General features: G+C 42.8%; 3 protein-coding genes across 5 annotated transcripts in view; 2 read left to right on the top strand and 1 right to left on the bottom strand.

Annotated features, from left to right (window-relative positions):
• Window positions 1-7,530: 7,530 nt before the first annotated feature.
• LOC121538488 (FERM domain-containing protein 4B) lies at window positions 7,531-40,785 on the top strand. Of its 3 annotated transcripts, none has more exons than XM_041846547.1 (23): window positions 7,531-7,773; window positions 16,123-16,188; window positions 16,336-16,430; window positions 26,818-26,913; window positions 27,137-27,221; window positions 27,563-27,619; window positions 27,713-27,735; window positions 28,730-28,813; window positions 29,174-29,239; window positions 29,709-29,766; window positions 29,924-30,010; window positions 31,929-32,005; window positions 32,124-32,262; window positions 32,447-32,588; window positions 32,774-32,907; window positions 33,183-33,299; window positions 34,009-34,237; window positions 34,348-34,404; window positions 34,507-34,777; window positions 34,995-35,764; window positions 36,070-36,208; window positions 38,830-38,954; window positions 40,010-40,785. In XM_041846547.1, the coding sequence occupies exons 2-22, from the start codon at window positions 16,123-16,125 to the stop codon at window positions 38,930-38,932; spliced, it is 2,895 nt and encodes a 964-aa protein (XP_041702481.1). In that variant the 5' UTR covers window positions 7,531-7,773; the 3' UTR covers window positions 38,933-38,954; window positions 40,010-40,785. The 3 variants fall into 3 exon arrangements, with proteins under 3 accessions (XP_041702481.1, XP_041702480.1, XP_041702482.1); XM_041846546.1 differs by having other exon boundaries at window positions 32,444-32,588; XM_041846548.1 differs by lacking the exon at window positions 38,830-38,954 and having other exon boundaries at window positions 32,444-32,588.
• A 455-nt stretch (window positions 40,786-41,240) lies between these two features.
• LOC121537527 (leiomodin-3-like) lies at window positions 41,241-44,485 on the top strand. Its single transcript, XM_041845138.1, has 3 exons — window positions 41,241-41,803; window positions 42,194-43,846; window positions 44,191-44,485. Exons 1-3 carry the CDS (start codon window positions 41,351-41,353, stop codon window positions 44,242-44,244), a joined length of 2,160 nt encoding a protein of 719 aa, XP_041701072.1. The 5' UTR covers window positions 41,241-41,350; the 3' UTR covers window positions 44,245-44,485.
• Window positions 44,486-54,399: 9,914 nt separating this feature from the next.
• LOC121538489 (PRA1 family protein 3) overlaps window positions 54,400-58,501 on the bottom strand; it is a 4,800-nt gene continuing 698 nt past the window's right edge. The window contains exons 2-3 of the mRNA XM_041846549.2: window positions 57,847-58,064; window positions 54,400-55,520 (exon numbers count right to left, since the gene is read on the bottom strand). Of these exons, the coding sequence (XP_041702483.2) occupies window positions 55,342-55,520; window positions 57,847-58,064 (397 nt within the window). The 3' untranslated portion in view covers window positions 54,400-55,341. The remainder of the gene's footprint in view (window positions 55,521-57,846; window positions 58,065-58,501) is intronic.

The raw sequence follows: 58,501 nt of genomic DNA, 5'->3' as shown, positions 1-58,501 counted from the left end.
GACACATGAGGCGGTACACAATTGTCTGGGTTAGGGGAGGGTTTGGCTGGCCGGGATTTCCTTGTCCCATCACACTCTAGCGACTCCTTGCGGCGGGCCAGGCGCCTGCAAGCTGACTTCGGTCGCCAGCTGGACGGTGTTTCCTTCGACACATTGGTGCGGCTGGCTTCTGGGTTAAGTGAGCAGTGTGTAAAGAAGCAGTGCGGCTTGGCAGGGTCGTATTTCGGAGGACGCATGGCTCTCGACCTTCGCCTCTTCTGAGTCCGTAGGGGAGTTGCAGCGATGGGACAAGACTGTAACTTCCAATTGGGGAGAGAAATGGCGTAAAAGTAAAACAAATATTAATATTTTCAGAATATTCAAAAATCTCAGGATATAACATTTATGTAGAAAAAAAAGTAATAATGGCAAAAGGAAAAATAAAAACTCGTGATTTACAGCCATCCTTCAAAAAACATGAAATATTTAGGATGCTTAATAAGTGACAACAAACAACAAATATATAAAGATAACTTTATCCCGTTATTCAACAACATGAAAGCAGATCTAATTAAATGGAACAATCTTCCCATAAATCTTACAGGTAGAATAAACCTCTTTAGAATGGCATGGCTCCCAAAGTTTTTATATTTATTTTAGGCAGGGGCGCGACTTTGGTTTTAGAAGTGGGGGGGATATAACTTTTATTTTTTATCCAGTCGGATAAACACTCCAAACAGCCTACCCGACCGCTCGGAGGCGTCCCCATGGTCCTAAAGCACACTGTTGCCTCGTTTTGTATCACATTCCAATGATAAAACTGGGGAGGGACAAAAATGCAATTTTAGAATGTGGGGGGTGGGGGGTGGTTATGCCCCTGATTTGAGGTTTTACCAAATAACCCACCAAATACATTCTTTAAAAAAGTATACTCGGTTATAACAGAATTTATATGGGAAAAGAAAACTCAGAGAATAAAAATGAAAGTTTTACATCTTCCTAAGTCTGAGGGTGGTTTTAACCTTCCAGACTTGGAATTGTATCAACTCACCACCCAAGGCTTTTACTTGAGACATATTGTTAAATGCACTAAAGAGGAACAATGGGTACATTTTGAAGATATACATGCTCATCCCTAGAATCTTGTCATGTATCTATTTTAAAAGGATAAAGCTAAGAACATGAATAACTTCATAGTTAAGAACACTATAACAATATGGAAGAAAAGTAAAGGGATTCTACAAGAACTAATATCCGTCCCTAAAAATACACCCCTATGGAACAATCCTTGGATAGCTTTTCAGGATTCACAGATAAATTGGCCCACATGGAAAACTAAAGGCATAGAAACCGTAAATGTCTTGGTAATAGGAAATACAATTATTTCCATGACAGAATTTATTATGAATTTTGTACTGACCAATGTAGAGATTTTCAAATACATGCAACTTCAAAGTTTTATATCACAACATTTTGACCTGAAATCTTTTGGACATTAGAGCAATGTTGAGGGAATCCTATTTGAGTCAGAAAAGGATACTCATATGATAGGTAAGATGTACAAAACCTTGCAGAAAGCCTATCCAACTGACAATCTCTTAGAAAAATATATAAACTATTGTAACTAAGATTTAAAAAGAACTGATATTGGCAGAAGATGGAGGGAATGTTGGAACATAACTAACAAAATTACAGTTAACGAAAATGTACGCTTAATCCAGCATACTAATGTATAGAATGTATTATACAGGAGACACAATTTACAAATTCTACAGCACAACAGCAGAGTCATGTCTTAAGTGTAAAACTAACAATGACTCAATAATTAATGCCTTCTGGGAGAGCTATAAAGTCCAAAAGTGATGGGCGGAGTTAGAAAGTTGGCTGTCAGAAGTTTTACAATTAAAATGTACTTTTAATCTGCATATTTCAAGACATGGTATATGAGGGTGCGGTGAGATAGCCAATGGGTTGGACCATACTTTCGTCAATCATTTTGAAAATCTTTTACTTAAAACATAAATCAAATGGTCCTCCATCATTAAGACAGTGGATTAATCAAATGCATTATTATTTAAATATTGAAAAACTGTGGGCTACGGAGATAAACAGAATAGCGCAATTTGAGGCCATATGGCATAGAGTGTTACAATCACTGGAAATGTCCAGGGGATGAAGGATGAGGGAGAGTGTTGTTGTGAGACAAATGGAATGTGTGTGGTTGTGGTGGGAACATGTAGGTCTGAGCAGTCTTGAAGGAGTTCCCACAAATGCTGAGCACTTGTTGGCTGCTTTTCCTTCACTCTGCGGTCCAACTCATCCCAAACCATCTCAATTGGGTTGAGGTTGGGTGATTGTGGAGGCCAGGTCATCTGATGCAGCACTCCATCACTCTCCTTCTTGGTCAAATAGCCCTTACACAGCCTGGAGATGTGTTTTGGGTCATTGTCCTGTTGAAAAACAAATGATAGTCCCACTAAGCGCAAACCAAATGGGATGGCGTATTGCTGCAGAATGCTGTGGTAGCCATGCTGGTTAAGTTTGCCTTGAATTCTAAATAAATCACAGACAGTGTCACCAGCAAAGCACACTCACACCATCACACCTCATCCTCCATGCTTCACGGTGGGAACCACACATGCGGAGATCATCCGTTCACCTGTTCTGCGTCTCACAAAGACACGGCGGTTGGAATAAAAAATCTCACATTTGGACTCATCAGACTGAAGGGCAGATTTCCACCGGTCGAATGTCCATTGCTCGTGTTTCTTGGCCCAAGCAAGTTTCTTATTATTATTAGTGTCCTTTAGTAGTGGTTTCTTTGCAGCAATTCGACCTTGAAGGCCTGATTCACGCAGTCTCCTCTGAACAGTTGATGTTGAGATGTGTCTGTTACTTGAACTCTGTGAAGCATTTATTTGGGCTGCAATCTGAGGTGCAGTTAATTGCAGATTTCTAATGAATGTATCCTCTGCAGCAGAGGTAACTCTGGGTCTTCCTTTCCTGTGGCGGTCCTCATGAGAGCCAGTTTCATCATAGCGCTTGATGGTTTTTGCGACTGCACTTGAAGAAACTTTCAAATTTCTTGAAATGTTCAGGATTGACTGACCTTCATGTCTTAAAGTAATGATAAAGTTTCTCTTTGCTTATTTGAGCTGTTCTTGCCATAATATGGACTTGGTATTTTACCAAATAGGGCTATCTTCTGTATACCACCTCTACCTTGTCACAACACAACTGATGGGCTCAAACGCATTAAGAAGGAAAGAAATTCCACAAATTAACTTTTAACAAGGCACACCTGTTAATTGAAATGCATTCCAGGAGACTACCTCATGAAGCTGGTTGAGAGAATGCCAAGAGTGTGCAAAGCTGTCATCAAGGCAAAGGATGGCTACTTTGAAGAATCTCAAATATAACATATACAGTGAGGGAAAAAAGTATTTGATCCCCTGCTGATTTTGTACGTTTGCCCACTGACAAAGAAATGATCAGTCTATAATTTTAATGGTAGGTTTATTTGAACAGTGAGAGACAGAATAACAACAAAAAAAATCCAGAAAAACGCATGTCAAGGTTTTATGCATTTATTGGCATTTCATGAGGGTGGAAAATAAGTATTTGACCCCCTCTCAATACAGAAAGATTTCTGGCTCCCTAGGTGTCTTTTATACAGGTAACGAGCTGAGATTAGGAGCACACTCTTAAAGGGAGTGCTCCTAATCTCAGCTTGTTACCTGTATAAAAGACACCTGTCCACAGAAGCAATCAATCAATCAGATTCCAAACTCTCCACCATGGCCAAGACCAAAGAGCTCCCCAAGGATGTCAGGGACAAGATTGTAGACCTACACAAGGCTGGAATGGGCTACAAGACTATTGTCGTGTATTGAGATTATGACGTTGTTAATGTTTTAAGTGGAACCAGAGAGAGAACGTTAATTTTAGTATCAAGAGGGAATGTTTTAGTGTAACGCCACATACAACAGACAGGAAGTGTGTTGTAGACAGGGGAGACTGGTGATTGGCCAGAAGAGGGAGCCCATCTTTTTGCATTGTTTATAAGTAGGGGTTAAACGAATAAGAAGTTAGAGCGGCCATTCTGAGGCGTCGCTCTCCGGGTGGGCATGACATCTGTCACTTATGCTGAAGCTTGTGATCTGAATAAACCTTATGATCAAAGTTCAGTATGAGCGGACTCCTTTGTTTATCAGCAATAATTGCCACCATTCACCCGATACGACACTATCGCCAAGCAGCTTGGTGAGAAGGTGACAACAGTTGGTGCGATTATTCGCAAATGGAAGAAACACAAAATAACTGTCAATCTCCCTCGGCCTGGGGCTCCATGCAAGATCTCAACTCGTGGAGTTGCAATGATCATGAGAGCGGTGAGGAATCAGCCCAGAACTACACGGGAGAATCTTGTCAATGATCTCAAGGCAGCTGGGACCATATTCACCAAGAAAACAATTAGTAACACACTACACCGTGAAGGACTGAAATCCTGCAGCGCCCACAAGGTCCCCCTGCTCAAGAAAGCACATATACAGGCCCATCTGAAGTTTGCCAATGAACATCTGAATGATTCAGAGGAGAACTGGGTGAAAGTATTGTGGTCAGATGAGACCAAAATCGAGCTCTTTGGCATCAACTCAACTCGCCGTGTTTGGAGGAGGAGGAATGCTGCCTATGACCCCAAGAACTCCATCCCCACCGTCAAACATGGAGGTGGAAACATTATGCTTTGGGGGTGTTTTTCTGCTAAGGGGACAGGACAACTTCACCGCATCAAAGGGACGATGGACGGGGCCATGTACAGTCAAATCTTGGGTGAGAACCTCCTTCCCTCAGCCAGGGCATTGAAAATGGGTCGTGGATGGGTATTCCAGCATGACAATGACCCAAAACACACGGCCAAGGCAACAAAGGAGTGGCTCAAGAAGAAGCACATTAGGGTCCTGGAGTGGCCTAGCCAGTCTCCAGACCTTAATCCCATAGAAAATCTGTGGAGGGAGCTGAAGGTTTGAGTTGCCAAATGTCAGGCTCGAAACCTTAATGACTTGGAGAAGATCTGCAAAGAGGAGTGGGACAAAATCCCTCCTGAGATGTGTGCAAACCTGGTGGCCAACTACAAGACACATCTGACCTCTGTGATTGCCAAAAAGGGCTTTAACCACCAAGTACTAAGTCATGTTTTGCAGAGGGGTCAAATACTTCTTTCCCTCATTAAAATGCAAATCAATTTATAACATTTTTGACATGCGTTTTTCTGGATTTTTTTTGTTGTTATTCTGTCTCTCACGTTCAAATAAACCTACCATTAAAATTATAGACTGATCATTTCTTTGTCAGTGGGCAAATGTACAAAATCAGCAGGGGATCAAATACTTTTTTCCCTCACTGTAGGCGTACAGAGGCCCATTATCAGCAACCATCAGTCCTGTGTTCCAATGGCACGTTGTGTTTGCTAATCCAAGTTTATCATTTTAAAAGGCTAATTGATCATTAGAAAACCCTTTTGCAATTATGTTAGTACAGCTGAAAACTGTTGTGCTGATTAATGAAGCAATAAAACTGGCCTTGTTGAGACTAGTTGAGTATCTGGAGCATCAGCAATTGTGGGTTCGATTACACGCTCAAAATGTCCAAAAACAAAGAACTTTCTTCTGAAACTCATCAGTCTATTATTGTTCTGAGAAATGAAGACTATTCCATGCGAGAAATTGCCAAGAAACTGAAGATCTCGTATAACGCTGTGTACTACTCCCTTCACAGAACAGCGCAAACTGGCTCTAACCAGAATAGAAAGAGGAGTGGTAGGCCCCTGTGCACAACTGAGCAAGAGGACAAATACATTAGAGTGTCTAGTTTGAGAAACAGATGCCTCACAGGTCCTCAACTGGCAGCTTCATTAAATAGTACCCGCAAAACACCAGTCTCAACGTCAACAGTGAAGAGACGACTCCGGGATGCTGACCTTCTAGGCAGAGTTGCAAAGAAAAAGCCATATCTCAGACTGGCCAATAAAAATAAAATATTAAGATGGGCAAAAGAACACAGACACTGGACAGAGGAAGATTGGAAAAAAGTGTTATGGACAGACAAATCGAAGTTTGCGGTGTTCGGATCACAAAGCAGAACATTTGTGAGATGCAGACCAAATGAAAAGATGCTGGAGGAGTGCTTGATGCCATCTGTCAAGCATGGTGGAGGCAATGTGATGATCTGGGGGTGCTTTGGTGGTGGTAAAGTGGGAGATTTGTACAGGGTAAGCGGGATCTTGAAGAAGGAAGGCTATCACTCCATTTTGCAACACCATGCCATACCCTGTGGACGGCGCTTGATTGGAGCCAATTTCCTCCTACAACAGGACAATGACCCAAAGCACAGCTCCAAACTATGCAATAACTATTTAGGGAAGAAGCAGTCAGCTGGTATTCTGTCTATAATGGAGTGGCCAGCACAGTCACAAGATTTCAACCCTATTGAGCTGTTGTGGGAGCAGCTTGACCGTATGGTACGTAAGAAGTGCCCATCAAGCCAATCCAACTTGTGGGAGGTGCTTCAGGAAGCATGGGTGAAATCTCTTCAGATTACTTCAACAAATTGACAACTAGAATGCCAAAGGTCTGCAAGGCTGTAATTGCTGTAAATGGAGGATTCTTTGACAAAAGCAAAGTTTGATGGACACAATTATTATTTCAATTAAAAATCATTATTTCTAACCTTGTCAATGACTACATTTCCTATGCATTTTGCTATATTTCCTATTCAAACTCATTTCATGTATGTTGTCATGGAAAACAAGGACATTTCTAAGTGACCCCAAACTTTTGAACGGTAGTGTATGTATATATTCTTAAATACCATTCCTTACTTAGATTTGTGTGTATTGGGTATATGTTGTGAAATTGTTAGATATTACTTGTTAGATATTACTGCACTGTCGGAGCTAGAAGCACAAGCATTTCGCTACACCCACAATAACATCTGCTAAACACATGTATGTGACAAATGCAATTTGATTTGATTTGATCTGGTTGTTCTTTGCAGCATGTTATAAACCAAAAACGGGCTCAGGTTGCTTTCATGAGATTTACATTTGAGATTTTCTGCAATATAGAGCAGTTTATGTCACTTTAGTTCAATCCTATTAATTGCTGATGAATAGCTTTTTCTGAAGGCGGTTGGTGGGTGGGGTTAAGGTCACAGCCAACACATACAGTATATTGGACATGCATTAATTTATACATTGGCCACAATTGTATGAAAAATGTATGCACTCACTAAACTGTAAGTCGCTCTGGATAAGAGCGTCTTCTAAATGACTAAAATGTAAATGTAAAATGTAAAATTGGCTACAATTATTATTATTATTTTCAAAACCCTGATAGGCCTGTAGATAGGTTTGCAATAATACCTGGATAGAAAAAATTTTTTATTCCGCATGGGTCTGCATCATGTCTAATTCTAAAATATGAACCTTTATTACCAGCAATGAGTTAGTACAGTTCAGTACAGCGGCTGTAGCTGAGAGGAGAGCGAGCGTTAAAATCTCCAATCACGTAAATGCCTGCGGGGTGAAGGCGTGGTGAGCGTGGAAGAAAGCAAGCGTGCGCGAGTAGCCCTACGAGAGAAGGCTACTAATAGTTGACAGCGATACAGTTCACTGACTCTCTCCTCCTTTTGCTGAAAACGGAAGAGGGATGCATTGAATGCGATTCCAATATGCCGGGGGAGACCTATGTTAGATTCAAGAAACCAACCTAAAAGGAAACGCCCAAAACGAAGGTAAGATTGTCCTGTTACAATGTGACAATAAACGATAATGGGGGAGTGTTCTCTGAACTGTGCAGGGAACAAAGTATACGGGGTCATTCACGGATTTGAATGGGATCCCACTCGAGTGATCAATTAATGAACCGGCTTTATCATATCGTTATAGGATTGGCTGACCTATTTTAATTGTATTATCAATATTGGCATCAGTGTTTTTTCTTTCAACAAAATAATCATGCCGATTGATAGACTTTTATTTAGCTCTTTCTGTAATCGGGTACTCAGGTTTGTCATTTGACTGAAAATAACCACCTATATACAGTAACCTAGTCATTGTTCCTACCTTATTGTGAAAAACCTGTTCCTGTTAGCATACAACGTTTTAATGGATCATTAGCCTGCTGTATCAAATAGGTAAATACTTTTTTTTATGTGAATGGAAGAAAATAATGTGTTTATTGATGATGAGACAAGACACATAATACATTTGATACAGCCTGACACACCTTGCTATCCAGTCTAGTCTGCACTAAACAGCAGTACATAGAAGGGATCGGTTAGAGACGGAAAGGGACCTGGGTTTGGTCAGTGAGGAAGGATACAGTGCAGAAAGAAGGCTTCCTTACAGTAATTGGGTTGGGTACAGTAAGGCAATTATTATCTAGCTTTATTGATGTACATAAAGGATGTGTTTAGGATTAAGCCTGTTGTAAGTAAATACAGTAAGCGATTACAATTCATATATAAGCATCAGAAACTCAGTCCAGTTGATTAATTAGCAACATCAATTTACTCTGCAAGTATACTGTCTCTCTGTTTTACCGATCTGTTTTTGTCCCTGCTGTGTATGTCTACTTAGGCTACATGTAGATAGTCATAAAGAGTGACTGCTCTAAAGCAGCTAGCAGGCTCACTCCATCATTTTCCTGAGAAAAATGTCACCTGTGTAGTAGCAGCCAAAGCAAACAGCAGAACACAGTAGAAGGTCCTTGTACAGGTGGCAGTGCCAGTAGCTAGTGGTTGAAGCAGTAGTTATAAGACATTGTAATGTTTAATGGCAGTTGTTTTGGCCAGCTCTAGCCTGATGTTACCGATTGCATTGACTACAGAGTTAATTAGTTAAAAACTAGTTGAAAAAGTAGACTCATTTCGCAAACTTTTTTTACACTGCCAGATCTTGCAGTGAACGGAACAAAGAAAGAAGAGCAACACTATCCCTGAATTTTCCTCTGACTTTGTCACAAGTTGTCACAATGTGTCATGTTCTCCATGAGATTCAGGAAAAGACAGGCTCTTGACATAGTTTTAGGCAGCCGGCATGGTAAGCAGGAATTGCTAGTTTGATGGCTGTTTTTTAGATATGGAAGTGGACAAACTTCACTATCCTGAGACTTATCCCATTGTGATGGCCCCTGCCGTTGTTGGTCAGTGACTAACGAAATGTAGCACCACTAGAGATAGGGGCCATTGTTTAAAACCCACGACATAAAGCAATGACTGACCCCTTGAAACAAGCAACAGGGGTCACAACAAACAAGTGTTGTTTAAGTGGGTAACTAAATATACAGTCCACTGAAATAATATATTATAGCTTTAACTCAGAACATACACCACTTAGTCATATACTTCAGCTAGTTTTCTGCCTCTACATCTTTTCCTCTTGTGAGTGTACCTCAGTACATGACAGCTGGTTTGTGTGGCTGTTTGATGCTGGTGATGAGCAACACACCACAACACTCAGTTGGCAGCTTTCCTTTCAGGAACCTTGAAGTCTCTTGAGGATTTACATGAAACACACTGACTGAAGAGAGGATTATTTTTGGAAAGGCTGGTTATACTGCATTTAGACATATCCTGGAAGACATAAATATTGTTACATTACATAAATACTGTTACAAGTCCATAGGTAGGGAAGTATACACTTTCTATGAAACTGTGCATAAGTGTTACATCAATCTTCATCCTCAAGCATTCATTGGTAATCACATACCTGTTCAACTCAATAACTCTACATACTCCAGATTATTGGCTCTTGCTAGTACCTATAATAACTGATGACAGTAAATGCTCATTTTCGATAAAATGAATAGCGCTAGATGTCAAGATAATATTGTTTTGACAGCCAATGTTATCTTTTGATGATAGCATCTATAAAAGCTTTGTGATTCATAGTTCTGTTACCCACATCAAAGCATTGCAACATCATTAATATCCCAATCTCTACTCTGCTCCTCAGAGACTGAGTGCCCCGCTCCCTCCCCAGGGCTCTGCAGAAAGTCACTGCAGCTCCTGATAATAAAACTCTGCAGTCCCCTTCAGTAGGCAGGCAAACCCCTCACTACAGCACCTGCTACTGACACCCTATAGAGAAACGTCTTTTCATTCAAGTAGCATAGCAGCTGTAGTGAAGGGACAGCAACAGTAACGGGTACTACTACATTTTACATTTTAGTCATTTAGCAGACGCTCTTATCCAGAGCGACTTACAGTTAGTGAATGCATACATGTTTTTTTATTTATTTTTATTCTGGGGGGCCAGTACTACTAATACTACTGTACTACTAATACTACACTACTACTATTACTACTACTACTACTCTGACAACTCCAACTACTACTACTACTACTACTACTACTACTACTACTACTACTACTACTACTACTACTACTACTACTACTACTACCACTACTACCACCACTACTACTACTAATACCACTACTACTACTACTACTACTACTACTATTACTACTACTACTACTACTACTTCTACTGCTACTACTGCTACTACTGCTGCTACTACTGCTGCTACTACTTTACTTCTACTCCTACTAGCCTACTACCTCCACTGCTACCATAACCACTACTTAGTACTAATACTACCACTACTTCTGAAAGTAGTGCTACTACAGCTGTCATGATTAGACAGTGTAGATAGCATGGTTAGTGTGCAGTGCTGAGTGCTCATTGATGGCAATAATATCAAAGGACATAAATTAAACTTCTCAAATGGAGGCTGTCATCGCTGGATTATTTTATTGCAGCAGATATTGCAAAAAAAATCATTAAAAAAATCAGTTTTATGCAGCACAATATCCTGTGAAAGGTCAGATGAAGGCCATGGTCATTATATTTTACCAATGACAAAATTAGGCCAAAGGAGAAAACAGATATGGTAGAATTCCGAACACCACTCCCATCAGCTCACTGCCTCAGGACCCCAGAAGGCGCTAAGCCTGGGGGAACAGGTGTCCCAGCCTCCCCTCAAATACTGCTACTCTGTGTAGCCTTACCTAGAGGTTAGCTATGGTGCTGGAGGTCATGACCATTCATCAGCAGAAGCCAAAGGTGCATTCACATGTCAGTAACAAGTTACTTAGGGTAATTCACTTCCCAAGCAACCAGCAAGTGGTCTCGTGTCAAACACCAGAGAGGTTTTGTGGTGCCCTGGCTGAAAAGTGTTGTGGCTGAATGGAAAACTACTTTGTACGATTACATTGAGGTCCTTTTTCAGTCACCCTGGCTTGATGGCATGGGAGCTGGGTATCCTGTTTAGTAGGCTGTTTACAGACACTTGAAATCACAGGAAGACATTGTTTTGACTGCTTAAGAGTGTTTGGTTTTCTTTTGGAGCGGGAACCCTGACGTTAACTAGTTCAGTTCCTAATGAGTTTTTACTGAACAAAGGTTGTCAAATCTACCCTTGGCACATCAAGGCTAATTACCACAAAAACATAGACTAAGTCTTATACATTGCCTTGCAGTATGACACCAGGAAATGTGAACCTGATCATAGAAATGTCTATAAAGGAATCAAGAGAACATTTAGCCCTGTGTCATAGTACATGTCTAAACCATGTTCAGAGGACATGTATGTAAGTCTAAAGAGCAGACATGGGCTGGCGTGCGAGACTAGGTTTCATCAATAATGCATGAAGACTGGAAACCGAGATAAGACAGGGTGCAGCCAGGACATGATGACGTTTAACCAACATCACATGTTTCTAACAAAACCAGCCGTTTCATGTAATTTACTGCCGTCACACCTGGTATGTACTTCTAAAACAGGTCTAAATTAAAATGTACAAGCAACCGGAAAAACATTAATGTATTGTTTTTGACTGGAAGATGCACCTCTTCCGGTCAAAAACAATGCATAAAAATAATGTTTGGTTGCTTGTCCATTTTTATTTAGACCTTTTTTGGAAGTACATGCCGGGCATGATGGCAGTAAATTACGATAGTTGCAGGCAGTGCAGGCATATTTGGTGTGTAAAGAACATATTTTGATATTATAACGCTTGCAGAGCTGTCTAATGGGAAGATGAATGGAAGCTTTCTTGGCAGAGAGGAGATCTCATCATATTCATCGTCTCCTTTGCCCAGATACTGGTTCATGCAGCAATATGCCTGAACACCTAGCCTGTCATTAAACCTCATCATCATTGTCACATAGTCTATAATCATAACAAACTGCCATGTGAAAGTGCCATTGTTGATAACGTAATGTGAAACAAGACATTTATGATGACATATATGCAAGTCAAGCATTATAAGAGAGTAATGTTTAGATCCACTCAATACAGTTGATATTAGAGCAGAGGGCCAGCGCCAATCCGTAACAGGCCATCCATGACAAGCTGTCCATATTACCCAGACCCCTAGGCCTTACTCCTTATAGTCCCATGACCGTTGCCTGTGGCCCACTTCTCAGACAGCAGTCAGTCTCCAGAGACACACAGAAAGCCTTTACATTTCTTTCATCGTGTCGCGCTACATCTCTGCCATGTGGGATTAATTGCATGTCTCGGCCCTGAAGGCAAGTGGTGTTTTATTGAAAGCTGTTGAATTGAATGTGTTTGGTTGACTAAGCAGTGTCAGTGGTCTTTGATAAACATAACACTGGAAAACTGGAATCAATATTCCAGTCAATCAATATCATTACATCTCATGCATTAGTAAAAATAGACTTAATATAGTTATACGTGCAAATATTATTGCTACAGTATGTACAGGCCGAATCTCAATGGGGCTTGATATGAGGATGGGTTGGCTATAAACATCCTTAAAAAAAACACAAGTGAAATAGAATTTAGAAGTGACATAGAATTGAGCATTTAGCCCCTAGATCTGTGCATCTGGAAAAGCTTGTGGAAAGCTCTGTCCAAAGGGATAAAATAGGCCATGTTGAGAGGATTTGACATTTCCCACTGTGCCCAAATGTTAAATGTGGGCAAACCAATCACAACATTGCTCATTCAATTACATTGGCTGATACTCTAAGTACACATTGGAAATGAATCCGCACATGTGCATGCACACAAGGGCCTTATGTAAGAAACATTTCTTGACATTTTCTGCCCCACATAGAATACTCACTGTAGTGACAAATCATCTAGTGGTGAAAATGTAATAGCTACAACTGTGCTGCTACTGGCAGCTGGTTCTGCAGATGATGGCATTGTCATCACAAATACACTAGACATCCTGCTGCTATAATACTGGCATAACAATGTCAATGCACTGTGGCAAATACTATAGGTCTCTGTTCACTGCGAGTGACATACAGTCATGCAAAATTGATTGGATCCATTGAATGTGCGTATTTCACCTTAGATCATAAAAATTTTAATTTATCACATTGTCAGTATTGCAGGGCCTTTAAGTCAGACCCCTTAATTGAATGAGTGCTAATTAACATATTTAACAGATACATTTTTGTGGGATTGAGTGTGTGTATTCCACTTCCATCTCAGTGAGATAACCAATCAATTTAGCCATTACTGTATGGCAGCCTGGGATGTCTCTGGCCTGTGTGTGTGTGTGTGTGTGTGTGTGTGTGTGTGTGTGTGTGTGTGTGTGTGTGTGTGTGTGTGTGTGTGTGTGTGTGTGTGTGTGTGTGTGTGTGTGTGTGTGTGTGTGTGTGTGTGTGTGTGTGTGTGTGTGTGTGTGTGTGTGTGTGTGTGTGTGTGTGTGTGTGTGTGTGTGTGTGTGTGTGTGTGCGTACTCCTCTGTGTGGGAAACAACATCCTTAATGAGCCTAAACATGGCAGGTAAAGCAGACATTGCACTCTGTCTGTCCTAGCCACCAAGATGGAGCCAAAATGACTTTCCTATCCAAACTGCCTCAACTCCCAGCCTTTCATCCAAAGCCAAGTAGAGACATTCAATCTCCATCTCTACCATCTCAATTTAAATTTGTTGGTTGTTGGTTTAGCTTTTTATGCACTTTGAGATTATCTTATTTAATGAAAAGCGCTATACAAAATGTATTATTATTATTAGACTTGTCTGAGACAGCCCATAAGGGAGAATGCTTAAAGTCAGTATTGCTGTTACTGTCTGTTATCCAACACCTGGGTTTCCTCCTGCCCTATGTTTTCCCTAGAGCATAAATTATTTGGCCACAATAGAAGTCACCTGCACCACGTCTCCTGGCTGACCCATGTTCCCACAGGCTTAGCAGAAGTAGTGCTCTGAAAGAAAAGTCTGTAGTCTAGCATCTGACCCAGACGTGCCTTAGCTCAATGGGTTAGCAGCACATAGCAATGATGTTGTTACGCAAACCAACCCAGCTAGACTTGGGTTTGGTAACAGGCGTTGCAGGGCAGGGACAGCCAAGCCAAAGCCCGGGTGGGTGTTAGCTAGTGTGCATACTGTGCAGTATGGACAAGTTGGTGGTCAGAGGCGCTCGCTTTGTGTTGGATGTCAGTGTGTGGATATTGAGGAAGAAGGGCTACATGCTGGGGATGATGAGCTTTGGACAGGGATGTGTTCAGACATGTGTCCTCCCAGGGGAGCTCTACCAGGTACAGCAACATTCTATAGATCAGTAGGAGGACTTCATCTGGTCAATCCCATTCTGCAATTTACAATACAGGGCTGTTAGAGGCCAGGGCTGGTGGAGGTGTGTGTCTTTGTCTGCTTTAGTGTTACCTGTAACTACTATATGTGATATTGAGACTGTTTTGTGAGCCTTAGCAGGTTGTATGCTTGTCGCAGAAACCTATATCTTAGTACTCCATGCCATAATTTGGTAGGTGGACACAGATTAGTCTGGTGTGGTGTTGATCGTTTTGGGAGTATGTGTATGTATTTTAGGTTTTTAAATGCTACAAAAGGCCAGATTCTGTTGGGGGAAGAGTGGGGGAAGGTGAGCAACCCTTGTTTCTAGTAAACTATACACAAAATGTATCATTTGACCAAATATTTAGGAAGAGGTCATAATTTCAAAGCGATGATTTAGTGATTTTGTTTAATTGGTGTTTGGGAAATAAAGATAGACATGCATATATATAATTTTGTTTGTATTTTACCCCCTTTTTCAATCCTGTCCCATCAGTGCAACTCCCCAAGGGGCCCAGGAGGCAAAGGTCGAGTCATGCATCCTCAGAAACATGACCTGCCAAACCACGCCTCCCAACACCCGCCCACTCAACCTGGAAGCCAGCCGCACCAATGTGTTGGAGAAAACACTGTTCACCTGATGACTGAGGTCAGCCTGTAGGTGCCCGGCCCGCCACAAGAAGTCACTAGCGCACAATGAGCCAAGTAAAGCCACCCGGTCAAACCCTCCCCTAACCCGGACAACGCTGGGCCAATTGTGTGCCGCCCTATGGGACTCCCGATCACGGCCAGTTGTGATACAGCCCAGGATCGAACCCGGGTCTGTAGTGACGCCTCTAGCACTGTGATGCAGTGCCTTAGACCACTGCACCACAATATTTCATTCTGTACTGAAGTCTGCTTAACTTACCCTAACCTGCGGCTCAACTTACCCAATACCCGGGGTAAATTGTGCCAAGAGACCACTTTCTTTAGACAAGCTATGTTTTCAAAACTGTAATGTACATGAATTCTGATTATTTTCAGGGATACGCAACATACTGAAATATATGTAGATATCTTTGTTAGAAAGAATACAATATATTTCCCTTGATGGAGTGATGCTGAATGTAAAAAATGGCTCAACTTACCCCACTCTCCCCTACAGAATGACTTCAAAAACCTTCAGAACAACAAATCCTCCTTGGGTTACCATAGTGCTAAATCCATGTGACAATGGAGTCCTTGTAATTAAAAACAACATCAATTATTATTTCCTTAACAGGATTATGCTCTATGTCCTGTGCATTGCTCAATATGTGACTTTGTTAAAAAGAAAGCCCTTGCTTTCTAACACAAATCCCCTCTCTGAAGGCTGATGTTTGATTTTTGTCAATTTGCATTGACAGAGACAAGATTTCTACACAACTGAAATGTCCTACTAATGTCAATATTTGCATTTTCTAAGCAGGGTTGGTGTTGATTGACAGTATGAACAATTACAATACTCAGCATTTACTTCCTGTCCTCCATTGTAGATGACAGAGGGGAGACTCTGCCAGGTGCATCTCCTTGACGACAGGAAACTTGAGCTGCTGGTTCAGGTACAGTACAATATCTTAAAGAATTTGATGAGATTATTGTAACAGTACTTTAGTTTCCTATGAATTTCAAATCATTTGGACCAAAAATAATAATGCCCTCAAATAAATAGGCCTAATGCCCTCTTCAAACAATCTCCTATTCCACAGCCCAAGCTGTTGTCCCGTGAACTCTTAGATCTGGTGTCCTCCCATTTTAACCTCAAAGAGAAGGAATACTTCGGACTAACATTTGTTGATGACAGGTAAGACACTGCTTATTTTGTAAGTATATTGGTGTTAAAGCGTACAGTGTCTGTGTGCATGTGCGTGTCTGTGTGTTTGTGCAAGTGTGTGTGTGAGTGTGTGCGTGCGTGCGTGCACTCAGTGGCGGTTGGTGCTGTTTAAGATTAGGGAGGAAAATAAAACATTTTATGAGCATGGTCATATTTCTATTACAGCATATTGGATGACTGTCATTCATGTTCCATTCACCCAGCTCAATGTAACATCGATAGGTTTAGGCTGCTTCATGATACTCAAATTTTCCCTATACACATCATGAGGTTGCTACAACCTAGCCTACGAATGAACGTTTATAATGTAGGTGCACAGGTCGAGAGACATATTGGAGTAATCAAGGTGACAGACAGTGACACATTAAATACCACCTTGCACACTCATGTCTGCATCTAGCTGATCTAGGGTGTAATCATTAGTCCAACAGTTATAAACTAGAGTTTCTATTGGACAAATTCAGGTAGGTTTATCCCCGTTTCGTTCCGTGTGCTTCCGTTTAAGAAACGTTTTTCAACAGAATCGGTGGAATGAATAAACCCCTGATCACCCGCAGATCACACAGTTCACTTTCATAGCATCCACATACAGTTGAAGTCGGAAGTTTACATACACCTTAGCCAAATACATTTAAATTCAGTTTTTCACAATTCCTGGCATTTAATCCTAGTAAAAATTCCCTGTCTTAGGTCAGTTAGGATCACCACTTTATTTTAAGGATGTGAAATGTCCTTAAGCCATTTTGCCACAACTTTGGAAGTATGCTTGGGGTCATTGTCCATTTGGAAGACCCATTTGCGACCAAGCTTTAACTTCCTGGCTGATGTCTTGAGATGTTGCTTCAATATATCCACATCATTTTCCTTCCTCACGATGCCATCTATTTTGTGAAGTGCACCAGTCCCTCCTGCAGCAAAGCACCCCCACAGCATGATGCTGCCACCCCCGTGCTTCACGGTTGGGATGGTGTTCTTCGGCTTGCAAGCATCCCCTTTTTCCTCCAAACATAACGATGGTCATTATGGCCAAATAGTTCTATTTTTGTTTCATCAGACCAGAGAACATTTCTCCCCATGTGCAGTTGCAAACCATAGTCTGGCTTTTTTATGGCGGTTTTGGAGCAGTGGCTTCTTGCTTACTGAGTGGACTTTCAGGTTATGTCGATATACAGTGCCTTGCGAAAGTATTCCTATTTTGTTGCCTTACAACCTGGAATTAAAATGAATTTTGGGGGTTTTTGTATCATTTGATTTACACAACATGCCTACCACTTTGTAAATACAAAATATATTTTGCAAACAAGAAATAAGACAAAAAAACAAGAATTAAGACAAAAAAAATGAAAACTTGAGCGTGCATAACTATTCACCCCCACAAAGTCAATACTTTGTAGAGCCACCTTTTGCAGCAATTACAGCTGCAAGTCTCTTGGGGTATGTCTCTATAAGCTTGGCACATATAGCCACTAGGATTTTTGCCCATTCTTCAAGGCAAAACTGCTCCAGCTCCTTCAAGTTGGATGGGTTCCGCTGGTGTACAGCAATCTTTAAGTCATACCACAGCTTCTCAATTGGATTGAGGTCTGGGCTTTGACTAGGCCATTCCAAGACATTTAAATGTTTCCCCTTAAACCACTCAAGTATTGCATTAGCAGTATGATTAGGGTCCTTGTCCTGCTGGAAGGTGAACCTCCGTCCCAGTCTCAAATCTCTGGAAGACTGAAACAGGTTTCCCTCAAGAATTTCCCTGTATTTAGCGCCATCCATCATTCCATCAATTCTGACAAGTTTCCCAGTCGCTGCCGATGAAAAACATCCCCACAACATGATGCTGACACCACCATGCTTCACTGTGGGGATGGTGTTCTCGGGGTGATGAGAGGTGTTGGGTTTGCGCCAGACATAGCGTTTTCCTTGATGGCTAAAAATATCAATTTTAGTCTCATCTGACCAGAGTACCTTCTCCCACATGCCTTTTGGCGAACACCAAACGTGTTTTCTTATTTTTTTCTTTAAGCGATGGCTTTTTTCTAGCCACTCTTCCGTAAAGCCCAGCTCTGTGGAGTGTATGGCTTAAAGTGGTCCTATGGACAGATACTCCAATCTCCGCTGTGGAGCTTTGCAGCTCCTTCAGGGTTATCTTTGGTCTCTTTGTTGCCTCTCTGATTAATGCCCTCCTTGCCTGGTCCGTGAGTTTTGGTGGGCGGCCCTTTCTTGGCAGGTTTGTTGTGGTGCCATATTTTTTCAATTTTTTAATAATGGATTTAATGGTGCTCCGTGGGATGTTCAAAGTTTCTGATATTTTTTCATAACCCAACCCTGATCTGTACTTCTCCACAACTTTGTCCCTGACATGTTTAGAGAGCTCCTTGGTCTTCATGGTGCCGCTTGCTTGGTGGTGCCCCTTGCTTAGTGGTGTTGCAGACTGGGGCCTTTCAGAACAGGTGTATATATACTGAGGTCATGTGACAGATCATGTGACACTTAGATTGCACCCAGGTGGACTTTATTTAACAAATTATGTGACTTCTGAAGGTAATAGGTTGCACCAGATGTTAATTAGGGGCTTCATAGCAACCACTTTTCCGTTATTTTTTTAATTTCACTTCACCAATTTGGACTATTTTGTGTATGTCCATTACATAAAATGCAAATAAAAATCCATTTAAATTATAGGTTGTAATGCAACAAAATAGGAAAAACGCCATGGGGGATGAATGCTTTTGTAAGGCACTATAGGACTCCACTTTACTGTGGATATAGATCGTTTTGTACCCGTTTCCTCCAGCATCTTCACAAGGTCATTTGCTGTTGTTCTGGGATTGATTTGCACTTTTCGCACCAAAGTACGTTCATCTCTAGGAGACAGAACGCGTCTCCTTTCTGAGCGGTATGACAGCTGCGTGGTCCCATGGTGTTTATACTTGCGTACTATTGTTTGTACAGATTAACGTGGTACCTTCAGATGTTTGGAAATTGCTCCCAAGGATGAACCAGACTTGTGGAGGTCTACCATTTTTTTTCTGAGGTCTTGGCTGATTTCTTTTAATTTTCCCATGATGTCAAGCAAAGAGGCACTGAGTTTGAAGGTAGGCCTTGAAATACATCCACAGGAACACCTACAATTGACTCAAATGATGTCAATTAGCCTATCAGAAGCTTGTAAAGCCATGACATCATTTTCTGGAATTTTCCAAGCTGTTTAAAGGCACAGTCGACTTAGTGTATGTAAACTTCTGACCCACTGGAATTGTGATACAGTGAATTAAGTGAAATAATCTGTCTGTAAACAATTGTTGGAAAAATTACTTGTGTCATGCACAAAGTAGATGTCCTAACCGACTTGCCAAAACTATAGTTTGTTAACAAGAAATTTGTGGTGTTTTAATGACTCCAACCTAAGTGTATGTAAACTTCCGACTTCAACTGTACAAACAGCATCATCACTTTGCTCGTTGTATAATTACTTCTTGCATCTACGAGTTTTCCTCCTCTCACCTTTTCCCTTCGTTTGTGCACAACACAACAGCTGTCTGTGACCAGGCGAAAAAGCCTTTCGAAGCCAAACCTTCATACCTTAATCGCTAACCACTACACACAGCCTACATCATTGTCACCATATTAGCTAACGTCAAGTCAACATAGCTACTAGAGCTAACGCGTTAGTAAACCCAATACAATCACGCAGTACAGTGTACAGCAAGCAGTTTAGCAGTTACACTGGCAGGCCCCAGTGGCAATAAATTAATAAAACCGAAAGCTTACCTTGACTTGGAAGAGTTTCAGTGTTGGATAGCCTTATCCAGCTAACTAACATAAATAGCATTCCACTCTGTTTGAGCCGGGTGTTTGAGTAGGCAAAATTAGCTATCTGCATTAGCTAGCTAAGTAAGTGAAAGTAAAAGTTTAAAAAATACAATGAAGGGGGCGCTGTTGGAAGCCAAGGATGTAGCACGCGTCTCCCTATCGCTCCTGAGTTAGTGACCAAATTTATATATTTAACTTTGCAAAATTGCATACATTTCTGTTTGCCCAGGCGTCTGAAGAGACCCATAAACAACTCAGTTCAAGTTTAATAAATTCAAATTCGTAATGACATCAACCCGGCCAAAAACAGAGTCTGCAAGAGCAGGCCGCAACAAGCCTGCAACTTCTCCCGACTCACCCCCGCCACCGAACGCTGCCAATGCCGGCCCCACGGAAACACTGACTGTGGAGATGCTGCAATCCGTGATAGGCACCCTCAAAACCGACATTTTCGGAAAAATTGACTGTCTCTCTACCAATCTCAGGTCAGAGATATCAACGATCAAAGACGAGCTTAAAAAATCTATCGAGAGTATACAGAATAAGCTCGACGCACATGGGGTGACTTTATCGGATTTGGAGCGAGGTGCTACAGACCACAGCACTCGCATTAGCGAGCTAGAGGCTAACGTCGGCTCATTGACAACTAGGGTGGCATTCCTCGATAATAGATGCGAAGATATGGAAAGTAGAATGCGGAGGAACAACATTCGTCTACTGGGAATACCGGAGGGAGTGGAGGGCCCAAGGCCCACGGAGTACATGGCCCAGCTACTTCAGGAGCTGCTCGGGCTAGAGGAGAAGCCATTGCTAGACCGGGCTCACCGCACTCTGCGTAGCCGACCCAGGGATGGAGAACCCCCACGACCATTTGTCATCAGGGTGCATTTCTTTCACGTCCGCAACGACATACTGAGAAGATCGGAGAAGCATCCCCTCTTCTACATAAAGGTAAAAGAGTCTCGATATTTGCGGACTACACAACAGCTGTGGCTAAGAGGCGGGCTAGCTTTGGAGCTGTGAAACGCCAACTACACACCTGCCCGGGCGTGAAGTTCGGCCTCATCTACCCTGCGGTTTTGAGACTGACTTTACCGGACGGCTCCATGCACAGATTCGAGGACCCGGCTATAGCGGCAGATTTCATCAACAAGAACGTGAAAGCGGCTGTTGTACCGCATGGTGTGTAACAAATGGTTGGCTGGCTGGTCTTCCTAGCAGGCTAGTTAGCAGGCCGAATGGGTGACTAACGAAGCCATCTTTGCTGGGTTCATCGACATATGAATGTCATTCTCTTTTTTATCTCTTTATTTCCAGCCCAGGTTTGCCGCCTCTAATGCCAATATCTGGGGGTCTGCATGGCTGTTTCAGTATGTTCATTTACCATCTGCGTCGAGGTTAAACCTCTCTTAATCGAGGATAATTTTCCTTAAACTCTGTTGGGGACCATTCTATCCATGTTTGGCTTACTCTAGTTAAATGGTCACTAATCTTAGGTAGCACAGAGTAAGAGTTATCATGCTTAGCTCTAAACTTTCTTTGTATTTAGGGTTTTGCTTGCATCTCATTTGGGGAGATGCTTCGGCAAGGGCGGGTGTGAGGGAAGGGTTTGTTCACTCTCTATTTGTATATAGTTTGTATATGTTTTTTGTGCCTCTTCGCTTGTTTTTGTTTTTTTACATTTGCGCTTTTAGGTTCAACTAAGATCTTCAGTTTACATTGTACCTTGTCCTTTACACATCCTCTCTCTCTCTTAAGATATGACTCAGCCTAGTGTAGCCCATACTGCTGGAGGGAATGGCTTTAATTTTCTTACTTGGAACTGCAGGGGCATAAATAACCCAGTTAAACGTAGTAAGGTGCTACACCATCTTCATCATTTGAAAGCTCACATCATCTTTCTCCAAGAAACTCATCTGAAGGTATCACAACACTCAAGTCTTAGGTGCAGATGGGTGGGTCAGGTGTTCCATTCCTCATTTCAGAGTAAGGCGAGAGGGGTGGCTATTTTACTTCACAGATCGGTACCTTTTACATGTTCTAAGGTGATCGCAGATCCCCATGGTAGATATATAATTGTCAGTGGTAGGCTGCTCAATACAAAGGTTCTTCTTGTTAATATCTATGCTCCTAATTGGGACAATGGTGATTTTTTCAAATCGGTTTTCTCTACACTCCCAGATATGTCCACCCATATGTTGATTTTAGGAGGTGACTTTAACTGTTGGTTAGACCCACAATTGGATCGATCCTCCACTAAACCTACCACCTTATCAACCTCAGCTAGAGTTGTTCGAACCTTTATGTCTGAATCTCAGATCCTTGGAGAATGGTTAATCCAGCTGGGAAAGCATACTCTTTTTTCTCATCGGTTCACCACACTTTTACGCGCATAGACTACTTCCTTGTTGATGACCGGCTCCTCCACTCCATATCTTCATGTTCATATAACCCAATTGTTGTATCTGACCACGCCCCTGTTACTATGGAAGTAGCTTTTCAAAATGTAGACAATCAGCGACCGCCTTGGCGACTAAAAACTCAACTGCTCAGTAATGAACACTTTGTCAATTTTGTTTTGAGTCAAATCGACTTCTTCATGATTACAAATAGAACCCCAAACATCTCTGCGTCTACTCTCTGGGGAAACTTTGAAAGCTTATATCAGAGGTGAAATTATCTCCTACACCGCACATGAGAACAAATTGAAAAGGAATAGGTTATCTATGTTAACACGCTGTATTGCCCAATTAGATGACATTTATGCCGTTTCACCATCCCCGGATATTTATAAGGAACGTTTAACTCTGCAAGCAGAATTTGACACACTATTAACAGACCAGGTTACTGAAATGCTTGTCAAGTCTAGGAGCACTTACTATGAACAAGGAGATAAAGCCAGTAAATTATTAGCTCACAAGTTACGTCAACTATCATCATCATCTCAGATTACAAAAATTCGTACATCATCTGGGATATCATTAGATCCTGGGGGATCAATGAGGAGTTCAAGAGATTTTACCAGTCTCTATATACCTCTGAAAGTAAAGCGGATACACTGGAATTGGATGATTTCTTCCACTCACTTTCTGTGCCTTCGGTCGGCCGGGATTTGGTTAAAAAATTAGAGCAGCCGATCACTGTTGAAGAACTGTCTAACGCTGTCAAATCCCTTCAATCTGGGAGAAGCCCAGGGCCTGATGGCTACCCGACAGAGTTTTATAAAAAGTTGATCACCAAAATAGCCCCTATTCTAATTGAAATGTACAATGATGCATTTGTAAATGGTGCTCTCCCACATACTCTCACTCAAGCAACCATTTGTGTTATTCTTAAAAAAAACAAAGACCCTCTTGACTGTGCATCATACCGTCCAATTAGCTTGCTAAATGTGGACTATAAAATTCTAGCCAAAATTCTGGCAACGGCTAGAAACAGTCCTCCCATCAATTATCTCTCCGGATCAAACAGGATTTATAAAAAATAGACACTCATTCTTCAATCTCCGAAGATTATTTAATATTATATACAATCCTTCTATCGACAATACCTCTGAAGCCATTATATCCCTGGACGCGGAGAAAGCGTTTGATCGGGTGGAATGGAAATACCTTTTTACACTCTAAATAAATTTGGCTTTGGCTCCAAATTCATGACCTGGATAAAACTTCTGTACTCATCCCCCCAAGCCTCTGTCAGGACTAATAACACTCAATCAGATCGCTTCCCTTTGCAAAGATCGACACGTCAGGGTTGCCCTTTAAGTCCCTTACTGTTTGCCCTCGCCATAGAGCCACTTGCAATAGCACTTCGCTCCAACCCCCTCATCAAAGGCATAGTCAGATACGGGCACGAACACAAACTGTCTTTATATGCAGATGATTTATTAATATACACATCCAATCTTTCTGTCTCTGTCCCTGCTGCCCTTGCCACTTTCGCATCCTTCGGTCACTTATCAGGGTATAAACTAAATCTCAGTAAAAGTGAATTGATGCCACTTAACATGGCTGCAAAAAAATCCCCTTTACATAACTTGCCATTTAAAATAGCTCACAGTAGTTTTATTTATCTCGGGGTACATGTCACAATTAGGTTTGAAAACCTTTTTCAAGCCAACTTTGCTCCTCTCTTAACCCGTACTAAGGACGATTTGGAACGGTGGTCTTTGCTACACCTCTCCTTAGTTGCTAGAATTAACTCTATTAAAATGAATACTCTCCCTAAATTCTTATACCTCTATCAGTGCCTTCCAATATTTCTACCCAATACATTTTTCAAAAAGATCGACGGCCTAATTCTACCCTTTATATGGGACAAAAAACCTCCTAGGATGCGAAAACAGCTCTTACAGAGGCCCAAACCAGACGGCGGTCTAGCTCTACCAGATTTCAGATTCTATTATTGGGCCGCTAACCTTAGGATCATTCAGTACTGGTTGCAGAGCAGAGTGATATTCCCACCCCCAACTTGGCTGGAGATGGAGGCTGCCTCGTCTACACCGGCATCATTGTCTTCCCTCGCTCACTCCTCTATTACAGGCCCTTACTCCTCCTTCACCAATAATATATGTGTCAAAACAACATTGAAGATCTGGAATCAATTTAGACGCCACTTTGGGTTTCAAACAACCTCTTCCTTGGCTCCGGTAGCCTCAAACCCAGCTTTTCCCCCATCTATGATTGATGGTGCTTTCTCAACATGGTCTAATCTCGGTATTAAAAGATTCAGAGACCTGTATACTAACAATACATTTAGTACGTTTCAACAATTATCAGCTAAATTTGGTCTCTCCAGACATCATTTTTTTTAGGTTCTTACAAGTCCGGAGTTATGTCCGCAGCATAGATCCAGGATTCCCCAACCTTTCTGGTGGAACACAGTTCGACACATTTCTCACCCCACTTCCTAATCAGAAAGGCACATTGTCAATAATCTATAGACAAATTTGCTCACTACAAGCCATCTCATTAAACAATATCAAATCCTCTTGGGAGGAGGAACTGGGTGAGGAAATATCTGATGAACTATGGGAAGGGGCACTCAAAAGGGTACATAGCTCTTCTATTTGCGCTCGACACGGCCTCATCCAATGCAAACTCATTCATAGGGCCCACTGGACCAAAGCAAGACTATCAAAAATTTACAAGGATGTGAACCCTAATTGTGTTCGATGTAACCAGTCCCCTGCTAATCATGTGCACATGTTTTGGTGCTGCCCATCTCTTGTTGGTTTCTGGAAAGACATCTTCAACACACTCTCAGAATTAAGCGGCACACAGATCGAGCCAGACCCTCTCATTGCATTATTTGGAGTTTCCTTACCCACAATACAATTGACCAAAATGAATAAGGATGTAATTGCCTTTGTCACGTTGTTAGCGAGACGATTAATTTTACTTAGATGGAAATCCTCTGCAGCCCCTTCTCATGCTCTTTGGATTAAATCTATTTTGAATTGCATAAAGTTGGAGAAAATAAAACAGACACTCAATGGGTCTGTAGACAAATTCTATGCAAAGTGGGCTCCCTTCTTTTCTTATGTTAAAAGAATACATTTCCCTGCAGTTCCAGAGTGATGTATATTTATATATTGGTGATGTAAGATGCCTGGTATGTGCATATACGACATCTCGGATGTTAAGGACGGTAATAACTGTGCTAGCTGACCTATAACAACTGGATCAAAACAGATATTTTTCCTTTTTTTTGTGTTTTTTTTATTTTTTATTTTATTTATTTTTTTATTTTTTTTATTTTTTTGTGTTTTATCTTATTTATGTATTTAATGTCTATTTTTTCTTTCATGTCTGTCTCTCTATGTTTTGCTGTATCGTTGTCTTCAAATTGTTGTTCCATATTCATACCAAATAACTTTCAAGTGCAATTATTTACTAAATGCTGGTACTGAAAATTCAATAAACAAAGTATAAAAAAAAATAAATAAAAAAATAAAAAAATACAATGAAAAAAATCTCTCTCTCTCTCTCTCTGCTGCTTCGCCTTGATTTTTAAAGAAGTAAATTAGTTCAAAACTGTTAAACTATTGTCTTTCTCTCTCTTTGAGTCAACTACTTACCACATTTTATACACTGTAGTGCTACCTAGCTGTAGCTTATGCTTTCAGGACTAAATTGATTCTCTGATCCTTTGATTGGGTGGACAACATGTCAGTTCATGCTGCAAGAGCTCTGAGAGGTTGGAGGACGACCTCCGGAAGTCGTCATAATTATTGTGTAAGTCTATGGAAGGGGGTGAGAACCATGAGCCTCCTAAGTTTTGTATTGAAGTCAATGTACACATAAACTAGCTGTCCTCCGGCTACACCATGGTGCTACCCCAGAGAGTGCTGTTGAGGCTACTGTAGACATTCATTGAAAAACAGTGTGTTTTAATCACACGTTAATATATTTTTATTTTTAGGAAATTCACTGAGTAGGATGGTCCTCCCCTTCCTCCTCTGAGGAGCCTCCACTGATATATGTATGGTTGTATGCGTCTTCCCAGTGCTGTTTGTTTATTTAACACTTTTCTTCATTGTCTCTTGCAGTGGCCAGTGTAAGTACTTGCAGTTGGACCGGAGAGTTCTAGAACATGACTTCTCTAAGAAGGCTACTGGGCCTATCGTCCTCAACTTCCTGGTCAGGTAGTTATTGCACCAGGTCCATATCTGTACCACATATCTACCAGTAGGGCACTCCTGTTATTGGTTTAAGATGATCATGATGGCAGTAGTTTTATTACATTAGGGAATATCTAGTAGTGGGTGCTGAGATTAGGGAATGTCTTACTGATTATGCATGTAATACGTACTTTATAATTAAATTCAACAAATAGTCTATGAAATTTCTTTGTACGTATCCCTGCAGGTTTTACATTGAGAGTATAACACTACTGAAAGACAACACGACGGTGGAATTATTCTTCCTAAATGCAAAAGCTGCCGTCTACAATGTAAGCTACTTATCTTATTCTGCTGTGTGTTGAGATAAATGGTGAATCACACTGATAACCTTTGGTTTCTCAAGGGTCAGGTTGCTGTGATTCACCATCTCATTGTCCCTCTTTATAAACCACCAAACCTCAGTCTGACTGTGGCCGTGAGACACTGTTTTGTTGGAATGAGATGAGACAGTGAGAAAGAGTAGATTGCTGATCTGTTTAGTCCAATATAATTCTATTTTGATGTATATGTGTTAGTCATAGGAACAGAGCTCAGATACAGACATCTGCAACGTGTCTCAGCAGCCCATTTGTACATTAACACATTTATGATGATGCTTTATTTCTAACAGGGGGATATAGAGGTGGAAAGTGAGAATGTATTCAAATTAGCAGCAAACGCCTTGCAGGTTAGTTTCTTATTTGCTTGGGGTTTGTACTGTATATTAATTGGCCACTCTAAAGCATACATCTTCTGACATGTTGTTTTTATATCAATTCAGGAAGCAAAGGGGGATTACTCAAGGTAAGGATATACATTCGAATGAGTATCTAACACAACAGGTATCTAAGCCACAAGACAACATCACACATTTAGCAAAGGCCTTCAATATTGGAACTGTTTTTCCAGTCAAATCAATGACAGCAAAGGCAGTTATAAGAGGGAAGGCAGAGATGTTGTGTATTGTGAGGCTTGCCACGGTGTGTTGAAACCTCACACAGGCCTTCGAATGAGTATCATACCACTGACAGCTCAGGCAAAGGCTACTGCAGTCTGCAGGGCTGCATTCTAACATCATAGCTCTACCTCCTTTTAATAAAGCTTCTATTGCAACAGCTGCACACTCTTTACTGTCAGGGAGCATTCAGTTGGAACAATAGACAGAGAATTATGGAACACTGTGGATCTTTGTCTGCATTTCCACCTGTCTCATTCCAAATTAACAGAAATTACAGGGGTTAGATGGCCAGAGAATGCCGCTTCAGTTAGTTCATTATCCATGCACCTGGAGCATGTCTGCCAATGAGGTTTCTGCACCTGTGGGTCAGGTCAGACAGTCTGACTGAATAGGGGTGATATCCTCCAGATTTTCCTGGGTTTTATATATATTTCCACACTATGAGGTTGGAATAATACTGTGAAATTGTGAAAATGATGATAATGCCCTTTTAGTGTAAGAGCTGTTTGAAAAGACCACCTGAAATGTCAGCCTGTTTTGGTGGGATGGAGTTTTGGCCTGCCTGGTGAAATCACCAGATGGTAAATGAGTTAATATACCAATAAGAAAGAGAGTTCCAAACCTCTCTGCCAACAACAGTTTTCAGTTTTCCCCTCCCCACAGACCACTCCCAAACAGTCCTAGCAAAAGTCTTATTTCTTTTAGATTGCTTTTATTGAAAACAATCACAGTAAGGTACTTAATTGTTACTCAGAAACGATTTGATATTGAGATAAAAACAGCGGCATTGGACCTTTATTGTATTTCACCATCCACATTCTGTTTTATCATTATTATCAGTGATGGAACCACCAGAACGGATCTGAGGAAGCTCCCAACTCTTCCCAACAAGGTGCTAAAGGAGCACCCATCACTTACATACTGGTAAACTAACCTTGAATATGATGTGCATCCTCGGCAACTGTTTAGTTTAAAAAACTGCTCAATAAAAATAGGTGCAAAAGCAATTTGCAGACAATTATTTATATAATTTAGCAGACGCTCTTATCCAGAGCGACTTACAGTTAGTGAGTGCATACAATATTATTTTGGTTATTTTTTTCTACTGGCCCACCGTGGGAATCGAACCCACAACCCTGGCATTGCAAGTGCCATGCTCTACCATCTGAGCTACACAGGACCCTTTATGATGTATGATGCATTCCCGAGAGGGAGGAGGGATGCAGCCCATAATTTAGGAGTTGAAGGTGTCATCATAATGCATTTTTACAATGCTTTTTATAGTGAGGATCGAGTGATAGAGCACTACAAACAGCTGAAAGGAGTCTCCCGAGGACAGGCCATAGTGCAGTGAGTATTGGAAAAACAATGATCCCTCATTCCCTCTCACACACGCCTGTTTACCACAAGTCATCAGATAAAAAACATCAGGCCCTGGTTATCTCTCAGTCCTCCCTCTTCTTCTCTTTCTATCTCTTACTCCCTTTCGCACTCTGTTTTCTCTCTCACACACTCACTCGTTACTCTCTTCTTCTCTCTCTTTTTTCTTCTCTCTCCCTTACTCTCTCTCTCTAACTCTCTCTCTCTCTTTCTCACACTCTCTCTCCTTTCTCACAGCCAAGGTCTGATAGAAATCAATAACCCACTTCAGTTACTGACTGGCCAGTGAATCAATGTGATTCACTGTAGGCACCTTTAACATATCATGCTCTCATTGTCCTGTGTACAGTAACATCTATAATATCCCTGGCAAACCACCTTTTGAAAATTAAAGAGGGAGTCGGGATGTTACTGTAACAGAAAACTATTTTTATTTCAGGTATTTGACTCTAGTGGAATCCTTACCCACATATGGTGTTCATTATTATGACGTAAAGGTAATAATACAGTATATTGCATTATGCATTATTAACAACAGCTATGGATTGCACTTATAAATCCTAATAAATCCAATTAAATCCAATTATAAATCAGATTTCTATAAGGGAATGGATGTATGCAGTTCAGTCATGAAACTAAGCTTTTGCCTTACAGGACAAGCAAGGCATTCCATGGTGGCTTGGGATCAGCTACAAAGGAATTGGCCAATATGATTTGCAGGACAAATTGAAACCAAGGAAGGTACCGTAATTTGTTTGTTTCCATTTGTGTTCTTCTCTACTTACAGTATGGAGGAGTACAGGATTAGTTTTGCATGGAGCTATTTTATTGGCACCATACAGCGGTCATTTTGCAGTATAGCCTTTACAGGCATATAGGAGATTCATTCTGCAGATAAGATGTCTGCCTGCTACTATAGTATTATATCTGACAGTGCTAAGAGCTTCAGCAGGCTGTTTGAGGAAATATTAAATGACAGGGCAGGGATAAAGATTCCTCCAGCACGTAGCACTATCATGATTCACTAACCTCTCACACACATTCATCACCTATTCCACTGATCGGGATTGGGCCCTCAATACAGCTGAAGCAGACAAGGCCAGACTTTCCAAGTGACAGAGTCAGTTTATAACGACTCTGTGATCAATCCCTTTCGTTAAACATGACCTTGGAGGCCTGTATTTCTTATATTTCTGTCTATCACTCATAACAGAGGTATGCCTGCTCAACCTTTACCAGATCATTTAATACATGTAGACATATTCATCATTCTGAGAATCCTACATGTAAAGTGTGTAACCCGCTCTTCTGGTTCAGTGGATGTTTTATAGCTTGCTGTTCCCCTGGACAAACACCAAGCTGTGTGATCTGCCTCTACAGGATCACGTAGTTAAGTTTATGATCTATGTGCGTATGATGCTGAACATTGAGATAAGAAGGAAAGCTGGTTAAGCAGACATTTAGTGTTGAGAGGAGGGAGGAGGGTGTGTATATGATGTCAAAGACAGAAAGGAAGGGTACTGGGTGTTACCCTTCAGAGTGCTGAGAGTGCCTGAGGAGACAAGTTGGAAGCAGAGAGAAGGAGTTGTTTGTGTTGTTTGAGCTTGACAAAAAGGATTAGAGACATCATTACTATAGAAACAGGAATTGTTCACTTACTGGACCTCTACTGGTAAGAGATGAAGCAACAGTTTTACATATTGGACGTTGACAATAACATTTTGTTAAATGAAAAACAACTAGATATATGATGAAATCATGCTTTATTTATGATGTGATTTTTGATGGTAGCACAATTTGGGTTATTGTTTTTTTCTGTCCCTGATATTTGGCAATAGGTACAATAGTGTTGGTAAATGTTACAGGTAGGCTAAAGCACTAGCTATAATAGGAGAGGTGTGGATTATAAAATCCAACCATTAGTTTGGGTCTGTAACAAGGCTGTAGCTGCCTGCCTCATGTGGAGAACCCAGACATGGTGATGAGTCATGCACCACTGTGGATTCTTCATATCTTGCTGTAAACAGTCAGCACCTGGAGGGGTTACCAAGCAATGTGATGAGCCATGGAAGCTGTTACACATTGTTATTTGTCTTTGTGGTATGCCCCTTGGTAGCAAAATGCAATTTACTCTGGACTAGCACCTGCATAATGCTATAATGCTATCATAGGCCTGACAGCCCTTGTCTGTTTCATGGCAGTTCAAGTCAAGTTTAACTTACTTGATTAAAGGTTGCAGTTTGCTAGTTAGTACATCATGGGATGGAATAAGTGGGCATGTGTCATGACATAGCCAGGTCAGTGTGAGGTCATTGTAATATATCGGTTGTGATTCATCATTACAGATGCTTATGATTTAATCATATACCTTATTTGGGTAATAATAATAATAATAATATGCCATTTAGCAGACGCTTTTATCCAAAGCGACTTACAGTCATGCGTGCATAAATTTTTGTGTATGGGTGGTCCCGGGGATCGAACCCACTACCATGGCGTTACAAGCGCTGTGCTCTACCAGCTGAGCTACAGAGGACCACATAAAGGTTACATAAAGGTACATATAAAGGTGTCATATGCAGGCTTTGAGAGTCATAGTTCAAGTAAATGTTTCACCAATCAGTTGTTTCTCTGTGTCTCTCTGTGTTTACCTCCATAGCTGTACCAGTGGAAGCAACTGGAGAACTTGTATTTTCGGGAGAAGAAATTTGCTGTTGAGGTGAATGACCCTCACAGGTGAGGGCAAGTCAAACTATAAATATTTATCACAACTACATGTATTTACATTTTCTAGACAACTAAATAAGCTCTTCTTCCTGAGTCTAATGATTGTGTATGTATTAACTCTAAATAGGCGGGCAGTGACCAAGCGTACATTCGGCCAGACTGGCTTGGTCATCCACACATGGTACGCCAGCCACTCACTGATCAAAACCATCTGGGTCATGGCCATCAGTCAGCACCAGTTTTACTTGGACAGGAAGCAAAGCAAGGTACCATGTCATATTATCTCTTTTTAGTCCTGACCTAATCAGTGTACCTGTGTTCTGTACCTTCATGTGTCCCTATACCAACTAAATTAATAAATGTATTCATGTAGAATTAAATGATTATATTTACATGTAGACAGTATAGGTCTGTAGTATGTATTCACCCCATAAATCCCTAATCCAGCAGGGTAAAATAACTGCAGCGAAAAGTTTGGGTGATATTGCCATGGATCTAACAGAACATGGAGGAGGAACCAAGATAACCAGACTAGGAGATAACCTAAAGCACAACCTCATTATGGCTAGCACTGGCAGCCTGGCGTCAACAGGTAGGTCAACATTCTGGTAGCTCAAAGTCTCTATTTAGCTAAATGTTTCTCTTTTGAAATGCCTGAATAAAGGGCTTGGAAAAATATACCCCTATTTGAATGCACTTTGTGTTAGAAAAAGTACAACGAAAACAAGCGCATAGGCCTACGGTACATTTACAGTGTAAACAATGTCACCACTACAGGGTCGGCAGATTCAGCGGTGGACGAAGAACAGAAAAAGGAGAAGATCTCTGAGCTAAAGAAGAAGGAACAAGAGATCCAAGATGTCTTGACCCAGAAAACAAAGGAGCTGAAGAAAATCTGCTTACGAGAGGCAGTGAGAGGCCCATTTTTCTCTTAGACAATTACTTACATTGATTTCTGAAGGTGCTAGGCTGATACTCTTAAGCAATTCATTTCAGTCAGGGTCAGTCAGTGAAACACCAGTCAATCTACTGTACAAATTGCTTTAGTTTGGGCAATTGAGACTATTGGAGTGAAACACTGTGTAACTGTACAAGCCTGTGTGCCACAGAGAGTGTCTGTTTTCTGTTTTCTCCCATTGTTTTCTGTAAAGCTAACTGACCTGGATGCTTTGTTGTATGTTTCCAGGAGCTCACGGGCAAACTGCCAAAAGAGTATCCCTTGTCTGCATGCGAGAGACCTCCTCATGTCAGACGACGCGTTGGCACGGCCTTCAAACTGGATGACCTCTTCCCATACAACGAGGTCGGTATTGAAACTGTACTGTTCAGTATATGACATATATTTTGCTAATTATCTAGGCACCCAGAACCAAATCTCAGATTCATGTGTAGCACATGGGGATGTGTGAAATGTACTCGTCAGCCTGAAGTGTCGCCACTTGCGTTGCCAAATTAATAACTTTTCGGTGGCGCCGAACTGGTAAGATGCTTCGGGAGGGCGGTCATGTGTGCTAGCAAGGCAGAGGTCCTGTGTTCCAGTCTTTGTGTGAGCCCAATCAGGAAGCGGTACCTGCTAAGCAAGCAGCGTGACGTCCGTTATACATGCTGGCCTTGTATAACGGACGTCTGTCACAAGACTAATATTTTGCAGAATATGACATAACATTAATTCCATGAATTCCTCAGGGACTTGAATTTAGGATTTTAGGATATTACTCTAAGCAGAGAAACATACAGTATGTACCGTGCACTGAAAAATAGTTTTTGTGTCATGAATGGAATGTGATGAAGTTAGGATCAGGTCCTGTCCTGTTTCGTATGGATCACGTGTTGATGAGTTGCCGGATGCATTTCCCAATACAGGCACATACTGCAAAATATTATGTTATGGCTACATTATGCTGTAATTTACAATTGGATATTGCATGTAAAGTGCTCAGTGGAAATTGAAATGGATCTGCCATTCTCTGCTGTAATAATGTCTATAATAATGTCTGTATTCTGATCTTTAGGACCCTTATCTGAGGAACCTGGAGAGCAAGTTTGCTCTGCAGCAGATGATCGTAGAGGCAGCTAAAAAGCTGGCCTCGGAGGCAGAGCTCTGTAAAACGGTGAAGAGGAAGAGAAGGAGGAACTGTCAGGACGCCATGAGGAAACTGCAGCAGGTTGAAGACGAGATGAACCAGTACAGAATCAAGAAGGGCAAGAAGCCTACCCAAAGAGCCTCTGTGATTATCGCAGGTACTGTAGATAAAGATAGACAAACACATGCACACACATTCCACTGTATGACTTTATAGATTTGTACTATAATCTGTAGTCTATAATATACTTTCCCCCTTCTTCCCCAGATGAATTTATCCATTTAGAGACCAGCTCCCTGTCAGACAGTAAGATTATGCATGACGGTGAGTGGGACACTGAGTTCAGTCATACAGTAGCTACATTACCTTTGTTGAACAGCTGCTTTACCAATCCCATCTGACCATGAGTTTTGTCTCTTGGTCCAGATGACTCTGATGGTGCTCAGAGGCCCCGGTCACGGTCTGTCCAGTGCTCCCCTCAGCTCAGCCCTGCACACTCCCTAGATCACCACAACAACAAGAGTCTCAACAGGTTAGCGTTTGACGGCCAGGATGCTTCACACCACTACCACCCCAGAGAGGTGTCATCCGCACACAGCAGCCCCTACAAAACCTTACCCAGACCTTCACGGGACCCACGCAGCATGCCCTCCACCCCTGTTATGACCCGCAACGCCTACAGCAGCAGCCAGCTCAGGTGAGACCCCCCACCCCCCCAGACCATGCCTAGCCAAACCCTTACCCTCTCACCCCGACACTGAACATTTAACCTGTACTGTTCTACTTTACCTCCATCCCACCGTTTAACAGAATCATAAGTATTTAGTATGCTGTACATCCATATTTCTTAACCATACTATTTGCTTGATAACCCTATAATTACATAGAGGTTTTTTTGTGTGTGACTTTTGCAGGTCGGATGGGAACTCTCAGTCCTTCAGGCACCGCAGTGGGAGTCTGGAGTCACAGCAACGGCTATTAAAGGATACTGACTCAGAGAAGCCAGTGTTCACCCAGTCCCCTGCCCGCAGGAACAACAGCACAGTAGCCCTAGAGGACTGCTCCTCCTACACCAGCCAGTCCAGCTTGGACTACCCAGGCAACCCCCACTACTGCACCCTGGACTCTCGGACCCGCAACCATCAGCTGCACAGGAGGGTGGAGGTCTACGGTAACACAGGCAGTATGCCTAATCTGGTCCAGAACCATATCGGCTGTAGTGATGCGTACGAGCCCCAGGCACACTACGCGCCAACTGCTTACTATGTGGCAGGCTACCCCTGTCCGGACATGGAGCCCTACTCCAACGGTGCTTACGTGTATGAGAACGAGATGGAGGGCCACTACAATGTCAACCCCTCCTACCAAGTCCACAATTACGGACACGAGCGATACAGGACCTACAGTAGTGATCGGGCGGACAGCCTTGCTCAGAACCCCTACGCTACCATGAGATTGCCCCGGACCAGACATGGGCCCCGCAATGAGCCCTTACAGAAGAACATGCAAAAGGCCCTGGTGGCTGAGCACCTGAGAGGCTGGTACCACCGTAGCGGGGGCCACATAGAGGCAGGTAGAGGTCTGTCTGGGTATGACTACGATAACGGCTCTCAGCTCAGCCTTGGATACCAGACCATGCCAGCCCACATCAGCCACTCCAGCCGAACCACCTCTTACTCCTCAGGTAGGGGTTGATCCTGCTTCTCCTCATACTGCAACAGGTCACCTTAGAAACCATACTCTGTCTGTTCACCCTCAAGTAACACAGAGGGACATGTTTTTTTCTGATCAATACAATTCAAACATTCCTAACATACTGTATGAAAATATTATTCTGTATTAATTGTTAGGGTTAGGGTTGTGGTTGAGGCTAGGGTTGAATCAGGATGGGGAAATGGAGCTAGGGTTAGGGTGTTATTCACCGAGACTCCCCTTTATGTGTCTGTCTCTTTAGTGCAACTAAAAAGTGTTCACTTTCTCTCTTTCTAGTTTCCTCATCAACCAGCACAGGAAACTGGCGCAGCCAGCTAACTGTGGGTGTAACAGACTATGATAACATGGCAGAGTCACCACAGCACCCTCACCTAGTAGCCCATAGCACCTACAACCGGAGCCCCACCCATACCAGGTGAGGACCTACCACAGCACCACACCTACATGTAGTCTTCTATATATCCTATAGGATTTTAGAGGAAATAGTAGCACTAATTGTGTGACCTAAACTAAGGGAAATAAAATGTTTCAATCAAGACCAGTCTTATGATTGGTTATTTAGCCAGCAGCATACCACCCTGCAGCCACCGCTGGCTTCCCTCTGTAGCTAAGCAGGGTTGTTCCCTGGATGGGAGACCAGATGCTGCTGGAAGTGGTGTCGGAGGGCCAGTAGGAGGCACTCTTTCCTCTGGTCCCCCAAAAATATAATTGCCCTGTGTAGGGTGCCATCTTTCGGATGGGATGTTAAACAGGTGTCCTGACTCTCTGTGGTCACTAAAGATCCCATGGCACTTATTGTAAGAGTAGGGGTGTTAACCCCGGTGTCTTGAATAAATTCCTAATCTGGCCCTCATACCATCATGGCCACCTAATCATCCCCAGCTTCCAATTGACTCATTTATCTCCCCTGTACAGTGGGGAAAAAAAGTATTTAGTCAGCCACCAATTGTGCAAGTTCTCCCACTTAAAAAGATGAGAGAGGCCTGTAATTTTCATCATAGGTACACGTCAACTATGACAGACAAATTGAGGGGAAAAAATCCAGAAAATCACATTGTAGGATTTTTTATGAATTTATTTGCAAATTATGGTGGAAAATAAGTATTTGGTCACCTACAAACAAGCAAGATTTCTGGCTCTCACAGACCTGTAACTTCTTCTTTTTAAGAGGCTCCTCTGTCCTCCACTCGTTACCTGTATTAATGGCACCTGTTTGAACTTGTTATCAGTATAAAAGACACCTGTCCACAACCTCAAACAGTCACACTCCAAACTCCACTATGGCCAAGACCAAAGAGCTGTCAAAGGACACCAGAATCAAAATTGTAGACCTGAACCAGGCTGGGAAGACTGAATCTGCAATAGGTAAGCAGCTTGGTTTGAAAAAATCAACTGTGGGAGCAATTATTAGGAAATGGAAGACATACAAGACCACTGATAATCTCCCTCGATCTGGGGCTCCACGCAAGATCTAACCCCGTGGGGTCAAAATGATCACAAGAACGGTGAGCAAAAATCCCAGAACCACACGGGGGGACCTAGTGAATGACCTGCAGAGAGCTGGGACCAAAGTAACAAAGCCTACCATCAGTAACACACTACGCCGCCAGGGACTCAAATCCTGCAGTGCCAGACGTGTCCCCCTGCTTAAGCCAGTACATGTCCAGGCCTGTCTGAAGTTTGCTAGAGTGTATTTGGATGATCCAGAAGAGGATTGGGAGAATGTCATATGGTCAGATGAAACCAAAATATAACTTTTTGGTAAAAACTCAACTCGTCGTGTTTGGAGGACAAAGAATGCTGAGTTGCATCCAAAGAACACCATACCTACTGTGAAGCATGGGGGTGGAAACATCATGCTTTGGGGCTGTTTTTCTGCAAAGGGACCAGGACGACTGATCCGTGTAAAGGAAAGAATGAATGGGGCCATGTATCGTGAGATTTTGAGTGAAAACCTCCTTCCATCAGCAAGGGCATTGAAGATGAAACGTGGCTGGGTCTTTCAGCATGACAATGATCCCAAACACACCGCCCGGGCAACGAAGGAGTGGCTTCGTAAGAAGCATTTCAAGGTCCTGGAGTGGCCTAGCCAGTCTCCAGATCTCAACCCCATAGAAAATCTTTGGAGGGGAGTTGAAAGTCTGTGTTGCCCAGCGACAGCCCCAAAACATCACTGCTCTAGAGGAGATCTGCATGGAGGAATGGGCCAAAATACCAGCAACAGTGTGTGAAAACCTTGTGAAGACTTACAGAAAACGTTTGACCTGTGTCATTGCCAACAAAGGGTATATAACAAAGTATTGAGAAACTTTTGTTATTGACCAAATACTTATTTTCCACCATAATTTGCAAATAAATTCATTAAAAATCCTACAATGTGATTTTCTGGATTTTTTTTTCTCATTTTGTCTGTCATAGTTGACGTGTACCTATGATGAAAATTACAGGCCTCTCTCATCTTTTTAAGTGGGAGAACTTGCACAATTGGTGGCTGACTAAATACTTTTTTCCCCCACTGTAACTATTCCCCAGATCGTAGCTGTAAATGAGTATGTGTTCTCAGTCAACTTACTGGGTAAAAAAAGTATCATATTTTTTTCCTCCCCATGCACAATGGCAGGTACTCTCTCTTGTGGATGTCATCTCTGTTCACTCTCTGTGTGTGCCTGTAACGACCTTGAGCCTCAGGACCATCCTAGCATTCAATGTCACCACTTGCCACTATCCTTCCACCTGCTCTTCCTCCTCATGCATCCTCTCCTCTTCTCCACCTTCCTCCTGTTCCTCCTGCTCTTCTCATGATTGGACAGGTCATTTTGCTGTCAGATAGACTTTTACAGAGATTAAAATGTTATCCTTATCTATAAACAGTCTTTGATAGTAAGTGACATCAGTGTGTTCGGCCTGTTGGTGTGAAACTAAACCCCAATAACGAAGCAGTCTCTGAGTGTGGGTGTGTTCTATGTGAACTGGTGATCTTTTCACTTTCTTTCTCTCCTTTCACGAACTGTCCATCCTCAATCCTTATGTACATAGATTTCCCCCAGAATGCAATTTGTTGAAGAGGTCTGATACGATGCCGGTAGAGTCAGTAGAGATGTTTGGTGCTGTGGCCAATAGCACTGAGGAAGACCATTAGGCAGCCATTCAAACACAGAAGGGTGAGATGCAAATAGGCTGTAGTCGTGGTAATTAGTTTCCATCAGTGCCACTGTTTTCAGTTTCCATCTGCGTCTCATCATTTGTCATATTGAGCAATATAGTGTAGCTCCTTTAGTGGCGTGTCAATCAAGGTGAAATCAATATGTAGACCATCCATTAAATGTACAGCCAGAGCAGTGGTAACACATACTGCCAAGGCCCAACCCAGATACTTCTAGCTCATGGATGACCGTGCCTTACCCGCTCAATCAAAGATGTTGCCAAATTATCTTGGTCTTTTAGCAGGCTCACAAATTCAGTATGGCCGCGTCCCACTGGGCAAAAACTGATTGAATCAACGTTGTTTCCATGTCATTTCAACAAAATAATTCAATGTGATGACGTTGAATTAACGTGGGAAACTGATTGGATTTTCAAAATGTCATCAACGTAAGGGAATTTTGTATTTTTTTCGCCCAACTTTTAACCTAAATCCAATGACATGGTGAAATGTTTTGTTGATTTCACGTTGAATTCACATTGAATTCACATTAGTTGATAACTCAACCACATTTAAATCAAAACTAGATGTTGAACTGACGTCTGTGCCCAGTGAAATGTGAAGCAAAAGTTACATTACATCCTGTAGCTAGAAACCACACTTTCAGTGTCTAGCTTCATATGCACAGTTTACACACCACATCCTCCACATAACTCCTATAACCAGTAGTAGAATTCACCTACTTTTGCTTGCCTCTCATTACTGACAATTGTGATCCATATTAAGTGGAAAGTTCTCATTTCACATTTTACAGTCCTTATATTATTGCATGGCATGCTTGACAAGACAGTAGGAAGTTTGCTTATGTTAAATATCCTTCTTTCTAATAACATATTTTTCCATGGTGTGTATCCCTGGTTTGTTGTGTTCCATTTTCAAGCCTGTACTGTAGATTATAATCTCAGCTGTTGCAGCATGCAGGGGGTTTCATGCAGTACTATGCTATCCTAAAGTATGGGAGACTTTTATATTGACCTTGACTCAAATGTTTTTGTTTTCATCTCTTCATTACAGAAGAATATACATGGATGGAAATTACATGAGCATCCACTGAAGGTAAGAGGACTGGAATGAAAACTGGCACAATGACCCCAACACTGGAAGCACAGACCTCTGGAAGGATACCAACTAACCAGTCTGTACACATACTATGAAGCTCGAGAATGACTCTCCCATGTGCCTTGGACTGGATGGAGATCGATATTATTCAGGAAGACATGGATGTGGTGATGGCACATCTGGAAAACCAGCTTCATCGTTGTGAATATTGTGAAGAATCTACAAACAGAATTTGAAACCCTGGGTTACCTTTGACCCAAATATATTTAACCTATTGTATTATGACATTATACATATTGAAAATCAACTTGAATATCTTTGTAAAACATTTAGGTATACATTTTGGAGTTATTATTCACAAAATGTGATAACAAAAGAATAAACCAACTGTTGTTTAGTCCCAGGTTGTCAATCCATGTACTGACACTCTCTCCTCTCCCAAGTATGAATCTGACTGTACATGTTTATATTGTTTATAGATTATAATTACTTGTGAATGTGTTAATGTGGTGTAAATTGCTTGCATGTGGAGAACGTAAACTTTTGATAAGTAGCTTTTCTTTTATGATGTAAAAATATGTGTCTTTGAACTGGATAACCCTCAAATAATGTTCCTTTATTTGTTTCTCTACATATTTCTACATTGTCCATGTATTGTTTGTCTTCTACTCTGAGTGAAATATCTCCCGTTTGGATTTGGGACATCAATAAAAACCAGTGTGACTTCTTTAGCCCTGGGTGTGATAAACAAGACCTTCTCTATTACACGCTACAGGGGTTCATAGTGATAACAGGATATTCCCATTGAATGTAGCGACCCCCTACACAGCAGATATTCTCATTTATATCAGCTGTCTGTTGTTGTGCATCACTTCAGTGAGATATTATTACATTTTCCAGGGAACTCTGGGGGATTGGGCGGAGCCCTCTGCGCAGTGGACCCTAGAATTCCTTCCCAGGCCTGTAAAAAAACAGTCCACCTGTTACTGTCTATCTCCCCCAATCAACTGCCATGCTGAAAGATCATGAAGCTTGTCGAGCTGACTCAAGCTGCTGAAAAAGGAATATGTTAGTATATCTCCCCTGACCCTCTTGCACCATAAATATTTTCCATGCGATCCTAGGTGTTTAATTTTAGACTTTGTCTGAGGTGTGAGCAGGCCATTTACCAGCTAGAGACAGAGCCAATAGCACTGTCCACTCGGCTGTAGAACTGTGCAGTAATTGTGGATATACTTTTTATCCTTTAGGTTGATTGACAAACAGTTTCTTTTGTCAGACGACTTCTAGACAGATATGTCCAACCAAAGGGACCGGGACATGGAGGATATAAATGAGGAAGACATTGATGAAGATGATATCCTGGCTAGCCTGTCTCCTGAGGAGCTTCAAGAACTCCAGAAAGAGATGGATGTTTTAGCTCCAGACGAGAGAGTACCGCTTGGTCAGAGACAGAAGGACCAAAAGAAAGAGAAGCCATCTTCAGAATCGGATGATGAAGAAGACATTGATGAAGATGACATCCTGGCGAACTTGTCTCCTGAGGAGCTGAAAGAGCTCCAGAAAGAGATGGACGTTATAGCCCCAGATGAGAGGGTACCTGTGGGTCAAAGGCAGAAGAGCCAGACAGAGAAGGTGCCCACAGGCTCTTTTGACCACAGGGGCCTGGTGGATTATCTATACTGGGAGAAGGAGTCCAAACGCATGCTGGAGGAGGAGAGGGTCCCTGTCACTCTACTCTCCAATAAGGTAAGAGATTACATATCCAATGGTCAATATACCATAGCTATAGCCTTCAAATAGGGTGGCAGGTAGCCTAGCGGTTAGAGCATTGGGCCAGAAATCGATAGGTTGCTGGTTTGAATACCTGAGCCGACAAGGTGAAATATCTGTTGATGTGCCCTTGAGCAAGGCACTTAACCCTAATTGCTCCAGGGGCGCCGTACTACTATGGCTAACCCTGGAAAACAATACATTTCACTGCACCTATGCGGTGTATGTGACAATAAAACATCTTAATGTATCATACTGTATACCACTTTAATTATTATAACATTATAAACAAACATAATTAACTGACTGACTGTATGTTTTACAAGGCTAAGTTTATTAAATTAATGTACTACTTGTCTTCATCAGAAAACTATGGAAGAGGATGCTGAAAAGAAAGAAAACGCTGAACACATGGAAATTGTGTATGAGGTGCAAGAAGAAGTCATCGAGGTGGAAGCTACAGATGATGTTGAAGGAGAGGAAGTGATAGAGGAGATTATAGAGGAAATTATAGTGGAGGAAGAGGATGTGAAGAAGGAGGAAGAGGAGGAGGAGAAAAAGGACATGAACTATGAAAGGGTCATAGAAAAACATGAACATCCAGTGAATAAACATTTAAAAGAGTCATCGGATGACAATAGCACAAACACTGTAAACACTACCAGTCCCCTGCAGCCCCCTCCAGAGTTCACAGACAAGAAAGAGGAGAAAGAGACTGAGAGCAGAGAGCAAAAAAAGAGCTCACAAATATCTGAGAAAGTAGAAACTAACACCACAGAGGCTCCTGAAGTAACAGAGATGACTCCAGAGGAGAAGAGGGCCTGTTTTGTCCCAGAGAAAGAGGTGAGGGTAATAAACAAACTAAATATTCCAACGCTGGCCCTTGGCAGGGGCCTTGGTGGCCTTGGTGGGGCCAAGAAGACATCAAGACCCTCAGGGAATGAGACAAACCTGGACACCACCCTGGATAAGATCCGCAACAACAACCCCACTATCACAGACGTAAACCTGAACAACATAGAAAACATTCCCAAAGAAATGCTTATAGAATACGTTAATGCCTTGAAGAAGAACAAAAACGTCAAAACCTTCAGTATAGCCAACACCGGTGCAGACGAAAACATTGCCTTCACCCTGGCCAACATGCTGAGAGAGAACCGTAGCATCACCACCTTGAACATAGAGTCTAACTTCATAACAGGGAAGGGCATCATCGCCATTATCCGCTGCCTACAGTTCAACGAGACGCTCACAGAGCTCCGCTTCCACAACCAGAGACACATGCTGGGCCACCACGCGGAGATGGAGGTGTCACGCCTGCTTAAGGCCAACAACACCCTCCTGAAGATGGGCTACCACTTTGAGCAGGCAGGGCCCAGGATGGTGGTGACTAACCTGCTGACCAGGAACCTGGACCGCCAGAGACAGCAGAGGAAAGAGGAGCACAGCAAGCAGCAGCAGAAGGAGCAGAAGAAGGTGTTTGAGATATACGAACAGGCTCTGAACCTGCCCCCGGGGCTGCTGGCGATGCTGGGCTACGTCCCTCCCGAAATCGTGGCCCTCATGCCGCAGCTGCCCAAGGGTCCACAGGGTCACATGGAACCCAAACCAGAGCCCTCCTCCAGAGTCCAGCAGTCGAACACTTCTCCACAGAATCAACACAAGCAGCTTAACCACACTCCACAGCGCAACCCCATTTCACAACAATCCTCCAGCATGGATTTGTCTGGTAACCCTCTAAGAGACATCCAGCTGAAGAGGACCCCCAAGAAGCGTGACCCTTTTCTGGATCTGGACGACAGGAGAGCAGAGAGGCCGAACGTCCAGCTCAGGAAGACAACAGGAAAACAGAGGGGTACAGGCGTTGATGAGATGGTAGAACTGAAGGCCACTCTGAAAGATGTGATGAAGACACTGAAGCCTGTTCCTCGGAGGCGGCAGCCGCCCAAGGTGGATGTGACGCCCCGCGATGAACTGCTTAATGAGATCAAAAAGAGCAATGTGGCCTATCTCAAAGCCGTGAGTACAACTGATGATTCTCAGATTAGCACAGGGTCACAAACAGTCATAATGTTAGCTAACTTGATCTCACCAGCCGTCACATTATTTAGTTAGATGTCAGAAGTTGTCAACTGATTATTGCTTAATTTTTGATATGCATTGTGGAACTCTCTTGAACTGGAGAGAAACTTACAGTCCAATCAAGCTTGTTAGCTTTAACCCATATTAGACACACGCTAGCAAATATGTACACTAGATTTATAGTGTGAAATTCAAATTATGTGATATCTCTGTGTATCCTACACTGCCAATCAAAGCTTTCTCACAGCTGTTTCTGTTTGTGTAATGCATTACTCCTACAGGTGCCGCTCCCCAAAGAATTGGAATCAAGAGAAACCAGTCTCTTCAATCTCTGAGGAATTTACAACACCAGGCTGTGTTTGTTCAGTATGATGTGTTTAATCTCTTCCACTTGTAACAATAGTCTGCTTCCACTTGTAACAATAGTCTGCCTCAGTTCTCATGGTCAGGCAGAATAAGTTTTGTTCCTTGAGGTTTGAAATAACTTTTATGGTATTTGGATATGAGTCTACAGCTGGAAAATGCACCATAGAATGTGCATAGTAGGTATAAGTAGTCTCAATGAAGAATGTCTAAGAAAAAATAATTATGTTTGTTTGTGTAAAATTCAATCACTTTGTACAGCCCCAAGTCCATAATTGTCAGGTGTCAGTGTGCAGCGGTAGGACGGAGTCAGGCGCAGGACACAGAACTGAGTAACAGACAAACTTTACTCTGAAAGAAACAAACACTAATTCCACGTAGGGAAATACACCAGCTCACAGCAGTCATAAACACCAAACAAAGAACAATCACGCACAAAACCATGAGGGAACCAGAGGGTTAAATAGGGAAATAATGATAACGTGATGGGAACCAGGTGTGTACAATAAAGACAAAACAGAAACGTAGATCGGTGGACGCCTTGAGTCCATGATGGCTCGCACTGTATACGCCGGGGCCCCCTCGATGTCCAGCGGGGGCGGAGGAACCTCCCGTACCTCAGACTGCTGGAGCGGACCAGCCACCACCGGCCTGAGGAGAGACACGGAACGAGGGGTTAATACTGTAATCAGGGGGGAGCTGTAACCTATAACAAACCTCGTTCAGTCTCCTCAGGACTTTAAATGGGCCCACAAACCGCGGACCCAGCTTCCGGCAGGGCAGGCGAAGGGGCAGGTTTTGGGTCGAGAGCCAGACCCGGTCCCCCAGTGCATACACCGGGGCCTCACTGTGGTGGCGGTCGGCTGTCGCCTGATGGCCCGTTGCAGGCGCACATGGGCAGCGTCCCAGGTCTCCTCCGAGCGCCAAAACCATTCATCCACCGCAGGTGCCTCGATCTGGCTCTGATGCCACGGTGCCAGGACCGGCTGATACCCTAGTACACACTGAAATGGAGACATGTTAGTGGAGGAGTGGCGGAGGGAGTTTTGGGCCATCTCTGCCCAGGGGATGAACGCCGCCCACTCCCCCGGCCGGTCCTGGCAATAGGACCGCAGAAACCTACCCACATCCTGATTCACTCTCTCCACCTGCCCATTACTCTCAGGGTGAAAACCTGAGGTCAGGCTGACCGAGACCCCCAGACGTTCCATGAACGCCCTCCAGACCCTCGATGTGAACTGGGGACCCCGATCAGACACTATATCCTCAGGCACCCCGTAGTGCCAAAAGACGTGGGTAAACAGAGCCTCCGCAGTCTGTAGGGCCGTAGGGAGACCGGGCAAAGGAAGGAGACGGCAGGACTTAGAAAACCGATCCACAACGACCAGGATCATGGTGTTACCTTGTGACGGAGGAAGATCCGTCACGAAGTCCACCGATAGGTGTGACCACGGCCGTTGTGGAACGGGTAGGGGTTGTAATTTCCCTCTGGGCAGGTGTCTAGGTGCCTTGCACTGGGTGCACACCGAGCAGGAGGAAACATAAACCCTCACGTCCTTAGCTAAAGTGGGCCACCAGTACTTCCCACTAAGACAGCGCACTGTCCGACCGATGCCAGGATGACCAGAGGAGGGTGTCGTGTGGTCCCAACAGAGCAATCGATCGCAGACATCAAACGGAACGTAAAGATGACCAACTGGACACTGGGTGGGAGTGGGCTCCGTACGTAACGCCCGCTTGATGTCCGCGTCAACCTCCCATACCACCGGTGCCACCAGGCAAGAAGCCGGAAGTATGGGAGTGGGATCCGTGGACCGCTCCTCTGTATCATACATCCGGGACAGAGCGTCTGCCTTAGCGTTCTGGGAACCTGGTCTGTAGGATAGGGTGAAAACAAAACGGGTGAAAAACATGGCCCACCTTGCCTGGCGAGGGTTCAGTCTCCTCGCCACCCGGATGTACTCCAGATTGCGGTGGTCAGTCCAAATGAGGAAAGGGTGTTTAGCCCCCTCAAGCCAATGTCTCCATGCCTTCAGAGCCTTGACAACAGCTAACAGCTCCCAGTCCCCCACATCATAGTTTCGCTCTGCCGGGCTGAGCTTCTTCAAAAAGAAAGCACAGGGGTGGAGCTTTGGTGGCGTACCCGAGCGCTGAGACAGCACAGCTCCTATCCCAGCCTTGGATGCGTCCACCTCTACTATGAATGCCAAGGAGGGATCAGGATGAGCCAGCATGGGAGCCGAGGTAAACAGAGCCTTCAGGTGACCAAAAGCCCTGTCCGCCCCAGCTGACCACTGCAGTCGCACCGGTCCCCCCTTCAGCAAGGAGGTAATGGGAGCCGATACCTGACCAAAGCCCCGGATAAATCTCCAGTAGTAGTTGGCAAACCCTAAGAACCACTGCACCTCCTTTACCGTGGTTGGAGTCGGCCAATTACGCACGGCTGAAATGCGGTCATTTTCCATCTCCACCCCTGACGCGGACAGGCGGTACCCTAGGAAGGACACGGACTGTTGGAAGAACAGACATTTCTCAGCCTTGACGTACAGGTCATGCTCCAACAGTCGACCAAGCACCTTGCGCACCAGGGACACATGCTCGGCGTGTGTAGCGGAGTATATTAGAATGTCAACTATATACACCACTACACCCTGCCCGTGCAGGTCTCTGAAGATCTCGTCTACAAAGGATTGGAAGACTGATGGAGCATTCATCAACCCGTACGGCATGACGAGGTACTCATAGTGCCCAGAGGTGGTACTAAATGCCGTCTTCCACTCATCCCCCTCCCGGATACGCACCAGGTTGTACGCGCTTCTGAGATCCAATTTGGTGAAGAAGCGCGCCGCGTACAATGACTCGGTCACACTGGCTATGAGTGGCAGCGGGTAACTGTACTTTACCGTGATCTGATTTATACCTCGATAGTCAATGCACGGGCGTAAACCTCCATCCTACTTCTTCACAAAAAAGAAACTTGAGGAGGCAGGTGATGTGGAAGGCCGAATGTATCCCTGTCCCAGAGATATTGGAGACATATGTATCCATAGCCGCCGTTTCTTCCTGTGACAGAGGATACACGTGCCTCCTGGGAAGTGCTGCGTCTACCTGGAGATTTATCACACAATTCACCCGTCGATGGGGTGGTAATTGAGTCGCCTTCTTTTTACAGAAGGCGAGAGCCAAATCGGCATAGTCGCGGGGATGTGCATGGTGGGGACCTGGTTTGGACTCTCCACCGAAGTTGCACCTATGGAAACACCTACACACCTCCCTGAGCACTGACGTGACCATCCCTTCAGAGCCCTCTGTTGCCACAAAATAATGGGGTCATGATAGGCCAACCAGGGAAGCCCCAACACCACAGGAAACGCAGGAGAATCGATCAGGAAAAGACTAATACTCTCCTCATGACCCTCCTGCGTTATCATATATAGTGGAGCTGTGACCTCCCTAATCAGGCCCGACCCTAAAGGACGACTATCTAAGGCATGAACAGGAAAGGGCACATCAACAGGGACAATAGGGATCCCTAATCTAAGTGCAAAGGAACGGTCAATAAAGTTCCCAGCTGCGCCTGAATCTACTAGCGCCTTATGCTGGGAATGCGGGGAAAACTCAGGAAACTCTATACAGACACACATGTGCGCAACAGGGAGCTCTGGGTGAGTCGGGTGCACCTCACCTGGGATGATCCACCAGTGCCCTGCCTGCTGCCTCGACTCCCTGGGGAACCTCCCCAGCATCGACCAGCAGTGTGCCCTCTGCGGCCACAGGTGGTGCAGGAAATGCCCCCCCTCCGGTCACCCTTAGAGCAGCACCTCCGAGCTCCATAGGTGTAGACTCGGAGGTGCTGGGGGATGGAACGGACGGACCCCAATCCGAGCATCCGCGGGTGGCCAACAGGTTATCCAGCCGGATGGATAAATCCACCAGCTGGTCGAGGGTAAGGGTGGTGTCTTGCAGGCCAGCTCCCGACGAACATCCTCCCATAGACTACACCGGTAATGGTCGATCAGGGCCCTCTCGTTCCATCCCGCGCTGGCAGCCAGTGTCCTGAAGTCCAGTGTGAAGTCCTGTGCGCTCCTCTTCCCCTGTCTGAGATGGACCAAGCGTTCCCCCACCGCTCTCCCCTCAGGCGGATGATCGAAGACCGCCCGGAAACGGCGGGTGAAATCCTCGTAGCGAACCAACGTTGCGTCTATCCCTCTCCATTCGGCGTTGGCCCACTCCAGCGCTTTCCCCGACAAACAGGAGATGAGGGCGGACACTCTCTCGTAGTACGAGGGAGCCGGGTGGACGGTCACCAGGTAGAGCTCCACCTGGAGCAGGAACCCCTGGCACCTGGCAGCCGTCCCATCATAGGCCTTCGGGAGCGAGAGCCGGATCCCACTGGGTCCAGGTGACGGAGGGGTGGACAGCGGTGTGGGTTGAGGTGAAGTTGATGGGGGTGTGGGAGAACCCTCTCTCTCCCATCGATCCATGGCTGTGCCCAGATTGTGGAGCATCTTCGCGTGCTGCTGGACGCGCTCCTCCACCGGTAACGGAGGACTGGGTGCACCTGCTGACTCCATATGAGGTGCGTGATTCTGTCAGGTGTCAGTGGTAGGACGGAGTCAGGCGCAGGACACAGAACTGAGTAACAGACAAACTTTACTCGGAAAGAAATAAACACTAATTCCACGCAGGGAAATACACCAGCTCACAGCAGTCATAAACACCAAACAAAGAACAATCACGCACAAAACCATGAGGGAACCAGAGGGTTAAATAGGGAAATAATCATAACGTGATGGGAACGAGGTGTGTACAATAAAGTCAAAACAAATAGAAAACAGAAACGTAGATCGGTGGCAGCTAGAAGACCGGTGACGACGACCGTCGATAGCCGCCCGCACAAGGAGAGGCACCAACTTCGGCGGAAGTCGTGACAATAATACATCCTCTACTGATGACTTGGATCTTTCATATATGGGTTTTCAAAACCATTATGCAATATTGATATAGCTGAACCCCATATACAGAATATAGAGCATACGGAGGCACCATGAAAAAAAGTTTTTAGGGCTGGATTCAATCCGTAATGCAGAAGATCTGCGTTAAAATGTAAAGGTCATTTCCGATTGAGCCGACATATGCAGCCTTTACCGTGAATGCAGTCTCTGCGAACACGGGAACATTGCCTTTAGGGGCTCTATTAAATCTGTATTGCTGAAGTTCAGCGTGATTTAAATTTAAAGGCAATGTTCCCGCGTTAGCAGAGACTGCATTCACAGTAAACGCTGCATATGTCGGCTCAATCGTAAATTACCTTAACATTTTAATCGCGCAATCTGTAACGCTTTAGCAATACAGATTGAATCGAGCCCTAAATTTCAGTGAGCTATAATATGGATCTTCTGTGATACTTTGGCGATACGGATTTAATCCACCCCTTAGTCCTTTACTGTGTAAAACACTGTGGATCAGTGGTTCAGGGACTGGAATAATTCTAACTAACTGTGTTGACATAAAAAATCAGTGTACATACAAAATGTTTCATATGTCAATCTTTCCTTCATTAACATACATTTGTAGAATCTTACAGTTGCGGCAAAAAATATTGGTACCCTTGCACTTCTCTTAAATAATTCCCTATTTCTTCTAAAATAAGTTACACTTGAAAATACAGTTGAAGTCGGAAGTTTACATACACTTAGGTTGGAGTCATTAAAACTTGTTTTTCAACCACTCGACAAATGTCTTCTTAACAAACTATAGTTTTGGCAAGTCGGTTAGGACATCTACTTTGTGCATGACACAAGTAATTTTTCCAACAATTGTTTACAGACAGATTATTTCACTTATAATTCACTGTATCACAATTCCAATGGGTCAGAAGTTTACATACACTAAGTTGACTGTGCCTTTAAACAGCTTGAAAATGATGTCATGGCTTTAGAAGCTTCTGATAGGCTAATTGACATAATTTGAGTCAATTGGAGGTGTACCTGTGGAAGTATTTCAAGGCCTACCTTCAAACTCAGTGCCTCTTTGCTTGACATCATGGGAAAATCCAAAGAAATCAGCCAAGACCTCAGAAAAGAATGTGTAGACCTCCACAAGTCTGGTTCATCCTTGGGAGCAATTTCCAAACGCCTGAAGGTACAATGTTCATCTGTACAAACAATAGTACGCAAGTATAAACACCATGGGACCACGCAGCCGTCATACCGCTTAGGAAGGAGACGCGTTCTGTCTCCTAGAGATGAACATACTTTGGTGCGAAAAGTACAAATAAATCCCAGAACAACAGCAAAGGACCTTGTGAAGATGCTGGAGTAAACAGGTACAAAAGTATCTATATCCACAGTAAAACAAGTCCTATATCGACATAATCTGAAAGGCCGTTCAGCATGAAGAAGCCACTGCTCCAAAACCTCCATAAAAAAGCCAGACTACGGTTTGCAACTGCACATGGGGACAAAGATCGTACTTTTTGGAGAAATGTCCTCTGTTCTGATGAAACAAAAATATAACTGTTTGGCCATAATGACCATCGTTATGTTTGGAGGAAAAAGGGGATAGCTTGCAAGCCCTAGAACACCATCCCAACCGTGAAGAACGGGGGTGGCAGCATCATGCTGTGGGGGTGCTTTGCTGCAGGAGGGACTGGTGCACTTCACAAAATAGATGGCATCATGAGGAAGGAAAATTATGTGGATATATTGAAGCAACATCTCAAGACATCAGTCAGGAAGTTAAAGCTTGGTCGCAAATGGGTCTTCCAAATGGACAATGACCCCAAGCATACTTCCAAAGTTGTGGCAAACTGGCTTAAGGACAACAAAGTTAAGGTATTGGAGTGGCCATCACAAAGCCCTGACCACAATCCTATAGAAAATGTGTGGGCAGAACTGAAAAAGTGTGTGCAAGCAAGGAGGCCTACATACCTGATTCAGTTACACCAGCTCTGTCAGGAGGAATGGGCCAAAATTCACCCAATTTATTTTGGGAAGCTTGTGGAAGGCTACCCGAAACATTTGACCCAAGTTAAACAATTTAAAGGCAATGCTACCAAATACTAATTGAGTGTGTGTAAACTTCTGACCCACTGGGAATGTGATGAAAGAAATAAAAGCTGAAATAAATCATTCTCTCTACTATTATTCTGACATTTCACATTCTTAAAATAAAGTGGTGATCCTAACTGACCTAAAACAGGGAATTTTTACTAGGATTAAATGTCAGGAATTGTGAAAAACTGAGTTTAAATGTATTTGGCTAAGGTGTATGTAAACTTCTGACTTCAACTGTAACTCTCCACACCTTGTTATTGGATTTTCAACATTTCAGAACCAATTTTATTTCTGTAAAATGTAGTTTTTAATTTTAATTCAGAAAATAAAGACAAATGGCATGGACAAAATTATTGACACCCCGGAGCTAGTACTTGGTTGCACAGCCTTTGGCCAAGATAACTGCCAACAAATGCTTCTTGTAGCCATCAATGAGCCTGCTGCACCTTTATACTGGCAATTTTTCCCACTCTTCAGCAGCCAACTGCTCCAATTCTTCAGTGTTTCAGGGATGCCCTCCACCAACTGCTGTTTTCAGTTCTCGCCATAGGTTATGGATGTGATTCAGATCTCGTCTCTTCGCTGGCCACCCCAGAACAGTCCAACGTTTCTTCTTAAACCATTCCAGGGTGCTTTTGATGTGTGTTTGGGGTCATTGTTCTTCTGGAAGACCCACAACCTTCAACAGAGATACAGTTTTTGGACACTGGGTTGAACATTGGACTACAAAACACCTTGATAATCTGCTGATGTCATGTCTTGCACACATTCAAGGCCTCCAGTACCAGAGGCAGCAAAGCAACCCCACAGCAGGACAACAATCCCAAACACACGTCAAAAAGCACCCAGGAATGGTTCAATAAGAGATGCTGGACTGTTCTGGAGTGGCCAGTGAAGAGCACAGATCTGAATCACATCCAAAACGTAGGACGAGATCTGAAAGCAACAGTTGGTGGAGGGCATCCCTGAAACACTGAAGAATTGGAGCAGTTGGCTGCTGAAGAGTGGGACAAATTGCCAGTATAAAGGTGCAGCAAGCTCATTGATGGCTACAAGAAGCATTTGTTGGCAGTTATCTTGGCCAAAGGCGGTGCAACCAAGTACTAGCTCCAGGGTGCCAATACTTTTGTCCACGCCCTTTGTCTTTATTGTCTAAATTAATATTGTGAACTTAAGTTAGCAAAAATATATTTGGTTCTGCAATGTTGAAAATCAAATAACAAAGTGTGGTGACCAACAGTTTAAATGTAATTTATTTGAGAAAATAAATTTGACCGCTACTATAATTTGATCACTCTTTTGTTGCTGAGAATTTTCCAGCACAGCAGGAAATGCAAACGTGTAATTTATTCAAGGTTTAAAAAGGCTTCTGAAGTTTGTAATTTCCACTTTAAAATGTCAGACTTGATTTGCCCTAATGAAAAGTGTATCAACCCCTACAAAAAATGTCCATGAATTATAACTGACATAATAATTCACATTTCCTGATGCTGCAGGATTCTTTTCCTTCTGTAGCAAACTGGCTCAACTAAAGATCCTACATCTGTAGTTAAAATACATGATTTTGATTTCTTAAATTAAAGACATACTCTGGTACTTTGGCGACTAATAGGTATTTTTTTTACATCCCACTTTGGGCTGGATGTGTCAATGTGTAGTTCATACATGCATAATCTATGAGCAGAATTACTGTTTTTCCTCAATTAGCCATGAAATCCCTAGTTTGAAAGTGAATGTTTTCTGGAAGCTGTGCTGTGCGATTTTCCCTATATTTCCCCCCACATGGGACAGCCCCCTAGCAATTTGAGTTCCAGCCAATGAGATTCAACCCCTCGCCGTTTGAGTGACAGCTAGCAAGAATCACACACAACAGACAGAGAGCAATGACGTAGTGCACATATCTGCACATGTGATGTACTATGCAATTTTCGGCTCGAGGGTGCTACTTTCAGAACTGGCAAAAAAGTATGCAAAAGTACAGGAGAATCCCTTTAAGTGTATTTATTGTTATGGTGCAATTGCTTTGCTTCAAATTCCGTGGTTACATTATCACAACTCATCAATAAATAAAAAACATACAAAAAAGTTAGAGCATCCCTATAACAGAACATTCTCTGAGCTGTTGTCTTTGAAACTGTAACCATTACATTAGCATGCCCCACAGGAGGTTGGTGGCACCTTAATTGGGGAGGACGGGCTCATGGTAATAGCTGGTGCGGAATGGGTGGAATGGTATCAAATAAATCAAACACATGGTTTCCATGTGTTTGATGCCATTCAATTTACTCTGTTCCAGCCATTATTATGAGGCGTCCTCCCCTCAGCAGCCTCCACTGCTATGCACCCTTTATCCTAAAAGCAATTTGGCTGAAGTGGACACAAATTGCGATTCGCCATAGTTTTTTGGAAGACTGTGCATCTGCGTCAGTCCAAAGAAACAGCATGTGTAATTACAGTTCCAATGTAGCCATTTTTATCTCATAATCAAATCATTTCTGGGTAACAATTAAGTACCTTACTGTGACAGTTTTCAAAAAGAAACAAAAATAGCTTCTAAGCAAAGACCAATTTCTCAAGCAAGAATTTTGCTAGGACTGTCTGAGTGGGGACGGGAAAACTGAAAATGTGCTGTTATTGGCAGAGAGGTTTGGAACTCTCTTTCTTATTGGACTATTAACTAATGTATCACCTGGTGGTGTCACCAGGCAGGACAAAGCTCCATCCCACCAAAACGGGCAGACATTTCAGGCTGTCTTTTCAAACAGCTCCTACACTAAAAGGGCATTATCATAATTTTCACAGTATTATTCCAACTTCATAGCTTGGAAATATATATAAAACACAGGAAGTTCATGTTTTTGAGTGCACTGGGCCTTTCATTCTGGGATCTGAATAGTGTCATAAAACCAATGTAATAATTTTTTATCAATTACCAATGGTGATCGCTGGAATTGGATAAATTGGGATTGGCATTTTTTTTTTTTTATCTCCAAACATCTGCTACTAAGGAAAATAGAATCAGAACCTCTCTTTTCTAATACACAACAAAAATACACCATCAACCATTCATAATGTGTGTAATATTTAATATTACAGAGGTAACATTCATGCACTAAAAATTTCTCCATCAATACTTTGGTGCCTTACCCTGTGCTTTTTGTAATGAAAACATTTGTTTTCTGCATGCTTTATGGTGAATACACAAGTACAGAAGATTTGGTGATACATGAAAGCACAACTTTAACATATACAACATGATGACTACTTCAATTAATAAAGCTGCATTTGCCATTCATTTTCCCATATTGCATAGCTATGATCTGATAATGTTAATCTCAAGCCCAACCCACAGGGTCTGAAGTAACAAGAGGGACATTATTGCTACTTGTCAATAAGCAGTCACTGGTCCAGTGAACATAAGGGGAGCCCAGTGACACCAGTTTAGCTTAAGGAGAGGAAATATAGTGATGGTTATTCTTCTGAGGTAGCAAATAAATTGGTTCTGATTGATGAAATGATTTGCTAATATCTTTTTTTTTTAAGATTATAAATCGAAATGCTACGTTACTGAACACAATTGCTTTAACGTGCAATAGTTATTGCATTCTGGCATGCAGCTTTATTTTGTTCGACATTGAAAAATGCACACGCTCAAAAGTAAAATGTGACCGGATACATATTGCAATTACATAATGACAATGTGTATTGTTTGTTCATTTGAATGGACACACAATACACACAGGAATGCTCATGCCTCATTTCATTGTGCCAAGTGCCTTCCACAACATTTGATCCATACAGGACTGCACAAATCTTTCTGGAATGCTCCAAAGAAATCAGGTACTGTGACACAAAATGTATAAAGGTGTTTCAATATAACAAAGCAAATGGAGTGAGAATAATGAATAGGGGGAATGCGACACCACTGACATGATATGGGGTACAAATCAACGCAAACCATGTTGAATTTAATCAGAATGAGGGTGCGGGTGCCATTTTGGCTCTCTCCCCTCATTCCTTGTTTAGCTTTGACTCCAGGAAGTCCTGGATCTTGTTGATCTTCTCCTCCTGTTGGTCTAGCAGATCCAGGATGATGCCCATTGGGGACGTTTTCATGCCCACTCCCTCCATCTTATTCTCCAGTCTGTTCTTCATGTTGCGCAGCCTCAGAGACGCATGGACCAGGATCACTACAGGGAAGAAAGGCTGGATTAGTTTCCTACCCATTCAGGATGTGCTATCCTCAATGGAGATTCCCATGGTAGCATGTTCCCATTCTGTCAGATGGAAACATGTTGTAAAAGTGCACACGTGTGCCTTACTCTTATGCGGCTTCAACTGAGAAGGATAATTATTTTCCAGGTATAATATGTTATTATGAAATACAATTGGCTAGCGGGTTAAGAAGAGGCATCTTTACTTCCCTCGTCAGAGATGCTGACTGCATGATGTAAGCCAGTAAATGTAGTGGAGTCTATAGTACAGACAGTACATAGCAACCAGTCAACACACGTCGGCAGCCACAGGACAGCCCTCTTGGTAAGGGCTCTGTCTCACTGACTGACTCCTGTTTTTCCACCACAATGTTACAGTTGTTGCCTGCACTCCTTTTCTCAGAACCACCAATTACCCTAAACATTGTATTCTGTACTGTGTATTTCAGAATGTAGCAGTTCGTCTAGGCCAGTGTTTCCCAACTCCAGTCCTCGAGTACTCCCAACAGCACACATTTTTGTTGTAGCTCTGGACAAACTCGCTTGATTCAACTTAACGTGGGCTTGATGATTAGTTGACAAGTTGAATAAGGTGTGCTTGTCCAGGTCTACAATTCAAATGTGTACTGTTTGGGGTCCTCGAGGACTGGAGTTGGAAACACTGGTCTAGGCTATTTCTTTTCAAAACAGTGGCACGTTTATGAAAGTTGAACTGCGGGGGAAAAAAACGTTTTCTCAAGGTGCAGAACCACATGCATTCTCCATATTGAACCCATAAAATCAGTGAGAGTGGTTGATAAAACCGTTTGCTCCGTCTTCTGGGACTCATCCCCCATGTTTGCACTTACCCCATTCATAGACGCTAACTGCTTTAGCGTCTATTGACGATAGTATCTTCTGACCGGGAGGCTTATGTTAAGAGCCCCAACTCTTGCTCTAAACTTCAACATGCATCGCTTGCGGCACGGTTTTGGAAACATAAGGAACGTATATTTTATATCAGTTAGAAAAAAAAGAAAGAAAAAAAAGGTTAAATTACTACACACCTTTATTGGGTTAGGGTTCTCACATGGTCATATTTCCATGTTACAGCGCTTGTTTACGGAAAACTGACGGAAGGCGGAGTGGACCACCTGTGCTAATTAGCTATCTGCATCTCCAAACACCTGTGTGTAAACGGAAGACGGACGCCACAAACTTGAAAAATAACAAATAAAATACTGTTGTTAAAACCGGTTAAAACAGTGTACAGTAAATGTGTATTTTGCATGTGTGAAATTATTTTGATGTGATATGAAAGTAGAGGTAGTTTCTTGGCGATACTTTCTTCGCTGTCGATTCTGTGAAAAAAGTATCTTAGACATGTCTGTTTATAGTAGGGATGGGCATTTAATGTTTTGGCTAGTCGAGTACTCGCATGATTTCTTTGGGAGTAATCAAATAAAAATATATATACATTTTTAGAACAAGGCCATTTTTTCATGCAGCGCGACATCTCCTTCGCATAGAGTTATTCAGGCTGTTGATTGTGGACTGTGGAATGTTGTCCCACTCCTCTTCAATGGCTGTGCGAAGTTGCTGGATATTGGTGGGAACTGGAACACGCTGTCGTACAAGTTGATCCAGAGCATCCCAAACATGCTCAATGGGTGATATATCTGGTGAGTATGCTTGTTGCATTCATATTTTTGTCCAGTGTATATTAAATCCATGTTTTGTATCGATTGAGATATGCCTCTTGCATGTGTAGATCGTGGCCGTGTCGCATAGAAACAAATAGTTCCTGCAAAGATGCTGGGAAGTGCTAGATGTGCGGCAGCTAAGATGGTGAGGAACAAAACATGGATTTAATATTTTTGGAGAGTTTCCACTGGTTTTTGTAGAACCACTTGCAACTAGAAACTGATATTTCTATGATACTTCTTACACCGAATCGAAAACGAAGAAAGTACTTGCCAATAACAGGTTAGTTGAAAAATCTATGGTGGCAGTTTGTATGGGGCTTTCCTGTAACAGCCAGTAATGCACACCAAAAATCTTTGGTTATATCACTTTATCTGGCGTATACAATATGTAGCTAGTTTGCACCATATTCCAATGGAGTTGCCACTGGAAAAAGGCCTGGAAGCTAGGATAAATCTACATGCTAGTTACTGTGTGCATACTTGTGCATTGTGTGACTAACAGGAATCAGACCCTAAGGGCTGGATTCCCGGACACAGATAAAGCCTAGTCCTGGACTAAGATCTTAATCTGTGTCCAAGAAACTGACCCTATGAGTGTGGAATTTTCTGAGACTCACACAGCAAGGGGAAAGTAATTCCAAAAATTAAGACCATCACTCCACCACACAGAGACAGCAGGAAGTAGCTTGTTCCCATGACAGCGATGACAAACAAAGTGGGGTTCTTCTTCTTGAAGTTCTTGATGAAATTCTTGTTCTCTCCCGCCCACACCGAGCCCATGAAGACCAGAGAGACCACAGCACCACCCAGAAACATGCCAAGAGGGTTCAGAAACCTACACAACAGACACAGCAGAAGGGAAACACAGATTACGCAACCTCTAAATCCACTCAAATGCTATACATGGCAATGCAAAACAATTGGGCCTCTAAAACGCAACACATGTAATGAACAGCACAACCTGGTGGCTGGAATAAGATCAACACCTTTACATTATTTTATTTTTTTATCTGAGCCATTTTCTAAAATAATATCAGAGCGTTCAAGCTACTGTAGCTGCAATTTAGTAATTATGACGCATACAAAACTGCTCCTCGGGTATCTTATCAATTGTATTATCTGCATACTTCTACATGCATCAGTGTGTGGCTGAGATAAGGACCCAACAGCTGGGACAACTTGAAGCATCCATGTGTTGTCATTGTCAAGCAGACTCAAGAGACTATTAATAGAACAAAAATCTGACATCAAATTTGACAGAGTTCAGTTTCG

The sequence above is a fragment of the Coregonus clupeaformis genome, chromosome 24 (genome assembly GCF_020615455.1).
Source record: "Coregonus clupeaformis isolate EN_2021a chromosome 24, ASM2061545v1, whole genome shotgun sequence".
In the NCBI taxonomy this organism is placed as follows: Eukaryota; Metazoa; Chordata; class Actinopteri; order Salmoniformes; family Salmonidae; genus Coregonus; species Coregonus clupeaformis.
This window is presented reverse-complemented; position numbering and strand designations above follow the sequence as displayed.

Excerpts from the sequence above, each read along its gene's own strand:
- LOC121538488 (XM_041846546.1), top strand. The coding sequence starts at position 16,123 with ATGACAGAGGGGAGACTCTGCCAGGTGCATCTCCTTGACGACAGGAAA. Across the intron at positions 27,736-28,729 it reads GCAAAGGGGGATTACTCAAG|TGATGGAACCACCAGAACGG; the intron begins GTAAGGATATAC and ends CATTATTATCAG. Across the intron at positions 34,778-34,994 it reads TACAGCAGCAGCCAGCTCAG|GTCGGATGGGAACTCTCAGT; the intron begins GTGAGACCCCCC and ends TGACTTTTGCAG.
- LOC121537527 (XM_041845138.1), top strand. The coding sequence starts at position 41,351 with ATGTCCAACCAAAGGGACCGGGACATGGAGGATATAAATGAGGAAGAC. Across the intron at positions 41,804-42,193 it reads TCACTCTACTCTCCAATAAG|AAAACTATGGAAGAGGATGC; the intron begins GTAAGAGATTAC and ends TGTCTTCATCAG. Across the intron at positions 43,847-44,190 it reads ATGTGGCCTATCTCAAAGCC|GTGCCGCTCCCCAAAGAATT; the intron begins GTGAGTACAACT and ends TTACTCCTACAG.